General features: G+C 42.3%; 1 protein-coding gene and 2 pseudogenes across 2 annotated transcripts; 2 read left to right on the top strand and 1 right to left on the bottom strand.

Annotated features, from left to right (window-relative positions):
* Positions 1 to 20,098: 20,098 nt before the first annotated feature.
* Positions 20,099 to 31,002, bottom strand: GINS3 (GINS complex subunit 3). Of its 2 annotated transcripts, XM_032157504.2 has the most exons (3): positions 30,805 to 31,002; positions 22,919 to 23,152; positions 20,099 to 21,703 (listed from the first exon to the last, which is right to left on the bottom strand). In XM_032157504.2, the coding sequence occupies exons 1-3, from the start codon at positions 30,988 to 30,990 to the stop codon at positions 21,473 to 21,475; spliced, it is 651 nt and encodes a 216-aa protein (XP_032013395.1). In that variant the 5' UTR covers positions 30,991 to 31,002; the 3' UTR covers positions 20,099 to 21,472. The 2 variants fall into 2 exon arrangements, with proteins under 2 accessions (XP_032013395.1, XP_032013397.1); XM_032157506.2 differs by lacking the exon at positions 22,919 to 23,152.
* Positions 31,003 to 39,054: 8,052 nt separating this feature from the next.
* Positions 39,055 to 39,155, top strand: LOC116472046 (U6 spliceosomal RNA; annotated as a pseudogene).
* Positions 39,156 to 45,751: 6,596 nt separating this feature from the next.
* LOC116472034 (U6 spliceosomal RNA) lies at positions 45,752 to 45,852 on the top strand (annotated as a pseudogene).
* The last annotated feature ends 26,237 nt before the right edge of the window (positions 45,853 to 72,089 follow it).

Here is a 72,089-nt window from a genome sequence, read left to right as displayed (position 1 = left end):
CATTTATAACCATTTCAGGTCAAACTCTGGTCCTTCCCAAGCCCCTGGAACTTCCTAGTTTCTTCAAGGCACAGATTCTGCTGTTTGGGGAAGTGGGTGGAAATTCTAGCTCACTTATTTCAGCCGCAGTGGTCCCCAAGATGAATCTGTGGTTCGCTGCTTCCTCACCCTGAACTGTAATCTCTGAGCTGGACTTTCTGCCCTCTGCATGTGTCTCCGAGACTGAGGCTTTGTGGTGGGACGTGTGGGGGGAAGAGGAGGGATGAGGCCTTGGGCACGGGGACCCTCTATCCTGGGCACTGTGATCTCAGCCCTACATTCCCCCGATAGACACTGCCTCAGGTTGCACGCGTGGCAGATGGTTTTTCTGAGAACACCACCCAGTAACAAACAAAACCGGCTGTGTCTTTTCATTTTACTCTTCGTTCTTAGTGTTTTAGGAAAAAAAGTATCTGGACTTGAGAACTATCAGCATGTTTTACTGAGAAAACAAGGAACCTCTGATTTTCTTGGGAAACAATGAGAGTTGTCACTTCCTTTTGGTGTTCTTAAGCACAAGTTGAAACAAGGAAAACACAATTTCGATTAGTTCTCATCGTCTCTTTGAATGCCTACTTCACCCTTCCTAGAGCTACAGTGGTATGAAATTAACACTGCTCCCTCCCAGCACTTTGGGAGGCTGAAGCTGGTGGATCATTTGAGGTCAGGAGTTCGAGACCAGCCTGGCCAACATGGTGAAATCCCGTCTTTACCCAAAGTACAAAAATTAGCCATGTGTAGTGGTGCATGCCTTTAAGTCCCAGCTACTTGGGAGGCTGAGGCACCAGAAATTCTTGAACCTGGAAGTTGGAGGTTACAGTGAGCCGAGATCATGCCAGTGCACTCCAGCCTGGGCAACACAGCAACACTCTGTCTCAAACAAACAAAAAAAACTGTAGCTCGATTCAACCTGCCAGGTCCTCCATGACATGTCCCCACTCCCTCACTGCTCTATCCTCTTCTCCTCCCATCCTCCCCCCTCAACTCAGGCAAGTTCCTGCCTCAGGACCTTTGCACATGCTATTCCCTCTGCCTGGAACACTCTCCCCTCAGGCGTCTGCATGTTTCCCTCCCTCCTGCAAGTCTTTGTGCTCCAATGTCACCTTCTCAGGGAAGCCCCCCTGACCACCCTCTGTAGAACTGCAGCCCCCACCCTGTCTCAGCCCTCCTAAGCCCAGCCCTGCTTTATTTTCCTCCGTAGCACTTGTCACCTCCTAATAGATCACTTAGTCATTTGACTGTCTACTCCCTTTCTAATGGCAACTCCAGGAGGGCAAGGATTTTTGTGCATTTTCTTTACCATTGTTAACCAGTCTTAGAACCATCATAGAATCTGAGTCTTTAGAGAAGAGTTTTGCATCATGTGTCCAAAATCTTATAAACATGGCCAGGCACAGTGGCTCACTCCTATAATCCCAGAACTTTGGGAGGCCGAGGCAGGTGGATCTTCTGAGGTCAGGGTTCGAGACCAGCCTGGCCAATATGGCAAAACCCTGTTTCTACTAAATACGAAAAAAAAGAAAAACAAAACAAAAAAAAAAACAGTGGGGCATGGTGGCGCATGCCTGTAATCCCAGCTACTCAGGAGGCTGAGGCAGGAGAATCACTTGAACCTGGCTGGCAGAGGTTGCAGTGAGCCGAGATTGTGCCATTGCACTCCAGCCTGGGCAACAGAGTGAGACTCTGTCTCAAACAAACAAAAAAAAAACCAAAAACCAAATCTTATAACCATGCTCATGATTCCACCCAGCTATTCTACATCTAGGAATTTATCCCTTGGAAGTAATCACAGATGTGCACAAAGATATGGTTAGAAATGTCACAAGGGCAAAACACTGGAAATGATGAGAGCTGGCATTTAATTACCACTTACTGTGTATAGACGTTGTTGCAAACATTTTATGTGCATGAACTTATTTAAACTTCACAGCAACCCTAGAACCTGCTGATTAGTGTCGTATTTTACAAGTGAAGGAACAGGCAGAGGGTTTGAAGAGTATGTAGTAAAGCCAGGATTCAAAGTTGTGTGTCTTGTGTCTGAATCAAGAGCCCATACTCTTTTTTTTTTTTGGAGAGAGAGAGTCTTGCTCTGTTGCCCAGGCTGGAGTGCAGGGGCGCAATCCCAGCTCACTGCAACTTCTGCCTCCAGGTTCAAGCAATTTTCCTGCCTCAGCCTCCTGAGTAGCTGGGATTACAGGTGCCTGCCACCATGCCCGGCTTATTTTTGTATTTTTAGTACAGACGAGGTTTCACCATGTTGGCCAGGCTGGTCTCGAACTCCTGGCCTCATGTGATGCCCCCGCCTCAGCTTTATCAGATTCTCAAAGACCTCCAGGAATCAGGGTTGTAGAATAATTTTCCTACATAAACAAAGTTAGGAATTGTCAATACTGCTTTTAGCATAGTCTTTAAAAAAAAATTGTTTTTTTACCTTCCTTCCTTCCACATAAGCTTCCTTTTTCTTGTCCCTAAACCATGTTAAGAATCTGGTATGTCACCACAGATGTATCTTTAGGCCAGGTGCAGTGGCTCTTACCTGTAATCTCAGCTTTTTGGGAGGCTGAGGTGGGAGGATTGCTTGAGGCCAGGAGTTCAAGACCAACCTGGTCAACCTAGTGAGAGCCCATCTTTACAAAACAAAACAAAAATAAAAACAAAATCCAAGAATCTTTAATGACTTGGAAAGAGCTTTGTTATATATAGTTAACTGCAAAAGGCAGCTTACTAAAGACAGTCTACGTTCTGACCACATTTTCATTAAAAATGTATCTCTACCTATATGCATGGTAAAATGACTCAAATTGACTATGTATGTTAATAACGCCACTTCCAGGCAATGAAATTCTGGGTGTTTTAAAACTTATTTTCTGGTCTTGTTTGTATTCATTACATGTTTACGGGAATCTTACTTTTGTCATTAAACCTACTTTTTGTTTTTAGAAAAAGGCAGACTTTGGGCAGACAATTTGGTAGTCCCTATCAGAATTTTAAGAGATGGGGGTCTTGCTGTGTTGCCCAGACTGGTCTCGAACTCTAGCAGTCCTCCATCTCGGCCTCCCAAAGTGCTGGCATTATAGGCATGAGCCACCACGCCCGGCCCCCTATCAGAATTTTAAATGTACTTACTCTGTTCTCCATCAATTCCACCTTTCCAGAAGTCTGTACTACAGAAATCCTTGCACATATGGCTGCATATAAGTCCTGTGACATTCACTGTAACGTTGTGAAAATTTATAAACAGCCCAAATCCTTCAGAGAAGTTGAGTGGTTAAATAGAATACGATATTTCCCTATTCTGAAAACCTCTGTGGTTGTTAAACAAGAATAAGGTAGATAGATCTCTGAGATATTGTTAGGTAAAAAAGGGAGGGCACAGAACAGAATGTATAATAGGATCCAACCTACATAAAGGACTATATGTGAGCATGAAGGCGTTGAAAGGGGCTGGAGGGAAGCCATCTGTTTGTTGATGTTGTTACCTCCCAGAGCTGGGTGTGGGTGTGGGAGGTGATGGTGGAGGGGACTTGATGTTTTGTTCTGCTTACTTGAATCTTTCAGAAGTCTGTACATGCATGACCATGTATTATATATGTCATCAATTTAACACGGTAAAAATATGAAAGTTTTAAAATAAAAGCCCCTAAACTCTAAAATGTTTTCCCCTTACTGAGCTGCTCAAGGACTCCATTTGCAAACTGATAGGAAGTCTTAGGAAACGGCCATGGGTTTTGGTTACTGTCTAGATAGAAACAGGCTCCATCACTGGGCTGGGCACAGTGGCTCACATCTGTAATCTCAACACTTTGGCAGGCCGAGGTAGGAGGATCATTTGAGGCCGGGAGTTTGAGACCAGCCTGGGCAACATAGCAAGACACTGTCTCTATTTAAAAAACAAACAGGCCAGGATTGTGGCTGACACCTGTAATCCCAGCACTTTGGGAGGCTGAGGCGGGCAGATCACTCGAGGTCAGGAGTTTGAGAGCAGCCTGGCCAACATGGTGAAACCCCATCTCTACTAAAAATACAAAAATTAGCCAGGCATGGTGGTGCATGCCTGTAACCCCAGCTACTCAGGGGGCTGAGGCAGGAGACTCGCTTGAACCTGGGAGGCAGAGGTTGCAGTGAGCTGAGATTGCGCCACTGCACTCCAGCCTGGGTGACAAAGAGTCCGTTTCAAAACAACAACAACAACAACAACAACAACAACAAAACTGTAAAAAACAAACAGGCTGTGTCTCCAGCAAAGGACAAATGATTATGTAAACAGTGATGCAGCCATAAGGGGCACTTTTTTTTTTTGAGATAGGGTCTTGCTCTGTTGCCCAGGTTGGAGTGCAGTGGCGCCATCACGGCTCACTGCAGCCTCAACTACCCAGGCTCAAGCAATTCTCCTACCTCAGCCTTTCTGAATAGTTGGGACCACAGGTGCTGCCACCACACCTGGCTAATTTTTAAATTATTTGTAGAGATGTGGTCTCACTATGTTGCCCAGGCTTGTCTCAAACTCCTGGCCTCAAGTGATCCTCCCGCCCCAGCCTCTCAAAGTGCTGGGATTACTGGCATGAGCTGCTGTGCCTGGCCTGGGGCACAATCTCATGTCCTAAGCAAGAACACTAGTTGTGAATATCTTGGAGTGATGTGGAAAGTAAGGGACAAAAGTCAAGTGGGAAATTGTGCAAGTGCTGCTGGGCTTACAGCCAGGCAGGATGACGCGTGCCCCGGATAGAGGTAGGAGGGCTACAGCGCACAGCCAGGTGGGACTACGGCATCTTAGTCCAAAGCTGTTTCTCCCAGGGCTTTCTCATCCCAGCAGTGAAGCTAAAAGCCTGCAAGTCATCTGGAATCCTGTCGTCACCACATCCTCTTGGCTCCCTTCACTTCTTGACATCCCCACAGTTCTCCCTCTGGCCCCAGGCACCTTCATCTCTCACCTCCTTTATCACAGCAGCCTCCCAAGGGGTGTCCTGGTTTCCCAAGGCCATCTGTATTAGTCTGTTCTCACACCGCTATAAGGACATACCTGAGACTAGGTAATTTATAAAGGAAAGTGGTTTAATTGACTCACAGTTCAACATGGCTGGGGAGGCCTCAGGAAACTTATGATCATGGCAGAAGGAGAAGCAAACACATCTTCTTCTCATGGCAGCAGGAAAGAGAAGTGCCAAGCAAAAGGGGGAAAGCCCCTTATAAAACTATCAGATCTGTGAGAACTCACTATCACGAGAACAGCACGGGGAAAACCGCCCCCATGATTAAATTACCTCCCACGGGGCCCCTCCCATGACACGTGGGGATTATGGGAACTACAATTCAAGATGAGACTTGGGTGGAGACACAGTCAAACCGTATCACCATCCTTCTCCATCCTGGAACGCCTACACTGTTCCCCACTTAAAGATTTGACTTCCTGGCTCCCTTGCCTGGATGCTCCAGGCCTCTGTATGTCCGGTGGCTCCATAGACTACCCAGAGGGCCCTTCTTACAGTGCGGCCACCCCTCTTGCCCCAATTATTTACCATCTCAGCCTGCTTGTCTTCTTCATGGTTCTATCCCTGTCTGAAATCCTCATTGTTACTTGTTTATTCCCGATCTCCCCCACTAGCCAGCATTACTCAAGGGCTTACCACGTGCAGGACACTGCTGTAAGCATTTTACATAGAACCCATTTAGTGCGCCTCAAAATCCTCCCAGGTGAGTATAATCATGGTTCCCGCTTTACAGATGAGGAAAGTGGGGCACCGAGCTAAGCACCGTACTCCCACGTCACGTGGCTCCAAAATGGCAAAGCTGGGGTTTGAACTCGGGGGCTCCCAGCCCAGAGCCTGGACCCCTAATTACTAAATGATCCTACCTGAAACTACTGATGCACTAAAAACTGACTTTTTTTGAGATAGCGTCTTGCTCTGTTGCCCAGGCTGGAGTGCAGTGGCGCAATCTTGGCTCACTGCAACCTCCGCCTCCCGGGTTCAAGCCATTCTCGTGCCTCAGCCTCCTGAGTAGTTGGGATTATAGGTGTGAGCCACCATGCCCACCTGATTTTTGTATTTTTAGTAGAGAGAGGATTATGCCATGTTGGCCAGGCTGGTCTTGAACTCCTGACCTCAGGTGATCCACCCTCCTCCATCTCCCAAAGGGCTGGGATTATAGGCGTGAGCCACCACACCTGGCCAAAAAACGGACATCTTACTTACTTTTTGAAGATTCAAATTGTCTTGAGGAGCAGCCAGTGTCCTGCTCACTCCAGTGCTGGGGAGCAGGACCCCGGGCACCCCCACCCCTACCAAGCTTTTATTGCCTTTAGTGATTTGGGGCATGTGTCTTGACCTGTTTTTCCCTGGACCTAGGATAAACCAGGCTGTTGTTGACAGAGTTCTGGTTTTTGTTGAAGCTCTCAAAATATCGAATCCATAAGCTTGTTTTCCTTATTTAATTCTCACCAGGGTCTCATGGCATGGAGACCCTCCTGGCTAGCACTGATGGCATTGAAACTGTGGCAGTGCCTCTGGTTGCAAAAAATAGGGGATCAACGCCTATTTGGGTTCTATTTTTATTAAAACCCCATTAGCTTGTTTCTATCGGAGCAATTAAAGTGTCGAGGCCTGATGCTCTGCAGAGGCTGTGGAGGAGGCGCTTTCTTGAGAGCAACTGTTCTCAGGTGGAGAACTTTCTTTTCAAAAGGACCCCTGGGGGCTGAAGTCTCAGGCTTATCCTCAGCCCCAGGTGAGTTTTCTTAGCGGATAATTTGGTAACATCCTCTGCAGCTGGGCTTGAGTTAATGAGGTTGAAGATCACCTAATTTTCCCCCTTCCTTTTTTTTCTTTGCCTGATTTTGTAACTCACAGTCTAAAGGCTTCTAACCTGCTCCAGCAAATGTTAATTCTGTTCACACCTTGCCAAGTGTGAAATTTCACCCAGCACAGCTGTGCAGATGCATTTCTGTTTCTACCCTGACACCTTAAAATCAGCTAAACCCACTCGAGCTGGGCCCTGTCCTCGTTCCACGCCGGGGTGGACACAACCTGCCGGCTAGGGTGTGTCCCCACAACACGACTCTGTGCATCTTAACATGGCAGCACACTCTGGAACTTGACAGCTTGCAATTCGGAGGCCATGAATTGAGCGCGTGTTAGGCTCGGTGCTCTGTGCTCTGGAGGACTCAGTAGGTCTGGGGTGGGCGCTGGAATCTGTAGTTCTAGCAAATTCACAGGTGATGCTGATGCAGCTGGCCTGGGGACCACACCTTTGAGAACCACTGTGGTGGGGTTTATTTTTTTTTTTTTTGAGACGGAGTCTTGGTCTGTCACCCAGGCTGGAGTGCAGTGGCATGATCTGGGCTCACTGCAACCTCAACCTCCCGGGTTTAAGCGAGTCTCTTGCCTCAGCCTCCCGAGTAGCTGGGACTACAGGCCATGCCACCATGCCTGGCTATTTTTTGTATTTTTAGTGGAAATGGGGTCTTGCCATGTTGGCAAGGCTGGTCTTGAACTCCTGACCTCAAGTGATCCATCTTGGCCTCCCAAAGTGCTGGGATTACAAGCATGAGTCACTGCAGCCAGTTCCTGTTATGGACTTTTGCTTAAATGTTACCTTCCCCAGAGGCCCTCCAGTCACACACAGCCTGACTTGGAAGGTGGCCCTGCCAAAGGCTCTCAAGGCAATATGTATGGCCCGTCCTGGGCTCACACTTGTGATGATCTAATAATGTCCTCCCACTCCCTGACCGTCAGCTCTACCCCTATGGCCAGCTCTATCATATTTACCCCTCAAAGGATCTGCTCTCTGCCTCCTCCCCACTCCCTCATCTCCTGTCACTCTCATCCACACCTCTGCCACCCAGGCCTGCTTTGTTCCTTGAAGCAGGCCAACTAAGCCACACAGTTCTCACCTTTTCCTGCCCCAGGACCTCCTCTCACTGCTTGGAATGATGACCTCCTCTGGGCTCTTCACCCAGCCAGCTCTGCATCTTTCCTCAGAGAGCCCCTCTTTGGACTCACTAAAGAAGGTCCCCGAAAGCCGAGCAAAGTGGCTCACACCTGTAATCCCAATGCTTTGGGAGGCTGAGGTGGGATGGTTGCTTGAAGCCAGGAGTTCTAGACCAGCCTGGGCAACATAGTGAGACCCCCGTCTCTATAAAAATTAAGAATAAGAAAAATTAGCCAGATGTGGTGGTGCACACCTGTGGTACTAGCTACTTGGGAGGCTGAGGCATGGAGATCGCTTGAGCCCAGGAGTTCAAAGCTACAGTGAGCTAGGGTTGTGCCACTACACTCAAGCCTGAGTGACAGAGTGAGATTCTGTCTTTACACACGCCCTTTAATTCACCTCACAGATCTTATTGCAATCCTGTTTATAGTCCGTCTTGCCCTTTACAGTGTAAACTCCACAGGGCAGTGAGGGATGACCATTCCACTCCCGACTTCAGACCCTCACTGGAGGGGCGAATGAATGAGTGAATGAGTGGGATTAATTGCTGCTGTCAATGAAATTCACAGCAGAAGAAGCCAGAAAATAGCCAAGCCTGCCCTGCAGGGGACTGGTTGAACTGTGTAGCCTCTGCTTTCTCGGATTCTCCCTTCCTCTGGACCAACCATGAGCCACCCATCACTTGTTTTGAGCAAGGCAGTTGGGGGTGAGGCAGAGAGAAGGAGGCAAGGGAGTTTTTGCAACAGCCAGAGCTGCAGATTAGACACATGTAATCAATCCGGAGAGCCACGCGGTGTTCTGCCAACTGAGATACACAGATTAAACAGACCAAGGGCCCCTGAGGCAAAATGCCATGCAAAATAACTTTTCAAAAATAGCAGCTTGCAATCTTGGGAATGAGCACGGGTTGTCAATGACATGAGCAGTCTTTTGAAACAGAAGGAGGAGTCCTGTTTTTACTGCAGATAACGGTGGTATGACATAGGCATAGGTTGGGCCAAAATTTTTCCAAAGGAGACACTTAGAAGGGATAGCGAGTCCTATAGAAACGGTGTTGGGAGGACCAGGACTGAAGTGAGAGATGCCTGGTAGCGCAGTGGGAAGAGGCTGCCCTGGCCTGCTCTGTTGCTTATTGCACAGTGGAGCAGAGCAGGGAAGAGGCGGATCTCAGGATCAGCCCGACCTGGGTTCCAGCCCTGGGCCCAGCACTAGTTGCTGTGTGACCTTTGGCACACACTTAACCTCACTGAGTCTATTTCTTTCTCTGTAAACTGGGGATAACAATAATTTATCTCTTAGGGTTTTTGTGGAAATTAAATAATACATATAAAATTAGCTGGGCATTGTGGCAGGCACCTGTAATCCCAGCTACTCAGGAGGCTGAGGCAGGAGAATGGCTAGAACCTGGAAGGTGTAAATTGCAGTGAGCTGAGATGGCGCCACTGCACTCCAGCCTGGGTGACAGAGTGAGACTCTGTCTCCAAAAAAAAAAAAAAAAAAAGAACACCTGTAAATCAGTAAAAAGATAAACAATCCAGTAGAACAATGAGCAAAACATGTAAACAGGCATTTCACAAAAGAGGAAGCATAAATGGCCAATGAATATATTTTAAAACCAGGGCCTGTTGTGGGGTGGGGGGAGGGGGGAGGGAAAGCATTAGGAGATACACCTAATGTAAATGATGAGTTAATGGGTGCAGCACACCAACATGGCACATGTATACATATGTAACAAACCTGCACGTTGTGCACATGTACCCTAGAACTTAGAGTATAATAAAAAATAATAAAAATACAAAAAAAAATTTAGCCAGGTGTGGTGTTGCATGCCTGTAATCCCAGTAATTCAGGAGGCTGAGGCAGGAGGATCACTTGAGGCAAGGAATTCAAGAGCAGCCTGGGAAATACAGCAAGATCCTGTCTCTAAATAAGTAGAAGAAGTCAGGTGTGGTGGCATGCACCTATAGTCCCAGCTAGTCGGGAGGCTGAGGTGGGAGGACTGCTTGAGCCTAGGAGTTCAAGGCTGCAATGAGCTATGATCCCACAACTGCACTCCAGCCTGGGTGACACAGGGAGACCTTGTCTCTAAGGAAAAATAAAAAAAGATACTACAAAGAAAATTAAAAGACAAGCTACAGAATGGGAGAATTTTGCAATACAGATAACTGACAAAGGATTAGTATAAAGAACACCTATACTGGCCAGACGCAGTGGTTCATGCCTGTAACCCCAGCACTTTGGGAGGCCAAGGTGGGTGGATCACCTGAGGTCAGGAGTTTGTGACCAGCCTGGCCAACATGGTGAAACGCTGTCTCTACTAAAAATACAAAAATTAGCTGGGCGTTGTGGCAGTCACCTGTAATTCCAGCTACTCAGGAGGCTGAGGCAGGAGAATTGCTAGAACCCAGAAGGCATAGGTTGCAGTGAGCTGAGATGGTGCCACTGCACTCCAGCCTGGGTGACAGAGCGAGACTCTGTCTCCAAAAAAAAAAAAAAAAAACCACCTATAAATCAGTAAAAAGATAAACAATCCAGTAGAACAATGGGCAAAACATGTAAACAGGCATTTCACAAAAGAGGAAGCATAAATGGCCAATGAATATATTTTCAAATGTGCAACTCATTAGTACTCAGAAAAATGCAAATCAGAATCACATTTATATATACAAATTTATATATATAAATTCTTTTGTGATAGAGTCTCATTCTGTCACCCAGGCTGCAGTGCACTGTAGCCCTAAGCCTCTATACTCAAGCAGTTCCCCTGCCTCAGCTTCCCATGTAGCTGGGACCACAGGTGCATCCCACCATGCTTGGCTTTTTTTTTTTTTTAAGTAAAGATGGGGGTCTTGCTATATGTCCTAGGCTGGTCTCAAGCAATCCTCCCACTTTGGCTTCTCAAAGTAGTGAGATTATAGGTGTGAGCCACTGTGCTCTGCCACAGTGAGATATTTTTTAATACCCATTAAATTGGCAAAAAAAAAAAGAATTCTAATAATGGAAACTCTTATACACTGTTGATGGGTGAATAAAGTCATGTGATTTGGCGGTAGCTTGTGAAGTAGAGCACTGGCAGACCCTATAAGCCAGCACTTTCACTTGGGTGTTCATCCCAGAGAAATGTGTGCTGTGTAAGAATCTGCACAGTGACAATGTTTGTAATAGAAAAAAAGCTTGGAAATGGACCAAATGTCTGCTGATAACAGAACACTTATAGAAGTTGTGGCATGTTCCCACAATAGAATAATATACAGCAGTAAAAATGAGCTGCGATGACATGATTGAGTGAATTAAAATTGAGTGAAAGCAGCAAGATGCAGCTGACTGCATGCAACAGGAACTTAGTTTCCAAAGTTTGAAAACAAACCAGGCCTGGCGCGGTGGCTCACGCCTGTAATCCCAGCACTTTGGGAGGTCAAGGCGGGTGGATCACCTGAGGTCAGGAGTTTGAGACCAGCCAACACGGTGAAACCCTGTCTCTCCTAAAAATACAAAAATTAGCCAGGCATGGTGACACATGCCTGTGATCCCAGCTACTTGGGAGGCTGAGGCAGGAGAATTGCTTGAATTCAGGAGGCAGAGGTTGCAGTGAGCAAAGATCGCACCACTGCACTCCAGCCTGGGCAACAAGAGTGAAAATCTGTCTCAAAAACAAACAAACCAACCAAAAAACAAAAAATCAGGCCAGGTGCGGTGGCACATGCCTGTAATCCCAGCACTTTGGGAGGCCGAGGCAGGTGGATCATCTGAGGTCAGGAGTTTGAGACCAGCCTGGCCAACATGGCGAAACCCCATCTCTACTAAAAATACAAAAATTAGCTGGGCGTGGTGGTGTGCACCTGTAATCCCAGCTACTTGGGAGGCTGAGGCAGGAAAATCACTTGAGCCCAGGAGGCAGAGCTTGCAGTGAACCAAGATCATGCCACTGTACTCCAGTCTGTGTGACAGAGCAAGACTCCGTTTCAAAACAAAACAAAACAAAACAAAACACCACCAAAATAATATATTCACTAGATATAAAAACTAAGGAAGTAATAAATATAAAATCCAGGATAGTGATTACTCTGGAGGTAGAGGGTGGCAGAGAAACTATGCAGGAGGCAATGATCATGTTCTCAACTTAAATTAGTGGAAGTTGGTGGGTGTTCGTTGTATGACACCACTTCATAACATACAGATATGTTACATATATTTTTTGGCATGTATCAAATATAAAATAATAAAAAGTATATATATGTGTGTGTGTATATATATGTGTGTATATATGTGTGTGTGTGTGTGTATATGTGTGTGTGTGTGTGTGTCTGTGTGCGTGTATATATATATATATTTTAAGACCTAGTCTCACTCTGTCACTCGGGCTGGAGTACAATGGCGCAGTCTCGGCTCACTGCAACCTCTGCCAGCCGGATTCAAGTAATTCTCACGCCTCAGCCTCCCAAGTAGCTGGGACTACAGATGCACCCCACCACACTCAGCTAATTTTTGTATTTTTTAGTAGAGTTGGGGTTTCACCATGTTGGCCAGGCTAGTCTCGAACTCCTGACCTCGGGTAATCCATCTGCCTTGGCCTCCCAAAGTTCTAGGATTACAGGCATGAGCCACTGTGCCTGGCCAAAAAGTATACATATTTTTAACAGCCCTGGAATAGTTCATCCTTCTGGGCCCCTTCGAATTTAGGCTATGATTTCTGAGCCGCTGTGTAGCAGCTCCCAGTTTAGGGAGGTTTGATAACATCTCCACAGCCTCCACCAAGTGGCTACCCTTGTATCAGTTTATTTGATTTTGCAGCAAATGACTGTCAGGGGCTTGAAGATGTAACCTCTTTCCTGTGAGGTTTACTCTGAGACTTGAGTCCCTGAGGGACCTTGCCACATCATGTGGATGACATGAGGAGGTGGGTATGCATGAGCTGTAATTAAGCAAAGCAATAGTTTCATCTCCATTTAACTCAGCTGAACACTTTGTTCCTTCCACAGATACGTATACGATAACCTGTGACACACTGTTCTTCTATTTTTTTTTTTCTATTTGAAGTGGCAGAAGAACCCTTTAAAATCACAAAGGCTCTTTAATTTTTTTTTTTTCAATTAGCCAGGCATGGTGGCACATGCCTGTAATCCCAGTGACTCCTGGAGGTTGAGGCAGGAGGATCCTTTGAGGTCAGGAGTTCAAGACCAGCCTGGGTAATATAGCAAGACCCTGTCTCTAAATAAATAAAATAAGCCAGGCGTGGTGGCATGCACCTGTAGTCCCAGCTAGTCGGGAGGTTGAGGTGGGAGGATTGCTCTGTCTATGAAAATTAGAGTCTTTGAAAATGGGGTGAGGTTTTAGCTTTTATTGATTTCTTTTGAAAAAATGCCTTAAACATTTGGGAACTGGATTTTCAATCCTGGCCATACACACACATGATGTGTTATATGGCTTCCCCCTCCCTAAAAATCTTTAAAATGATCTAGGAATTCAGGTGGTAGGATCCTCTGAAATGTTGGTCAAGGTCTGAGCTGGCTCAAAACCTGGGAAAAGACTTCTTGGACTGCTGAACTATTTAAAAAGAAGCATGCCAGCATGGTGGTTCATGCCTGTGGTCCCAGCTACTCAGGAGGCTGAGGCGGGAGAATCGCTTGAACCTGGGAGGCAGAGGTTGCAGTGCGCCGAGATGGCGCCACTGCACTCCAGCCTGGCAACAGAGCGAGACTTTGTCTCAAAAAAAAAAAAAAAAAAAAGTAAATAAATCAAAATAAATAAATAAATAAAAAGAAGCACATTACTTCATGTTTACCTAGCATCTCAGATAAAGAAATCAGAGTGAACATGAAATGCTAAACTAGAAAACGTGTCCTTTGAAACAGGCTTTAAAATGTTCTGCTCCTGAACCAAAGAGATAGCTGAGTGCCAAGTCCTCTCGGTCCTATTAAGATAAGGCCACTCTCTGGGAACAACCATTGTCATCTCTCTCCTCCATGACTGGCAATGCTGGCTTTTCATACTGGTGTCTGCCTCCAGTCTAACAAGCCTCAAACCAAATCCCAAGCACACTTTCCCTTCTTCTTCTTCTTCTTCTTCTTCTTTTTTCTTTTCTTTTTTTTTGAGACGAACTCTTCCTCACTCTGTGGCCCAGGCTGGAGTGCAGTGGTGTGATCTCTGTTCACTGCAACCTCTGCCTTTTGGGATCAAACAATTCTCGTGACCCAGACTCCCAAGTAGCTGGAACTACAGGCACACGCCACCACGCCTGGCTAATTTTTGTATTTTTAGTGGACACAGGGTTTCACCATGTTGGCTAGGTTGGTCTCAAACTCCTGACATCAAGTGATCTGCCCACTTCAGCCTCCCAAAGTGCTGGGATTACAGGTGTGAGTCACTGCGCCTGGCTACTTTCCCTTCAATGAATGACACTTTCTTGTATGTACCTCATTTGCTGCACTTGAATCTATACTCCTTAGCTACCTGTTTGCTTTTCTGTGTCCAAAGAAAAGAAAATGCCCTCAAGGAAGAATTTTTGTTGTACAAAAGGAGACATACAAGTCATGTGAGAATCAAATAAACTTTTTTTTTTTTAAACCTGGAAATAAACTTCTCTCTCAAGGGTGATACAGGAGCAGAAAGCGTTGTAAAGGCTTGAAACTCTGGGTTCTTTCTTCTTTTTTTCTTTCTCTCTTCCTTCCTTCCTCCCTTCCTCCCCCTTCCTTCCTTCCTTCCTTTCTTTCCTTCCTTCCTCCCTTCCTCCCCTTCCTTCCTTCCTTCCTTTTTCCTCTTTCCTTCCTTCCTTCCTTCCTTCCTTCCTTCTTCCTTACTCCCTTCACTCAGGCTGGAGTTCAATGGCGCTATCACTGCTCACTGTAGCCTCAACTTCCCCAGGCTCAAGCAGTCCTCCCATCTTAGCCTCCTGAGTAACTGGGACCACAGGCATGAGCCACCACGCTCAGCTAATTTTTTATTTTTTGTAGAGGAGAGGTCTTACCATGTTGGCCAGGCTGGTCTCAAACACCCAGGCTCAAGCTATCCTCCTGCTGCAGCCTCCCAAAGTGCTGGGATCATAGGCAGGAGCCACCTCGCTCAGCCTGATTTTTTCTTTGTCCTGAGCCACAGGTGGGAGATGTTTGCAGGATAAGCTGATTCCATGTGCTCCATTATGAATTCTGAAACACTGGCAGTTCCCAGGAACTATTTTCAGAGCTATGCTGACATTTAATCATGTTGGTGTAGAAAGCCATGCTTGTTTTAAACTCATTTAGACACAGAGAAAATTAGCTAGAGAGTGCCAGAAGAGAAAGGGGAAGAAAATCAAGTTATCGCTATCAAAGAGAAAGAATGCTGAAAGTTCTAAGTAAAATCAGAAGCCTTTTCCTGTCAGTCGCAAGTACTAGGGGAAAAGTAAAAATTTCAATGAAAGGCAAATATTCGACCAGGCACAGTGCCTCACGCCTGTAATCCCAGCATTTTGGGAGGCCGAGGCGGGTGGATCACCTTTAGGTCAGGAGTTCAAGACCAGCCTGGCCAAGATGGCGAAACCCTGTCTCTACTAACAATGTTAAAATTAGCCAGGCGTGGTGGCAGACACCTGTAATCCCAGCTACTAAGGAGTCTGAGGCAGGAGAATCGCTTGAACCCGGGAGGCAGAGGTTGCAGTGAGCTGAGATTGTGCCATTGCACTCCAGCCTAGGCAACAGAGCAAGACTCCATCTCAAAAAAATAAATAAAAATGAAAAATTAAATTAAATTAAATTAAAAAGAAAGAAAAGCAAATATTCTTTTTCTTCTTGATGAGCTTACCAGTAGTTTCATCCTATGCAAGCTCCAGCTGGCCCCAGTGCCCCTGCCTCAATGCAGTGAATTAATGTAGCAAAGAAAGGCATTAATTCACTACTGAATTAATGTAGCAAAGAGTCTGATGCAGTTTTGTTTTAAAAAGTGATTGCCCTCTAAGTGCAATGTGGGACTTTGGATTGGATTCTGAAACAGGAAAAGGACATTTATGGAAAATCTGGTGAAATCTGCATAAAGCCCGTGGTTTAGTTAAAAGTGTTGTAGCAATGTTAACTTCTTAGTGGTGATAAATGTACCATGATTATGTAAGACGTTAGGGCAAGTTGGGTGAAGGATATATGGGAACTCTCTGTCTTACCTTTATGACTGCTCTATAAATCTAAAATTATTTTTAAAATAAAAAGTTTGGTTGGGTACAGTGGCTCATACCTGTAATTCCAGCACTTTGGGAGGCCAAGATGGACGGATCACTTGAGTTCAGGAGTTTGAGACCCACCTGGGCAACATAGCAAGACCCTGTTTCTACAAAAATTAAAAAAAATTAGCTGGTGTGGTGCTGCATGCCTGTAATTCCAGTTACTCCAGAGGCTGAGGTGGGAGAATCGCTTGAGCCTGGGAGTTTGAGGTCAAAGTGAGCTGAGATCGCACCACTGCACTCCAGCCTGGGTGACAGAGAGAGACACTGCCTCGAGAAAAAAAAAAAAGTTTAATGAAATGATGCTTACTTTGTTGATTTGACTTGATCTTGAAAAAGCAGATACAGAAAGGAGACCTCTGTTTCTGGGTGTGTCCTCGTTTGCAGCTTTCCCTAGACCTCAAGGCTGGCAACGGGACGGCGTAGCCCGGGAGGAGAATGCTGCTATGCTAAAGTAAGGTTGCTTGGCAAGCAAGTTGTGTCTGGCTGCACTGTCTCCTTTGATTAACTAGGCAGAAAAGCAGAAGCCTAGAAAAACAAAATGAGCTCAAACAAAAGCAGGCTGGGCCTGTTACCTATATTAGTCATTTGCTCTCAGAAAAAGAGTGACTCTACATTTTTCCAGACTTGTCCTTGATTCACTGTACATTTTATTTGTTACCATTAAGGATGAGAAATTTTCTCCTCCTCATTCAAAAGGATAATATCAAGAGTTAGCAAAACACACACACACACACACACACACACACACACACACACACACACACAACACACACACACACACACACACACACACACACACACACACACACACACACAGAGACACAGATTTAGCAACAGAATTCCAGCTTTCAGAGACCTTTCCTTAGGTTTAGAACATTTACTTAATTGTCTTTCAAACAAACGTTTCTATGTGTACTCAATATTAAAAATTCATCGGCCGGGCATGGCGGCTCATGTCTGTAATCCGAGCACTCTGGGACGACAAGGCAGGTGGACTGATTGAGCTCAGGAGTTTGAGACCAGACTGGACAATATATTGAGACCTCGTCTCTACAAAAAATACAAAAATTAGCCAGGCATGGTGGCACATGCCTGTAATCCCAGCTACTTGCGGGGCTGAGGTGGGAGGATTGTTTAAGCCTGGGGGGTCAAGGCTGCAGTGAGCTGTGATTGGGCCACTGCACTCCAGCTTGGGTGACAAAGTGAGACCTTGTCTCAAAAATAAAATAAAATGACCTAAAAATCTGCCTTCACTAGATAAGGAATGTTGAAATTATATTTCTTAGACTAGTTCTTACAGTTGGCCTGGTGCGGTGGCTCATGCCTGTAATCCCAGCACTTTGGGAGGCCAAGGCGGGTGGATTACGAGGTCAGGAGATCGAGACCATCCTGGCGAATGTGGTGAAATCTTGTCTCTATTAAAAATACAAAAATTAGCTGGACGTGGTGGCACGCACCTGTAATCCCAGCTACTCGGGAGGCTGAAGCAGAAGAACTGCTTGAACCCAGGAGGCAGAGGTTGCAGTGAGCTGAGATCACACCACTGCACTCTAGCCTTGGTGACAGAGTAAGATTTGTCTAAAAAAAAAAAAATTCTTACAGTTAAGCATCTACCTTACATTTTATAGATTTTTCTCCTGAACACAAAAATATCTGTTTGAGAAATATATATACGGCCTCTGCAGTTATTTTCTTTTGCCAAGGTCAGTTTAAAACATTACATTTTCACGTAGACACAATTGTTTCAAGCATAAAGATCAAAAGCTCTCTTGGGGCCAGGCGCGGTGGCTCACGCCTGTAATCCCAACACTTTGGGAGGCCGAGGCAAGCGGATCACGAGGTCAGGAGATCGAGACCATCCTGGCTAACACGGTGAAACCCCGTCTCTACTAAAAATACAAAAAATTAGCTAGGGCGCGGTGGCGGGCGACCGTAGTCCCAGCTACTCGGGAGGCTGAGGCGGGAGAATGGCGTGAACCCGGGAGGCGGAGCTTGCAGTGAGCCGAGATCGCGCCACTGCACTCCAGTCTGGGCGACAGAGTGGGACTCTGTCTCAAAAAAAAAAAAAGCTCTCTTGGGGTTTCTTGAAGGATCGGGGCGGGGGGAGGGACAGAACAGACAGACACAGAGTGGGACTGACTGCTGTTTGAACTTGAGTCACTCAGTGCTTCTGCGTGCCAGTTTCACTAGTTCAGACACAGTATTCCAGAAACCTCGGGTTCAGAGGTGCTGAGAGATTAGTGAGAAGCTCCGTTAAGATGCTCAGAATTCTTAGGGAGAAGGTGGACTTTTTATTTAAAATAAGAAACAAATTATTTCTGCCATGCAAGCAATAAAGAAATTCAACATCAGATTAGCAGGGTAAAGATGACTTTTTTATTTGTTTTTGAGACAGAGTCTTGCTCTGTCACCAAGGATGGAGTGCAGTGGTGTGATCTCAGCTCACTGCAACCTCTGTCCCCTGGGTTCAAGTGATTCTCCTACCTCAGCCTCTCAAGTAGCTGGGATTACAGGCGCCCACCACCATGCCTGGTTAATTTTTGTGTTTTCAGTAGAGACAGGTTTCACTGTGTTGGCCAGGCTGGTCTCAAACTTCTGACCTCAAGTTATCCACCTGCCTCGACCTCCCAAAGTGCTGGGATTACAGGCATGAGCCACCGCACCTGGCCCGAAGATGAGTTTTGAACAAAGTGTGCTGGGATAACTGGGTAGCCTTTTTCTCTGAGATGGGAGGGTCTTGAGCAGAGATTCAACAAGATTGGATATACTTTTTAACAAGAGCACTCTGGCTGCTATGGTGAGAAGAGTCTGAAGATGGAGTGGAGGGTGAATGCAGGGAGGCAGTTAGGGGGGTGACCCCAAAACTCCAGGAAAGAAACGGTAGGGGCCTGGCCCAAGTGACAGCACCACAGGTGATGGGGAGGTGGCCGGATGCTGCAAATGATTTGACGGTAGACCCAAAAGATATGGAGAGTAAGAGGAGGAAGGTCAGGGGGCACTTAGCGTTTTTGTTCGGAGCAATAGGGAAGGATGGAGTTGTAAAAAATGGAGATGGGAAACATCAGAGGAGGAGCAGGCCGCGGGGAAGTAGAAACATCAAGCAGGGGATTGGATACAAGTCTGGAGTTGGAGGGAGCGATCTGAGCTGGAGATAGGAATTTGGGAGCCATCAGCGTGGAGATGGAGAGGCATGGACAGCCCAGAGCCACCCAAATCCAGAGGTCACGAACAGCAGGAGGAATCAACAGAAACAGAGCCTTGCCCCACTGCTCCTGGCAGCCCACATTGTCCCTGGGAAAAACCTATATATACTGAGGTCTTCCGTCTATAAGTCCACAGTCACGTGGGAACAGAGTGCTTCAGGGGAAAGGGCACATCTTTACTCCTTGGAGTTTGACAGCAATTTGGTATTTGAGTCCATTTGTTGTTTTTTGAAAAAATAACCTCTTGAAGGGACCAAATCAAAATCTAAATGACTAACTGGAGGGCTGCTGGGGAGAGGGCTAGTCCGACAGGCTTGAAGGCAGATCTATAATTGAAAATGGGTTCAAAAGCTACATGTAATATAATCTGTTCAAAATGTAAAATAGGTGCTAAATTTTGGACATGAATACCTACATATTCCTGACACATGGCCCCTGAGGAATTTCTTTTTTTGGGGGAAGTAGGAAAAAAACGGCAGCAGACTTAGAGTTGACTTTAAATATAAAGCTATGTGTGAAAAGAATGATGCCAAAAGTTAAATAATATGCTTTTCTCGCTCTATGAATGGTTTCTGGGGCCCTGGCTATATATAAATGCTGCGGTAGTAATGGAAATCTCATCTTCCTAGGACACAGCACCCTCCTACAGAGAATGTACCTCCTATTTATGTGTACCACACAAGCAAAAGAGCAGCTGCTAAAATGTGGATTTATTTGTGCATTACTGTCAAATATGATCAAAGACACAATTCTGATAGCTTTAATGATTATCTGTAGTACTAGTGACAGAAAGAGCACTTGCACAGAACATACTCATGTATAAAGCCAATCATTTATTTAGCACTAAAATCAAATTATAAAAACATCAATTCCATCTTAAAACAGGCATTTTAAAAGCATTTCTGTGGTTCTAAGTTTGCATCAAGACAGTCTAAGTTTGCATCTGCACAATCTGGATACCCAAATCCCTCTATAATTTCCAAAGACAAAGACAATTTTTGCTAGTTGTGGGGTGTCAGGGGGAAGCAGTGATGCCCTGCAAACAGTCTAATGGGCCCAGGGAACACCGTTTCTTTCTCAACCTGAGGTTGTGTCCTTGATCTCCAGGAAAAGAGATTAGTGCTTGCTTAACCACGTTCCTAGTAAATGGTCAGGGATTTTCTATGCAATAATGTTGCAAAATTTACTGAAGAGGAAAAAAAAGCACAACGGAGGCTTCTTGCCCATTTATACTCACAATGTTAGATTTCGAAAACAGGGCCCTTTGTAGTCAGCAACCAAGTCCTGACTTCCGGATGTAATGCAGGCTGGTTAACACCCCTTAATAACTACTTTGCAATTCCAAATGACTCCCTGGCAGCTTTTCTAGACAGAGAGTGCAATAAGTGTGCGGGTGCTCTTAGGCTCTCGGAGGCAAAAACAAGCTCAGTTTAACCATTTCCCTTCCGGGTTGACTGCTGAGTTATGCAGATTCCAGTTCATCAAACCCTGAGTATAGAGGATGAGGCCAGTATCTTTTCTTTGGTAAAAGCCATGCCATTCATCTGCCTTTCCCTTTTCCTCCTTTATCTGGGCGACTGTTTTTGGAAACTGGGGTAACTCCCTGCAGGCAGGCAGCAGGAGATATCTCCAAGTCAGGCCGGCATGGTGGGGTGCTATCCTCTGTACAACCACGAGGAAGATGAGGCAAATAAGATCAAGAGAGCATTTTGTGAACAGGCGATGACCCAGTTTGTACCTATGCTTTGTGGCTAGTGAAACTGTACATCTGAAGCCGTCCAAACTCCCAGACACAAAGAATCCCAGTTGCAACTCTACTGTGATATATTATATGGCAGTGATTCTTATTTAGGAAGGACTTTGATTTCTCCTTGGCCGTGGGTTTTTGGGTTAAAGGGCCTGGGCTGTGGGTCAGCAAGGTGGGACGGTCCTGGAAGACTCACAGAGCCAGGGACACCCACATCCTCCAGCGTGTCCAGTTCCCTATAATTCTCTATGGCCACAGGAAATAAGCCGCGAAATGGGACAGGATTCCGGTTCTGTACAAGGTCAACCAGCTCCTATTAAGGACACACGGAGGGATATGTCTACAAGGAGCCATTCTGTGTTCTTCCAGCCTTCAGTCTTCCATATCAGTGAATTTTCTCTTCTTGTAATTCTGAACGAGGTTGGAAGCTGTGATCTGAGAAGCCTGCCCCTTCTCCCAACACTGAAAGTCATTCAGTCCTTTCTGCCCTGTTTGAAATAAGCCCCTCTCCATCTCGTCTAGCCTGGCTACCAGGGCTGAAGTGTCTTCGTTGTAAGCGTTCTGTGAGGAGTCCATGATGCGGCGAAAACGTCCAATAAAAGTCTGGAAAACAAGGGAGTAAGAGAAGTCAGTATGACCCCACAAAGTCATATCCATTTTTATCTCAGAACATTTAAATGGCATGAAAAGAAAGAATGATGTGTAGGACTCAGAAGGAGGTCTGAATTCTCTCTAGCACCCAAGTAAGTTATTGCACATTGCCAAGCCTCAATTTCCTCGTCTGTGAAGTGGATTGTTATGAAAATCCAGTAAGTTGTTAAGAAAACCAATAAATACATGTAATGCGCCTAGCAAATGGCTAGCACACAGCAAACTCCTTGAGAAGCATCACCTATTATTGTCATTAGTAACAAATGCTTCTGTCCCAAGAGGCAGAAATGATGGTTTCTTCTAACAGTAACAGAATAAAAAATAATTATGAAAAATTAAAATAAGGTTATACCATAAAGGTTGGGAACAGATGTATAACGTTGTTTTGTCCTGGAAAAGTAATAACGATATGAGTTATTGTTTATTACACAGCATTACATAGTTTTACCACAACTCTACAATTTTGGCACAATTATCACCTCCATCAATTCTTACAGGTGAATTGATATCTAGAGAGGTCAAGTAGCTTGACCAAGTCATATTGCTAGTTCATGGCAGGGCCAAGCCCTAACCCCAGAACAAAGGAAGGAAACAAATAACCCAGTAACTCTCGTATTTCCAACAGGAACCCTCAGGCCAGGCCTGGGACTGTGTATCTAAGTGCCTGTCACCTGTAATGCACCATCGCCTTTTTTTTCTCTTTTTTCTTTTTAATAGAGATGGGATCTCACTATATTGCCCAGGTTGAGTCTTGAACTCCTGGGCTCAGCGATCCTCCCGCCTTGGCCTCCCAAAGTGCTGGGATTACAGGTGTGAGCCACCATCCCTGGCCATCATCACCCTTTTCTCATTTCCTAGAGTTCCTGCTGGCCTCAACTTGTAGCAAGCAAATATGAGGAGTGGCAGACAAGTCATATTTAAAAAAAAGTGTGTGTGTGTGTGTGTGTGTGTGTGTGTGTGTGTGTGTGTGTGTGTTGTGTGTGTGTGTGTGTGTGTGTGTGTGTGTGTGTGTGTGTGTGTGTATAAAATATAATGGGCAGACAGTATAGGCTGACCTGGAATAATAAACTAAATTTACAAGTCATACACTGTCCTGGATAAAAGCAGTATCTCTGGCTGGCTCTTGAGACAAGTGCAGCACCACAGGTTTTCACACCCATTACTTGCCTGCAGCAGAGACTGGGAAATGTCTGCATTCTCGGGACTGTCAAAATGCAGGAGTTGGGAGCCAAACCCGTAGAAATGGGGCCCCATTTTGTGGAGGTCCACCACATTGGCATCTGCACTGAACACGGTCCTCCAACCCTCTTGGTAGATCTTGGGGAGTTCCACAGAAAGGATTCGTCGCTTGTTGTCAAAAAGTCCTTTTGCCAGCCACAAGGGTAGTTCAAGCTTGGAACCCTGCAGCATGCACGAATGTAGATTTTAAAAACAGGCAAATAACATAGTAAATGTGTGCGATGAAAAGGAAATACACATCGCCTGCGCAATACTGCCTTTTCTCTTTGGGGGAGTGGCTGTCAAACACAGAAGACCTGGTCGTGACTTGAAGCCATTAATGAAGTGCGTGGGCTGAAGTTTTATGTGATGATGGAATGGAGACAGAAAATGGATTTATACAACAAAAACAAGGTGGAGAACAAAAATGTAGGATAAGGGAGAGTTTTCTAATTAACACATATAAAAATTGTCCAATTGTAGACACTTCAGAACTATAGTAAACATTTCCTTTTTCTTTGAATATTCAATATTTATTCTAAATATCCACTTGCCGAGTGCCTGCTATGTACTAAGCACCCTATTGGATGCTAAGGGTCAGAAAGAAAAATAAGATCAACCTGAGCTTGGGTGGCAGCCCCTTTCCATCCCACTTCACAGCTTCAGAGATGACAGCACACATGTCTCTAGTTTTTAAAGCCTCAATAGAATTAGAAAACAAGATGAGGTGGTCATGACAGACCAGAAATTAAGAGTCATAAATCTCCAAAAAATCAAAGGCAAACAACTGGATTGAATGAAGCAGTAACAGCCGAAACTCTCACAAGGGAGAACTGTTGCAAAAAGATGGGAGCAGCTTTGTGGGTGTGGAAGCAGAGCTTTTGGCAAACTGCACAGGACTAGACAGACCAGTATTGAGTTCAAGGCTGCCAACACCACCAGGACATGAGGGCCTAAGATCTGAGAAAGAAGGGACGGAAGTAAGCCCACTATTTGACACCAAATAGCAGAGAAATTAGGCGCCAACTTTAAGATAAATTTAAAAATCAAATGGAAATTCCAGAACTGAAAAATATAATAATTGAACCTAAGAAGTCGATAGATTAAATCAAATTTAACATGTTTACTGGATTGGATTTGGATGAAGAGAGGACTGTGAATGAGAAAAGGTCAATAGAAAATATTCAGACTAAAGTATCTAGAGAAAAAACAGAGAAGAGCCTAAGAGATGTGTGAAATAAGGTGTAAAAGAAAGAAAAAGTTCAACATGCATGTAATTGGATGGGGAGGAGGGATAGATTGAGGCAAAATAAATGTCTGAAGAGATAATAGCTATACATTATCCAAAATGTAAAAAAGGTATCAAACCACAGATTCAAGGAACATTATGAATAACAAGTATTAATAGGATAAATACTAATAAAATCACAACTAGGCATTTATTACCTGAATTGCAAGACCAAAGACAGAGAAAATCTTAAAAACAGCTGTAGATGGGAGTGAGGAACACACTGCCTTTAAAGAAGGAACATTAAGAGTTAAACCCAACTTTTTGGCCAGGGCCGGTGGCTCACGCCTGTAATCCCAATGAAAGGTGAAGCCGGCTGGGCTTCTGGGTCGGGTAGGGACTTGGAGAACTTTTCTGTCTAGCTAAAGGATTGTAAATGCACCAATCAGCGCTCTGTATCTAGCTAAAGGTTTGTAAACACACCAATCAGCACTCTGTAAAAACAGACCAAGCAGCACTCTGTAAAACGGACCAATCAGCACTCTGTAAAATGGACCATCAGCTCTCTGTAAAATGGACCAATCAGCAAGATGTGGGTGGGGCCAAATAAGAGAATAAAGCAGGCCACCGAGCCACCAGCAGCAACCTGCTTGGGTCCCCTTCCATGCTGTGGAAGCTTTGTTCTTTAGCTCTTCACAATAAATCTTGCTACTGCTCACTCTTTGGGTCCGCACTACCTTCATGAGCTGTAACACTCACTGCAAAGGTCTGCAGCTTCACTCCTGAAGCCAGCGAGACCATGAACCCACCAAAAGGAAGAAACTCCGGACACATCTGAACATCTAAAGGAACAAACTGCAGACACACCACCTTTAAGAATTGTAACACGCACCACAAGGGTCTGCGGCTTCATTGTTGAAGTCAGCGAGACCAGTGAGACCAAGAACCCACCTGAAGGAACCAATTCCAGACACATCAATACTTTGGGAGGCCAAGGCAGGCAAATCACCTGGGCTCAGGGGTTCGAGACGGGCCTGACCAACATGAGGAAACCCCGTTTCTACTAAAAATACAAAAATTAGCCAGGCATACTGGTGGGCGCCTGTAATCCTAGCTACTCAGGAGCTGAGGCAGGAGACTCGCTTGAACCCAGGAGGCAGAGGTTACAGTGAGCTGAGATCACACCATTGTACCCCAGCCTGGGCGACAGAGCAAGACTCCGTCTCAAAAAAAAAAAAAAGCCAACTTCTTAACAGAAATTGTGGAAGCCGCAAAACAATGGAAATGGAATTTCTTTTTTGATATGCTAAAAGAACATAACTACGAGTGTAAAATCTTATACCCAGTGAAAATATCCTTTAAAAGTAAAAGTGAAATAAAGGCATTTCCATAGAGACAGTATGCAGGAAAGAGTTAACACAGTAGGCCTGAGACTGCTATCTTAGCAAGGCATGCTTGCAAGGTTGGCCCTTGGTTGGCATTTGGGAACTTGGATTTCAGGAGGATTCTCACCCGTCCTAGAACTGATGAGAGTGTGCCTGAACTGTTTGTGAAAACAATGTGATTCATGTTGAACATCTGCTTTGCCTCTGGAAGTCTGAATTTTGGTCTGTGCTAGATAGAAAGTGCCACATGAACAGCCTCCAATAAAACCCTGGAGACTGAGTCTTTAACAAGCTTCCCTGGTAGACAGTATTTCAAACATTTTATCAGAATTCAAATTACTGGAGAATTTAAGTGCATCCTGTGTGACTCCACTAGGAGAGGACTCTTGGAAGCTTGTGCTTGGTCTCCTCCAGACTTTACTCCATGCAACCTTTCCCTCTGCTGATTTTGCTTTATATCCCTTTGATGTAACAAATCTTAACCATGAGTGTGACTATATGCTGAGCCCTTTGAGTCCTCTTAGTGAATCATCAAATCTGGGTTGGTCTTGGGCATCTGTGACACAGACAGAAACTGAGACTTATCACCAGAAGATTCAGAATAAGGGAATTCTGAAGACAGAATGCAAACGATTCCAGAAAGAACTATGGAAATGCAAGAAGGAAAAACGAGTCATGAAAATAATATATAAGTGGGTATATAATAATAATGTTTTACAGGGGTTTTCAATGAGTCAAACTAGAATACATCACAGTAACACAAGAGAAAAAATGGGTTTAAGTGTTCTAAGATTCTAGTCATTTCTGTGAAGTGGTGAAAGTAGTAACTTATATAACATTCTTTTTAGTCAGAAATGATTGTGTAATATATTTAAGGTAGCCACTAAAATAACAGAAGAATATATAACTAAACTAATAAAAAGGTAAATTAATAATAAAATAAATTTGATTAATGCAAAACAAGTCAAGAAAGGATAGAAAAAGAAAGCTAAAACAGATGGGACATAAGAAAACAGTAAGAAGGTAAAAACGAACACAAATATGTTAATAATTAAATGTAAATGGATTAAATATAACAATTAAAAATCAGCACACTGAACACAAAAAAAACCCAACTATATGCTGCATAAAAGAGACATACCTTAAATATGAAGACACACAAAAATTAAAAATAGGATAAAAAAGTCATGTAAACACGAATCAAAAGACAGAAGCATTATTAGAGATAAAGAGAGACGTGGCAATAATAAAAGGGTCATTATATCTACCAGAAAATTATTAATATTTGTCTAAATTAACAGAAGTAAAAGGATAAATAGACTAATCCATAATCATAATGAGAGACTTTAACATTTTTTTAATCAATTTTTTTTTTTCAGAGAGGGGGTCTTGTTCTGTCACCCAGGCTGGAGTGCAGTGGTCTTCTAGGCTCAAGTAATCCTCTTGCCTCAGTCTCCTGAGTAGGTGGAATATAGGCATGTGCCACCACACTCAGCTAATTTTTCAATTTTTCCTAGAGACAGGGTCTTGCTATGTTGCTTAGGCTGATCTCAAACTCCTGGCCTCAAGTGATCCTCTCACCTCCACCTCCCGAAGTGCTAGGGTTACAGGCAGGAGCCACCATGCCTGGTCCACATGTTTTTCAGGATAAAAAAAAAAGTAGAAAAAAAATCGCAAGGATAGAGAATATCTCAACAAAACAATTAACAAATGAGCTAATTTACACATACAGATTATTTATTGCACACTATGACTTCCCATAGACATCTTTTCACGTCCACCCAGAATGGTTAAATTGGTCTTATGCTTTGCCATAGAGCAAGTCTCAGCAACTTTGAAGACTGAAATCATGCAGACTATGTTTTCTGGCCATGGTGGAATTAAGCTAGAAATAAAAAATGGTAAATGACCAAATCTCAAAATGTTTGAAATTAAGCACTAGTCTTCTAAATACCTACAGCTCAAAAAAGAAATCACAATAAAAATTAAACAGTATTTTAAAATTTTTATTTATTTTTTGAGACAATATCTTGCTCTGTCACCTAGGCTGGAGTGCAGTGGTGTGATCACGGCTCACTGCAGTACTGACGCTCCAAGGCTTAAGTGATCCTCTTGCCTCAGCCTCCTGAGTAGCTGCGACCACAGGTGTGTGCTACCATGCTCGGCTTTTTAAAAAAATTTTTTTGTAGAGATGAGGACTCACTATGTTGCCCAGGCTGGTCTCGAACTCCTGGGCTCAAGTGATCCTCCTGTCTCCACCTCCCAGTGTTGGGTCTACAGGTGTGAGCCACCATGCCTGGCCTAAAAAGTATTTTTAGTTCATTGATAATGAAAATATAACACATCAAAACTTATGAAATGCAATTAAAGTTGTACTTAAAAGAAATGAATAGCTATGAATGTATAAAAGAAGATTGAAAAATTAATGACCTAGGTTTCCATCTCAAAATGTGTGTCTGTGTGTGTGTGTGTGTGGTGGGGGAATTAAGCCCAAATAAAGTAGAAGGAAAGAACTAATTAAGAAATTAATGACCTAAAAAACAAAGGTACAAAAGAGAAAACTAACAGAGTCCTAAGTTAGTTCTTTTAAAAGAATAAAAAAATTGATAGACTTCTGGCAAGGGTAATCAAGAAAGGGAGAACACAATTTATTGATATTAAAAATAAAAATAAGGATACCACTGTAATCCTACTGACATTAAAAAGATAGTAAAGGAAATTCTGAACATTGTACTGATACCATTGAAAATTTAGACACACACAAAAAAATACAAAAATTAGCTGGGCATGGTGGCATGTGCCTGCAATCCCAGCCACATAGGTGGCTGAGGTGGGAGGATCACTGGAGCCTGGGAGGTCAAGGCTGCAGTGAGCCATATCGCACCACTGCACTCCAGCCTGGGCAACAGAGCAAGACCCTGTCTCAAAAAAAAAAAATAGATAAAATGGTCAAAGTTTTAGTTAAAAATCAAATATACCAAAACTAACACAAGAAGAAATAAAGCCCTGAATAATCCTATAAATGAAATTAAATGTCATACAAACCTTCCTACACAAATCTCCCATGCAGAAGGATTCTAAAGATTTAATGTAGACACTCTGCACTCAAAGAAGTGGAACGTGACTCCCTACTCCTTCAGTGTGACATTGATAATGACTTCCATCCAAAGAGTACAGTACGAAAAGGTGGAGAAACCTAATGAACATTACCTCTGCCAAGGTTCAAATGAACAGTAAAAAGTCCTGTTGATAGTAGGCACCCTTAATATGTGATGAAAGTGGCAATTTACCTCTGTGGGCTTCCTCCCTAAAGCTGATAACCAAGTCTAATGTTGAGAAAAAAAGAATAAAAAACAAAAACAAAGAAGGCTGAGCGAGGTGGCTCACGCCTGTAATCCCAGCACTTTGGGAGGCTGAGGTGGGTGGATCACTTGAAGTCAGGAGTTCCAGACCTGCCTGGCCAACCAACGAGGTGAAACCTTGTCTCTACTAAAAATACAAAAATTAGCTGGGTGTGGTGGTGGGTGCCTGTAATCTCAGCTACTTGGAAGGCTGAGGCAGGAGAATCGCTTGAACCCAGGAGGTGGAGGAGGCTGCAGTGAGCTGAGATTATGCCACTGCACTCTGGCCTGGATGACAGGGCAACTCTGTGTCAAAAAAACAAAAAAACTAAAACCAAAAACAAAACTACCCCCAAACCAAAGATTTCCAATTGAGGAACATTTTACGAAATACCTGACCACCACTCCACAAAATCGTCGAGGTCATTAGAACAAGGAGGTCTGATTAATTGTCACAACCAAGAGAAGGCTAAGGAAACATGTCTACTAAATGCAATATGGTATCCTAGGTGGAATCCTGGAATAGAAAAAGGACATTAACTAAAAACTAAGGAAATATGAATTAAGTATGGGCAGCATAGCGCCATGTTTACCAGCGTGTATGGGAACGAAATCCTCATCTGCTAGGATGAAAATCAACAGATTATGTCTATATTAAAAACAACCCAACAAGGTAAGTTTAAGAATATTATTTAGAAATATGAAGATGAATCTTGAAGACACCACTAAAAAAGGTACATGAGCCCTGTGGACCTGGAGGGGGAAGTGGGAAAAGGAAGGCAGGGCCTGCTATTTTTTCTTATAAATCTTTTGGTACTACTTGACTTTTTTTTTTGAGATGGCGTCTCGCTCTGCCGCCAGGCTGGAGTGCAGTGGCACAGTCTCGGCTCACAGCAACCTCTGCCTCCTGGGTTAAAGAAATTCTCCTGCCTCAGCCTCCGGAGCAGCTGAGATTACAGGCGCCTGCCACCACACCCAGCTTTCTAGTAGAGATGGGGTTTCACCGTGTTGGCCAAGATGGTCTGGATCTCTTGACCTCGTGATCCGCCCGCCTCAGCCTCCCAAAGTGCTGGGATTACAGGCGTGAGCCACCGCACCCGGCCTATTTGACTTTTAAAACGTTGGTTATGTATTACTTTGATAAAAATTAACTTGAAACAAACAGACCAAACAAAAAACATCGTTCTAAACAAAACTTAGGTGAAACAGGATATCCAAATTAATCATTACAAGCCATGTTCCTGGGACAATTTTATATTTGAAGCCATATGGCCTTGGGTTCCGAATCGCAGCTCACCACTAACTGAAGCCCTGGCCAAGTGACCCAACCTTTCTGGTTGTTGAAGGATTAAAGGGAAAAGCTTACTCCCCACACCGGACCATGCTGGCACTAAGTAAGCCCTCAGTAGGGCTTACTGATCCTGTCATCATTACGCAGGAATGAATTTAGCAACCTGGGGTTCCTACTTATCATATGCTCTTACAGAACCCAAAGCTGTTTTAAGGCAAACATGATCAGAACTCTAATTCTTAAGTATTCAGCTGGAGCCAATCTTTAAGCATTCAACACACGTTGCAGGGTGTAGGGGGAAGACACTAACTAATTTGGACAGTCTCAAAAAAGAAATCAATGTTGGAGGCTGCCTGGCGACCTGGGATAAATGTAGTTTCACCACAGATGGCGAACAAGTCTGGAGACCACTCCGAGCGCGAGGGGACCCCCGCGGAGTTTCCTAGAAGAAGTCGTTAGCGCCTTCGGCCCTGGCTCCTCGAAAACTACAAATCCCAAAGGGCAGCGCGCCCCGACGCGGCGTCCCAGGGCCGCGGGGCCCGCCGGGAGCTGCAGTCTTTCCAGGCGGGACCCCGCACCCAAAGGCTCACCTGTGGGACCGCGTTGTCAGTCTCGGCGCCTGCGCTCCGCTCCAGGAAGAAAGCGCCAAGGCGAGGCATGGCGGTCTCTGTGCGCACCGGCAGCTTCTCGTGGGACATCAGGATGTCGTCCAGAGAAAGAAAGTTCTCCTCAGGCCCCAGCGCACCCGACTCCACTCGGAAATAAGCCTCCGACATGGCGCCCACTTGAGTTTCTCCGCTTCCACTCGCGTGATTCGGAAGAGCCTCAAGGAGTTAGGGGTGTACAAGACGGGGAGGCGGAGACTGAGCAGGATGGTTGGGGTCAGGAAAGTGGATTGAAACTTGTTTCCCGCGCCCGGTGACGCATCAGACAGGAGCAGTAGATTCGGGCGGTACCGCCTAGGCAGAAGCAATCGATCAAGTCTGCAGATTTCGAGCAGCTGGACACGGCTGGGGAGCGGTAGGTGGGGGTGCCGGAAGTTCTCTTCCTTCCGCTTGTTGCACAGTGTGGGAACGTTACGAAGAAGCTGGAACGCTCGTTGAAGCTCCTGGACCCATTTGTACTGGACTGTGTTCATGTGATCCTTAAATATTTACATGAAATTAAAAACACTTCGCAACACTTTAGGGGTTTAAAATAAAGGCATCTTGTGCCCTTCACTCCAGGCCTAAGTCCAACCCTTTCCTGCAGTTTTTTTTTTTCACTATGCAACTCCGTTAATTTTGGTATTTGAAAGAAATGTTAAACAAACAAAAACTTCCGGCACTATCCCCAGCGAGTTATTATGGTCTAGATGATGAACTAGCGTGTTGTATTTTGTTAGTATTTTGGTGGGTGTTGGACGGGGTGGGTAGAGGGGTGGAGCACTAGACTGCACATGGCTTGCGAAGGTTGTGAGTATATTTCAGGGTGTCCTAGCTCATCATCAACTGACAATCTCCTTTTGTGGCTCTGAATTTAAATCCCTAAAAATGGAAATCCAATTGGTCCAGTTTATCGATTGGTCCAGGCAGGCCACAATGGTCATAGGTCGCCAGCCACCCTATAGATGGGGGTACCTGTGTTGGGTGCGATCACTATCCAGTGACCAGGGGAAGGACCATGGTCGCATAGTACCAGGTTTAGTGGCTCTCCTCAGCCAGGGCTATGGGTGGCGGCAGATTGTTGAGAGATGCACTACAGAACTTACTTCGTCTAGAGCATTTCTGGGGCTACTGGAGCCGGGAGTAAAGGGTGTGTGGGAAGGGAGGTGTGTATTAACCATGGATTTAAGTTTCTGTTTTCTGTATTTTATGATGCTTTGACATCTTGGGGCCTTGGGGACCTGGGGAGGAATTGCCCCTCCAGAGTTAGCTAATTCCTAGAGATAGCAAACAACTTGCTTGTGAACACCACTTTCATATACAAACCAGCCAACCCAAGCCTATATCCCCACACCATCTTTATCCATCGCACACACCAATATTTTCCCTGCCCCAAGTCACTGTAATAAATCACCCCATGGCCAAGTACCAGACAACTAAAATTCACCCCTATATCCCAGAGCTTGCCAACGTTATTCAAACTATTCAATCCTAAGCTTGCTCAGACTTCCCTTCCCTGCCTCGCCCATTCCTTCCCACGGCAATAAAGGCTCTGGGCTTTCTCCTCGCTCCCTCTACCTCCTCATTGACCCTAATACTTTCTCGTGTGGCCGTAGGCACAGCCCCTTCTCTTGAGAACTATAATAAAACTTTCAAAGGCACTGGCCACTAATTCATTGATTGTCATCACCCAGTCACCTTTATAAATGAAATTCTGAGGACAATGAAAACAAGGTGCAGTGGTGTGGAAAGGCATGGCAAACTGTGTAAAGTCTTGGTACCATTCTAAGGAGTTAGGCTATTCCATAGAAAATGGGAGGAAAATATAAGGTTTGGGGGAAAATAATAACATAAATCTGAGCTTCAGGAAGAGAATTCCAGCAGTAGATAAAGAAGAGAGAGATTAGATGCTTGGAAGCTGTTCAGTGGGCAGTATTTGGCAACCAATTCAATATAGGAAGTGAAGTATAGAGAGTAGTCAAAAGATTCAAATTTTGAACATGGTTGAACAGGTGGATGGACATGTCATGAATAGATACACAGAACACAGGAATAGGAGCAGTTGGAGGGAAGGGATGAGTTCAGTTTGGGACACATGGTGTCCAGGAGCTACTAGACAGGAAGGTCTGCAGCCCAGTGGAGAAAGCAGCCTAGAAGCTTTAGAGAGGAGGCACACTGAGAGGCAGTTATATGAAGGTTTTTTCCTTTTTCATATTTTAAATGTTCAGTTTGTGATACAGTCCAATGTAAAAATAAACACAATCTGCAGTGATAATTTAGAATTTCTCTGATGACATGGATATATGGTACTGGATGTAGTCTGAGATAGAAATATAATTTGGCTAATTGAAGGCAATGTTATTTACTGCCAAGGAGAGTAAGCTATTTTTTATGCTGATATAATTAAGATAGATGCATACTGATTTATTGATGCCAAAGAAAGGCATTATTTTTGTACAAAGACCAGAATACTGGCTCCAAACTCAAATACCACTATTATTTTAATAATAAAGTAACAGGCCAATGTTTAACATAAAATCAGATTGCCTTGTTTGTCTTATTTAATGTCTTGGCTCATCATGAAACTATCATTGTGTATATATTGTTACTCTATTTAAACTGTCCTCTTCTTGAACTAATAAGTGAATAAATCAGAAAAAAGTTTAAATTAGCGAATGTTTGAGTTTATGATGCTGAACTGCATCAATTCATTTAACAAAAGTGGCATGTGGTTTTCAAGCATAGATATGTGTTAATAGCTTAAATCCTAAAAGCCAGGAGTATTTCTGTTCTCTGAGAAAGCTGTGTTCCTTGGCACCCAGCCAACCAATCAATATACCAGTATTATGATGAACAGAATTGCATTATACTGATAATATTCAGAGTATATTTGGTATATTTACAATATACAAAATTTAGTATTCTGAAAAGTGTCTGCTGGATCCTTCAAAACAGAGTATTTTTTTCATTGTAATCCTTTCAAGATTTCAGAATCATAGAACTGCAGTGTTTTAGAACTTAGAACAAGTGTTTTGGTGAACAGGGCAGGGGCTTCTTTAGCTTTTATGACTTGCCCTCAAAAGTCATAGCCTCCAAAGAACACACAGGCTTTAGATGAGCAAAACCTCAAGCAGCTTTACATCTGTTCTTTTGAATACCAGTGCTTTCTAAATTTCTTTCATTGAGTGGGGAGGTTGTGGTGCAAGTGACAGAAATGCAAATCTGGGAGTGGGGACAAAAAGAAGAAATATGAAAAACTGAACACATGGTTCATTTAAAGAAAAAGAAAGAAAAAAGAAATGTATTGGGCGCCATCCTTCCAGTTGCCCACTCAGGCCAAAGTTTGGGGGTTTTCCTTGATCTGCTTCCCTAACCCTTACACTTTGTAATGGTCCATCAGCTAAATGGCCCATCAGCAAATGTTGACTTAACATTCATATTTCTAGAATCTGACCATTTCTCATCATTCTGGTTTAAGCCACCATCATCTCTTGCTTGGATTTTTGCATTAGCTCTCTAGTCTCCTTGCTTCTGCCCATGACCTCCCTATTGTTCCTTAAGCACCCCAGACACACTTGGTCCTCAGTGCTTTGCATTGTCTGTTCCACTACCTGAATTGTGTTTCTCTTGGATTTCCACATGGCTTGTCCCTTTCAGGTCTTTACTTAAAAGTCACTGTCTCGATGAGGTCTTCCCTGGCCACCCTATCTAAAATTTTAACTATTTAACAACAATTTTAACAACTCACATACTTGATATCCCCTGCTATGGTTTGACTGTATCCCCCAAAATTCATGCGTTGGAAACTTAATCCCCAATACAACAATGTTGGGATGCGAGTCCTAATGGGAGGTGTTTAGATCATGAGGGCTCTACCCTCAAGAATGGATTAATGCCATTTTAAAAAGGGATTGGGGGAGTGGGTTCTCTCTCTACACATGCCATGTGAGGACACAGAATTTGTCCCTCTATTGGCCCTTCTGATTTCCACCATGTGAGGACAGCAAGAAGGCCCTTATCAGACGCTGGTGCCTTGATCTTGGACTTCCCAGCCTCCAGAATTATAAGAGAATAAATTTCTGTTCTTTAGAAATTACCCAGTCTCAGCTATTCTGTTACAGCAGCACAGAATGGACTAAGACACCCCCTTTTCCCTTCAGCACTGATCAGTCTCTAACTATATATTTTACTTATCTTGTTTATTTTACTTTATTATTTTTCTTTTGAGAAGGAGTTTCGCTCTTGTTGCCCAGGCTGGAGTGCAATGGCACAATCTCTGCTCACTGCTACCTCCACCTCCCGGGTTCAAGCGATTCTCCTGCCTCAGCCTCCCGAGTAGCTGGGATTACAGGCATCAGCCACCATGCCCCGCTAACTTTTGTATTTTTAGTAGAGACGGTGTTTCACCATGTTGGCCAGGCTGGTCTCGAACTCCTGACCTCAAGTGATCTGCCCGCCTCGGCCTCCCAAAGTGTGGCATTACAGGCATGAGCCACCTTGCCCGGCCTTTTGTCTTGTTTATTGTCTGTCATCCCTACTAGAATATTAGCTCCATGAGGGTGGGGATATTTTTAGTCTCTTTTTCACTGCTATATCCCCACTGCCTAGTATGTATTAGGCACTTTGTAAATATTTATTGAGTGATCTAGTGTCTCTTTATTTAGAGCAGTGATATTAAATTTCCTTTAAAACATTAAGTAAAAGTTTTAAGTAAATAATAGTACAGATGATATGTAAATACTATAGTGGTTACAAAATGTAGCAGTAAAACACTGAAAATACTAAGTTAAAGTGGTTAAAAAATAATTTGCCAGGCGCGGTGGCTCACGCCTGTAATTCCAGCACTTTGGGAGGCTGAGGCGGGTGGATCACAAGGTCAGGAGTTCAAGATCAGCCTGGCCAGCCTGGTGAAACCCCGTCTCTACTAAAAATAAAAAAAATTAGCCAAGCATGGTGGTGCACACCTGTAGTCCCAGCTACTTGGGAGGCTGAGGCAGGAGAATTGCTTGAACCCGGCAGGCAGAGGTTGCAGTGAGCTGAGGTCACATCACTGCACTCCAGCCTGGGCCACAGAGGGAGACTGTCACAAAAAATAGTTTGCCAAGGTACATGTTAGTCACAATATAATTCTGTAGATCCATGAGCTTAAGTCATTAATATCATGATGGAAGTTCATTGATTGGGCTCCAGTAATGTAGATTTTGTTGAGTTTTGGTAGAACTGTACTGAATTTTACCTTTATATCAACTATAAAAAAGGAATGCTTAAGCAAATGAAATTTTAAATGGCTTAGTTCCCTACCTATGAAGCATTTCCAGCAGCCGTTTCTACTCAATTGCTGTGTTACTTCAGGAAGCCAACAGGCCTGAGTAGGGTCCAATTTTTACCATTTTAATTGGCTTTGTAACCTTGGGTGAGTTACCTCTCAGAAGCTTCTGTATCTGTAAAATGGAGATAATGATAGTAGCTTACAGAGTTGTGGTGTGGATGGGACAAATAAGCTAATACACGGTTGGCCCTTGAACAATGAGAAGGTCAGGGCACTGACCCCTACACAGTCAAAAATCTACATATAACATTTTAAATTAAAAAAAAAAAATTTAAAATTTTTATAGAGGTAGGATCTTGCTATGTTGCCCAGGCTGGTCTCAAATGCCTGGCCTCAAGCAGTCCTCCTACCTCAGCCTCCCAAAGTGCTGGGATTATAGATGTGAGCCACTGCACCTGGCTTACATATAACTTTTGACTTCCCAAAAACTTAGCTACTACTAGCTTGCTGTTGACCAGAAGCCTTATTGATAACAGTTGATTAACAGATATTTTGCAGTTCTATGTATTATATACAGAAGCCTTATTGAACAGTTGATTAACAGATATTTTTGCATGTTATATGTATTATATACTGTATTCTACAATAAAGTAAGCCAAATAAAAGAAAATGTTAAGAAAACCATAAGGAAGAGAAAATACATTTACTATTCGTTGAGTGGAAGTGAGTCATGATAAAGGCCTTCATCCTTGTTGTCTTCATGTTGTGTAGACTGAGAAAGAGGAGGAAGAGGAAAGATTGGTCTTGCTATCTCAGGGGTAGTCAAGGTGGAAGAAGTGGAGGACCTGCAAGGGGAGGCAGGAGAGTCAGACAAACATGATATAATTTTTTTTTTTTGAGATGGAGTCTCGCTCTGTTGCCCAGGCTGGAGTGCAGTGGCATGATCTTGGCTCACTGCAAGCTCCGCCTCCCGGGTTCACGCCATTCTCCTGCCTCAGCCTCCCGAGTAGCTGGCACTACAGGCGCCCGCCACCACGCCCAGCTAATTTTTTGTATTTTTAGTAGAGATGGGGTTTCACCATGATCTCAATCTCCTGACCTCATGATCCGCCACCTCGGCCTCCCAAAGTGCTAGGATTACAGGCGTGAGCCACCGCGTCCGGCCTAACCTTTGTATTTTTAGTAGAGATGGGGTTTCACCATGTTGGTAAGGCTGGTCTCAAACTCCTGACCTCGTGATCTGCCTGCCTTGGCCTTCCAAAGTGCTGGGATTACAGGCATGAGCCATCGTGCCCGGCCCATGGTATAACTTTTATTGAAAAAAGCTTCACGTATAAGTAGGGACTCATGCAGTTCAAATCAACCAGTGTTATTCAAGGGTCAACTGTATACAAAGCACTGAGCTCAGGGCCCAGCCCACAATAAGCGCTCAATAAATGTCCTTCGTATCATCATTATTCATATGTTTGTTTAGTGCTGCATCCTCAGCACCTCAGAGAATACCTGGCACATAGCAAGCACTCAATGAACATTTGTTAAATAGCTGTCATTATTGATGATCATCCTTGGTCTAGGCTTGGCTACTTCTTGTCTCCCCTTCAGTTCCAGTTACCAAATATACTTGAAGGTGATAAAGTATTGTTCTCCAACTTTTTCCTGCAAAAAATTAGGTAGAATTTATCTCCTGTGAGATCAAATTATTACAGTTTTTTGTATTTTGAAATTACAGTACCATGTTCAAAATCTTACTATGTAAGATTAATAGATCTAAATCATTGGAGTTCATTTTTACATAATTTAAATGTTCTTTTAGTTGAGCTATTTCTTGAGCACTGCTCCAAAACGCCTTCCATGAGATCAAAATAAATTGATGGGCATGATGCGACCTTGTGTGTGGGTAGCACCAATTTTAGATTCTTCCCACAGTCTTCAGCAGCACTAACAGGAATTGTTAACCCATCTTATATATTGAGAGATATTGTATGTGTGTGTATGTGCATGTGTGTGTGTGTGTGTCCCTCTTAACTTGCAAAGAAGTAGCGATTGCATCATTATAAGAGAGGTACCTGTTAATTCAACTTCATCAGGCAGGGCTGGTTTCTCTGAGGCCTCTCTCCTTGCATGCAGATGGCTGTCGTCTTGCTGTGTGCTCACATGGCTGTTGCTCTGTGTGCATGCATCCTTGGAGTCTTTCTCTTCTTCTAAAACACTAGTCATATTGGATTGGAGCTCCACCCTTATGATCCCATTTAACCTTAATTACCATTTTAAAGGACTCTGTCTCCAAATTTAGTCACATCAGTGGTTAGGGCTTCAAACTATAAGTGTTGAGGGGACACAAAACACAGTCCATAACAATGTGGTCTCTATCTTCATGTTCTGAAACTTTTTTAAAGTTTATTTTTGAATTTTTAATTGGCAAATAATAATGATATACATACATACATATATATACATATACATATATATGTATGGTGCAATGTGATGACTTGATACATGTGATATTTCTTCATCATTGCCCTGAGACATAGTTTTTCAAGAGCAAAGGTTGGCTAGAGATGTCTGACTGAACACAAGCACACACACTACCTCCCTACTTCCTGCCTCAAATCTCCTTACACAACACATTCTGTCTCTCAGTGGGCATTTGATATGTATATATGAAACCCACAAAAACAGGAACACAATAAACAGGGCCACAGAAGACCAGAAGGATACAGGAATTCCTGCAGGATAGAAAGCAGACGGATCCGATTGACAGCAAACCTGGGGCAAAGACAAACACAGCTTAACCAAAGTAGGCAAATGGCTACCAAGGAAGTGAGAGCAGTTTAGGGATATTCCCAGCTTAGTCAGCAGATACCTGGAGCAGGAGCAGGTGCTGGCACAAGAGATGGAAGAGCTGTATTCACAAGAGCCGGATCAGGACTTGCTTCCACAGTACAAACTAAAATGGGAAGGATAACACGACGATTAGCACGGTCACTGTACTAGAATGACATGAATTTGTGAGGCATTTTGCATTTTTCATAGTACCACCCCACAAATCCCATGCAAATCACAAAGATCACAAAGGTGAAAATGTACATTTTTACAGTGGAGAGATCTGGGGTCACCACTCTATGCAAATGATGAAACCTAACCTGTTAATAACAGGACGATCTGACATGATGTACCTATAGATATCACGCAGTGTGTATACTGAATCACCTATGAAGTATTTGTGCCTAAATATTTAACCTGAATCCAATTAAGCATCAAAACCTGATTTTACATGGAATATGAAGGTAAGGGAGGGGGATCTGAGAAGAAGTTCAATATCACCAAGAGGAAACAAGCAGACAAAGTCAGAATGTAGAGTATTTTACAAGGGCAATGCTAGTAAAATATTATCTCAGGGAATCCATAACTGTAAGACCCTTGTTATTGACCTCAGAAAGATGTAGGATGGTGCTTTGCACTCTCTTAGTTACACAAAGAGCTAAGAATCTAAAGGGCATGCCTCCTAGCACCTCTCAGCTAGACAGCAATACTTCGAGGACTCCTGAGGGTGTAATTGTACAGCAGCTTCACAGGGAGCCCAAGAAGGGCAGATCTCAAAGAGCCCGGTCTGATGTCACAATGGGATAAGACTTCGGAGGAGTCTTGGAAAGGGGTGCATGTTTTGCATGTGACAGAAAGGCAAATTATCTGTGGCCAGAGGGCAGACCATGGCAGTTTTAAAAACAGGCCGGATATGGTGGCTCATGCCTAATAATCCTAGCACTTTGTGAGGCAGAGGTGGGAGGATTGCTTGAGCCCTGGAGTTCGAGACCAGCCTGGGCAACATGGTGAGATCCTGCCTCTACAAAAAATCCAAAAATTAGCCAGGCATGGTGGTGTGTGTGCCTGTAGTCCCAGCTACTTGGGAGGCTGAGGTGGGAGGATCGCCTGACCCCAGAAGTTTGAGGCTGCAGTGAGCTGTGATTGTGCCACTGTGTTCCAGCCTGCGTGACAGAAAAACAACAACAAAAAACCCCAAAATCGAAAACATAGCTGCAAATTCTCCAAATCTGGGTGGGCTTTGTCACAGAGCATAATGGGAGCGACAACAGAGCCTGATGGAAGTGACACTGTGTGACTCCTGATGCTGGGTCATAAAAGGTAATGCAGCTCCTGTCCTCTTCCCCAAAACACTCGTCCTCAGAGCCAGGAGTCAGGATATAAGGAAACTGACCACTCTGAGGCCATGCTAGCCAGGGAGGCTACATGGACATGCTCTGGTGGGCAGTCCCAGCTGATCACAGCCTTCCTGCCCTCCCAACCAAGGTCTCAGACATCAGTGTGCAGAAGCCATCTTGGAGCCTCCAGATCAGTCCATATGACAAGTGGATACCACCAAGTGACCCTGTCAATATCATGTGAAAAAGAAGAATTGCTTGACTGGGCTCTGCCTGAATTCAGGATCGACAAAATTGTAAAATATAATAAAATAATCGTTTTAGGCCAATAAGGTTTTGGAGTGTTTTTTTTCTTAAATCTTTATATAGACTTCTAGAACAGAATTTGGCTCTCTAAAAAGTCAATGTCATGGGTGGGGGATGGGGAAAATGGGGGGGGTGTCTCTTTAAAGTGCTATAACAATCAAATGCAAGGATTTGGCCTTGATTGGCTTCTGGTTCAAAAAAGTAGATTACAGGTACTTTGGGGAAAACTGAGGAGACTTGCACACAGACCATTACATAGTATTTTTAGGAAATTACTGTGAATTATGTATTAGCCTGTTTTTGCACTGCTATAAATAACTTCCCTGAGACTGGATAATTTATAAAGGAAAGAGGTTTAATTGACTCGTAGTTCTGCATGGCTGGGGAGGCCTCAGGAAACTTATACAATCATGACAGAGGGAGAAGCAGTCACCTTCTTCACAAGGCAGCAGGAGGGAGAAGACAGAAGGAAAAAACTGTCACTTTTCACACTATCAGATCTTGTGAGAACTCACTCACTATCTTGAGAGCAGCATGGGGAAAAACTGCCCCCATGATCTAATCACCTCCATTCCTTGACACATGGGGATTACAATTCAAGATGAGATTTGGGTGGGGACATAGAGCCAAACCATATCAATTGTGTTAGATATGATCATGGTTTTGTGGTCATGTAGAAAAATGTCTATTTGTAGGAGATACTGGTGTATAGGTCAAGTATCATTATGATTGCAACTTACTTTACAATGGATTAGCAAAACAATTATACACACACACACATACATGAAGCAAATACAGCAAAAAGCTAACAACTGTTTGAATCTAGGTACTAAGTATACACATGTTCATTATGCCAGCCTTTCAACTTTTCTGTGGGTGAAGATTTTCATAATAAAAAGCTGAGAAAAAAAGATCAGAGAAAATTAACTCATAAAAATGTTTCCAACTTCAGTAGTCATGAAGACAATGTAAATTAAGACCCAAATTCAATACCACCCACCAGAATGGCTAAAATGAAAAGGACAGAAAAGCGTTGGCAAGGCTGTGAATCAAGTGGAACCTCCTCACAGAAGTGTAAAATGGTCCAACCACTGTGGAAAACTGTTGGCTGTGGCTACTAAAGCCAACATATGTAAACATATTGCATCATTATTATAGAGGTACTTGTTCATCCAAGTTTTGTTTTTCTGTGTTTTCAATCCCACAGAATTACCCTTTCCTACCATTCCTATATTTTCAGATTTGTCTGATAACTTGGTAAGTAATTTATTCCCTGGTCTGATAGCGGGTTTCTCTCAGTCTAAATGAATGGGGTGGTGAGCAGATTCATTAGTTTGAGGAGAAAATGGGGGAAACAGCTTTTATTTACTCATCAAGATGTTTAGGTGCCTATTAGATGCATTGGGGCTGCAAACCTGTACATAAAGATGAGTATGATGTGTTCTGGACTGTTAGGGAGGTCAGTCAGAACCCAGGGGAGAACATGGTAACATGAGGTGATAAAAGCAACAATAGGCGGGTGTAGTGGCTCATGCCTGTAATCCCAGAACTTTGGGAGGCTGAGGCAGAAGGATCACTTGAGCCCAGGAGTTTGGGACCAACCTGGGCAACATAGCAAGATACCATCTATAAAAATAATTTTTTAAAAAATTATATGAGTGTGGTAATGCATGCCTGTAGTAGCAGCTGCTCAGGAGGTTGAGGTGGGAGGACTACTTGAACCCAGGAGGTTGAGGCTGCCATGAGCTGTGAACTTGCCACACCACTCCACTTCAGCTTGGGCAACAGAGCAAGACTTAAAAAAAAAGCAATGATAGAGCCATGTCCAAAATGTATGGAGCTTCAGAAGGCATGGTGAATTCTCAACTGCATATAAGAGGGGTTTATAATGTTTTAGAGGAAGGGTCATCAGAATAGGGCCTTAGAGTATGAGTAGGACTTTCCAGGCCCAAGGATCAACATCCAGCAAAGATGTGGGATTGTGCAAGTTCAGGACAAAGCATCTCTCCTTTCAAACCAGCCCCTGTTTTTGCTTTGCATTTCCTGGTTAATGGCTCCACCATCTACCCAATGACCTGTGTCTTTATGAGACTGATATGCTGCCTACTGTGCTAAAGCAGCAACTAACCTGTATCTTTATATGGCAAGTAACATAAAAATCCAATTTGAACTGGCTTAAAGAATAAGGGAGTTTCTAGGCTTTATAACAGGAGAGTCAAGGACTTCATGGTTGGTTGATCCAATAGCCCAAGGATACCCCTGGGGATCTATCCTTGCTTTGGTCTGCTTAAGGTCAGCTCCAGTCTATGGCTCATTTTCCTGGGGCCTTGGGTCACAAGACGGTTGCCAATTAAGTCAGGTCTATCCACCTCTCTGTTCTTGTCAAGTGGGAAAGGGCACTTCAGTCCCAGTATTCCAATCAAGAGTTCTGGCATTCACTGATTGGCAGATTTAGATCACATTGTCACTCCTGAACCAAAAACTACAGTGACAGCCATGGAATGTGCTAATTAGTGTAAGTCAGTCCAGGCCCACCTCTAAAGCTAAGGCAGAGTCCAGTTTCTCCAAAGCACATGGGCTGTACAACAAGAGAGGTTGGGAGATTGTGTTGAGTGACAATCTGGAAGCTCTTAGGAAGAAGGAAGCTGGGTGGAAAACAAATAAATGTTCATTGCAGTTACTACCTGCAATGAACAAATAAATGTTCATTTCAATTACTAGCTGCAATTCAGGAGCCTGGGAAGAATTTGGTATTTCTTACTCTCTTACCTCCCCACATCCAACCAGTCAACAAATTCTGCTGATTCTACCTTCTTGTTATTATATTATCTGCCCAACTGTCTTTGTTCAAGCCATCATCATTTCTCACCCATATGCTTAAAATGCCTCCTAATTGGTGTCCCTGCCTCTACTGTCTCCTCGTTCCAGAGTTCCTTTGGACAACTCTGATAGTGATCTTCCTAGTCCCAAGTTCTGATCCTGTTACTCCCCTGCTTATGACCCAAATGGCTTCCCACTAGTTACAGAATAAATCCTGAATTCCTGGCTAAGTCACTTCCTGGGGGTCACATCTTTCATGTTATGTGTATTAGTCTGCTAGAGTCATAACAACGTATCACAGACTGAGTGGCTTAATAACAGAAATTAGTTTTCCCACAGTTCTGGAGGCTGGAAGTCCAATATCAAGGTGTCCACAGGGTTTGTTTCTGGTGAGTCCTCTCACCTTGGCTTGCAGATGGCCACCTTCTCGCTCTGTCCTCACATAGCCTTTCCTCTGTGCATGCTCATCCATGGAGTCTCTTTCTCATGTTGGATTAGGGCTCCACTCTTATGATGTCATTTACCCTTAATTACCTTTTTAAGGATGCTACCTCCAAATATAGTCATTGGGAATTAGGGCTTCAAACTATGAATTTAGGGAGAGCATAATACAATCCATAACAACCTGGTTTCTGTCTTCATCTTCTGATATTTATTTATTTATTTATTTTTTTTTTTATTTTTATTTTTATTTTTTGAGACGGAGTCTCGCTGTCGCCCAGGCTGGAGTGCAGTGGCACAATCTCGGCTCACTGCAAGCTCCGCCTCCCGGGTTCACACCATTCTTCTGCCTCAGCCTCTCCGAGTGGCTGGGACTACAGGTGCCTGCCACCACGCCCGGCTAATTTTTTTTGTATTTTTAGTAGAGACGGGGTTTCACCGTGGTCTCGATCTCCTGACCTCGTGATCCACCTGCCTCAGCCTCCCAAAGTGCTGGGATTACAAGCGTGAGCCACCACGCCCGGCCATGATATTTATTTTTTATTTAATTTAAATTAAAATTTTTTTTTTGAGATGGAGTCTCACTCCATCACCAAGGCTGGAGTGCAGTGGTGCAATCTCTGCTCACTGCAACTTCCAGCTCCCAGGTTCAAGCGATTCTCCTGCCTCAGCCTCCCAAGTAGCTGGGACTACAGGTGCATGTCACCATGCCCAGCTAATGTTTTTTTGTATTTTTAGTAGAGACAGGGTTTCACCATGTTGGCCGGGCTGGTCTTGAACTCCTGACCTCAAATGATCCGCCCGCTTCGGCCTCCCAAAGTGCTGGGATTACAGGCATGAGCCACCATACCTGGCCCTTTTTAAAATTTTTAATTGACAAATAATAATGGTATATATTTATGGGATACAATGTAATGATTTGATACATGTGACACTTCCTCGTTTCTGCCCTGGGATATAGTTTCTCAAAAGCAAAGGTTGGCCAGAGACGTCTGACTGAACACAAGCACATACACTACCTCCCTACTTCCTGCCTCAAATCTCCTTACACAACACATTCTGTCTCTCTGTGAGTATTTCCTACGTATGCATGAAACCCACAAAAACAGATGAACAAAATAAAGAGGGCCACCAGAAGACCAGAAGGATACAGGAATTTCTGGAGGATAGAGAGCAGGTGAGATCTGATTGACAGCAAATCTGGAGCAAAGATGAACACGGCTTAACCAAAGGTAGGCAAAATGACCACTAAGGAAGTGAGAGCAGTGCAGGGATATTTTAAGCCTAAGTCAGCAGACATCTGGAGCAGGAGCAGGTGCTGGCACAAGAGATAGAAGAGCTGTATTTGAAGCTGTCCTCACAGGGTTAACAAGAGTTCTGGACAGAAATATAGTTATAATTAAGCATTAGTCAGGCTGCAATTTGACTCACTTCCTTGTAGCCAAAATTCATGTAGCACTAGATATTGACCATTTGTATCCCCATTGTTTCTATAGATGAAGTTTCTGATGTTAGAATCATAAGGGTTTTGTTTAAGAATGGCTTAAACAGATCCTTAATTCTAGTGGAGTAGCTGATGCCAGCCAGTTCAAAGATTCCGCAGAGGAACCAAATCAATGTACAGATACAGTTTCTTTATCTCCCTGCCCCATGACGTCACCCTGGACTCGCTGACCAATCAACCATGTCCACACTTGGCCCATTCCAAAACCCTTAACATCCCTAGCCCCAGACTCCTTAGGGAGACAGATTTGGGATTTTCTCCTGTCTTATTATTTGGTGGCCCTATGATTAAACCTCTTTCTCTGCTGCAACCCGATGTCTTAGCATATTGACTTGCCATGTGCCTGAGGCAAAGAACCGATTACAGTTACAAATTCATGAGAGCCAGGGCAGGACATGCTTCCATAGTACAGACTAAAATAGGAAGGATGCCAAGATGATTAGCATGGTCTATGCACAAGGATGACATGAATTTTTGAAGCATTTCATATTTTTCCTGGTATTACCCCACAAATTCCATGAAAATCACAAGGAAGAAAACGTACATTTTTACAATGGAGAGGCCTGAGGGTCACCACCATATGCAAGTGATGGACTGTAACATATTAATAGTAGGACAACCTGACATGATATACCTATAGATATCATGCAGTATAATGTATTCAAAATCACCTACAAAGTATTCTTGCCAAAATATTCAACCTTAATCAAATCAAGTCTCTAGACCCAATTTTGTAGGAAATATGGAGGTGAGGGAAGGGGATTTGAAAAAAGTTAAATGACTCCAAGAGGAAAGAAGCAGACAAAATCAGAATGGGGAACATTCTCCAAGAGTAATACTAAGAAAATAGTCTCAGGAAATCCAGTGCGTAACCGTAAGACCCTTGTTAATGGCCTCAGAAAGACTTAAAATGTTGCTTTTTGTGTGTCCTCTTAGTTATATCCAAAATTCCTGAAGAATCCAAAGGGCATGCCTCTTAGCCCATGTCAGCTAGACAATAATACTTCTAAGACTTCTATAGCAGCCTCACGGGGAGCCCACGATAAAGAAAGGCGGTTCTCAAACAGTCTGAGCCTGGTGTCCTAATGGAATGAGAGTCTGGAGGAATCTTGGAAAAAGGTGTGTGTTTTGCATGTGAGAAAAAGGCAAATTATTTGTGACTGAAGAACAGATCATTGCAGCTTTAAAAATGTAGCTGCAAATGCTTTGCATCTGGGTGGGCTTTGTGACTGCTTCAAACAACAGAGCCTGATGGAAGTGACGCTGTGTGACTCCTGATACTGGGTCATAAAAGGTAGCGTGGCTCCTGTTCTGGTCTCCAAAACACTCGTCCTCAGAGCCAGGAGACAGGATGTAAGGAAACTGACCACTCTGAGGCCATGCTAGCCAGAGAGGCTACATGGACATGCTCTGGTGGACAGTCCCAGCTGATCACAGCCTTCCTGCCCTCCCAACCAAGGTCTTGGACATGAGTGTGCAGAAGTCATCTTGGAGCCTCCAGACCAGTCCATATGACAAGTGGATACCACCAAGTGACCCTGTCAGTGTCATGTGAAAAAGAAGAATCACTTGACTGGGCCCTGCCTGATTATGATCAACAAAATTGTAAAATATAATAAAATAATTGTTTTAAGCCACTAAGGTTTTGGGGTTTTAAAAAATTTTATATAGATAACTGGAACAGAATTTGGCTCTCCAAAAAATCAATGTCGTGGGTGGGAGGTGGGGAAAATGAGGGATCTGTTTAAAGTGCTATAACAATCAAATGCAAGGATTTGGCCTTGATTAGCTTCTGGTTCAAAAAAGTAGATTACGGGTACTTTGGAGACAACTGGGGAGACTTGCACACAGACCGTTACATAGTATTTTTAGGAAATTATTGTTAATTGTGTTATATATAATCATGGTTTTATGGTTATGTAGAAAAATATCTATTTCTAGGAGATACTGGTGTAATTATGAGTCAAGTGTAATTATGATTGCAACTTCCTTTACAATGGATCAGCAAAACAATTATATATATGTATGTATATATATACACACACACACACACACACACAAGAAGCAAATATAGCAAAAGGCTAACAATTGTTTAAATCTAGGTACTAAGTATATGCATTTTCATTATGCCAGACTTTCAACTTTTCTGTTTTAAGATTTTCATAATAAAAAGCTGAGAAAAAAAGAGCACAGAAAATTTAACTCATAAAAATGCCTCCAACTTCATTAGTCATGAAGAAAATTTAAATTAAAACCCAAATGCAATACCACCCACAAGAATGGCTAAAATGAAAAGGACAGAAAAGCGTTGGCAAGGCTGTGAATCAAGTGGAACCTCCTCACAGAAGTGTAAAATGGTCCAATCACTGTAGAAAACTGTTGGCCCTATCTTCTAAAGCCAACATGTAGCTACCCTATGACCCAACAACTCCCGTTCCAAAAGAAGTCCATACATATGTTCATCAAAATATATGAGTAAGTACTACTAACAATAGCCTCAAGCTGAAAACTACCCAAATGTACATCAACAAGAAAAGGAATAGATAAATGTTTGTTCATGAAATGGAATGCTATGCATCAACAAGCATGAAGAAACCACAACCACACAGAACAAGGCGGATTAATCTCACAAACATGCTACATGAAAGAAGTCAGATATGAAATGGTGTGATTCCATTGATAATATTTTAATAAAGTAGAGATAATATTTTAATCAAATAATATTTAATAAATCTACAGTAATAGATGTTAAGGCAATGATTACCCTTGGAGGTGCAGTGACTGGAAGGGGATGCAAGGCCCCTAGTTGTTCTGTTTCTTGATCTTGGTGCTGGTTATAAGGATGTGTTAACTTGAGCAACTTTCCAGTATATGCTGCATTTTAATACAAAGTTAAGAAAAATAAAAGAAAAAGATCTTCTCCCACATATGCTGACTCAGAAGCTGTCCTTACCTTCCCCACCCCCACCACCAGGATAAAGCCTTGAGTAGAGCTCTCTGAAATGGGACTTCTGAAACTGGCACCAAAGAAGGAGGGAGGTATTTCAGGTAAGTTACAATGACCCTGAGAGCTCTTCTTACTCAGAAGGCAAACATATTATCCTTTCCTAATTTAGTAGTCTGTCATTAGGAGACCCAATATTTACTTTTGAACTAAGAAATAGATAAATGATAGATGGACTGATATAGACAGATATTCAATTACAACTTCCAATTATAACTATTAATAGATACCTAAGAATTATCAACAGTTTGGGAAACACAACACACACACAAAAGCATCAAACTCAACAAATAGAAAAATGAGTATCCAAAAAACAGAATTCATAAAGCAATCAAAAGACTTTAAAATAATTATAATTAATATTATCAGAGAGAAGAAACCGCTAATAAATAAACCACTCTGTTTTTGGAAAATAAAAATATTAAAAATATTATCACCACCATAAAATAAACCCTCCACAATTTAATAGGTAGGGTACATAGCAGAATAGACTCAGCTGAAAATGAGCTAAAAGATCAAGTTGAGAGATTTTCCAACCTCCTGAATAGCTGGCATTACAAGTGTGTATCACCATGTCTGGCTAATTTTTGTATTTTTGGTAGAGACGGGTTTTCATCATGTTGGCCAGGTTGGTCTTGAACTCCTGGCCTCAAGTGATCTGCCTGGCTTTGCCTTCCAAAGCGCTGGGATTACAGGCATGAGCCACCGCACCTGGCCATTCCCCTCTAAGTCTTGATGAAATCTTTTGAGACTGGGGACCGTGTCTTTTTTCATCTTTGATTCTCCAGTTTGTGGCAGGGTGCTTAGCCCATAGTAGTTGTTCGATAGGTGTTGAATGAGTCATCTAGAGCAGTCAAATTCAGAGATAGAATGTGTAATGATGGTGGCTAGGGGATGGGAGGTGGAGGGAAGAATGGGGAATTATTTTTTAAGGAGTACAGAGTTTCAGCTTGGGAAGATTAAAAAGTCCTGGAGGTGGATGTTCGTGATAGTTGTACAACAATGTGAATGTACTTAATGCCACTGAACTCTACTCTTAAAATGGTTAAAATGGTAAATTTTATGTTATGCATCTTTTTTACCACCATTACATTTTTTAAAAATGTTGAATAAATGATGGCGTGACAGGCAGAATAATAGTTCTCCCCAAAGATGTCCAAGTCATAGTTCCTGGAACCTGGGGATCTATTATGTTACCCATCAAAGGATAATTAAGGTTACAGATGGAATTAAAGTTGCTAATCAGTTGAGTTTGAGATGAAGAGATTATGCTGGGTCATTTGTGTCAGCCCAATGGACTCACATTGATTCTTCTAAGTGAAAGAGGGAGGCAAGAGCAGAAGTCAGGGGTTTGGAGATGCAACATTGCTGGCTTTGAAGATAGAGGAAGGGCCATGACCCAAGGAATGTAGGTGGCCTTTAGAAGGTGGAAACAGCAATGAAATGGGTTATCCAGAATAATGCAGCTCTGCTGACACTGTGATTTTAGCCCAGTGACACCCATCTCAGACTTCTGCCCCCTAGAACTGTAAGATAATAAATTTATATAGTTGCAAACCACTAAGTGTGTGATAATTTGTTATTGCAATAATAGGAAATGAACACAAATGGCAATGACATGATTAGAAAAAGTTTTTATGTATAAGAACATTCAGTTTTTATTATTATGAACTACTTCAGGCACACCAAAAAGGCATATTTATCTGAATGCCTATATATCCAGGTCTGCACAACACACGAAGAGTAAGCAACTAAAATGCAAATCTGACTATTTTCTCCTTAAAACCATCAATGGTCCCTGCAGCCTGCAGGAGAGAGCCTAAATCTTTGCTTCTAACTGGGCTCCTGCCTGCAGCTTTGGCCTAATCCTCTGCCTGCCCCTCTGGAAATGCTGAATTTCTGGCATTCTCACTCAAGTTCATTCATGCAGTTCCCTCTGCCTGGAGTGCCTTCACTCCTCAACTCAGATGTTCTCTCCTCCTCAAAGCATTCTCTAACCTCCAGCTTCAACTAAATTCCTCTTCTCTCTATACTGTAGATACAGCATCTGCTCTAGATAGTTATCCTAGTACTTACTGCAATACGATGAAGTTATTTCAACTCTGTTGCTACACTGTAAGCTCCTTGAAGACAGGAGCAGTACTAGCATTTGGGGACTGTTTGCTAAAATGTCTCAACTGAAGCATCCCCTAGATACTTAAAAAAAATGTGAAATGAAGCAACATGTTTGACCATGAAGGAAATCATTCCTTAGTCTGATTTGGATAACTGTCTGTGGCCCAAATTTGGAATTGTATGTTCCTAGGTCCATTCATTTGGCTCCTATGTATATCCAGGGATCTCCTAGGCTGGTGAGAGATCATCAGACTCTGCTAGGAGGCAACCTCTAGTGCCCTAATAGAGAAGGGTGAAGCCGGGAATGGTGGCTCACACCTGTAATCCAAGTACTTTGGGAGGCCGAGTTGGGTGGGTTACTTGAGGTCAGGAGGTCGAGTCCAGCCTAGCCAACATGTCGAAACCTCATCTCTACTAAAAATATCAAAATTAGCCAGGCATGGGGGCACATGTTGCTCCATGGGCTCTAGGTCTGGATACTACATGACTCATTTCATAGCAGCAAGAATTTCCACATATACCACTGGGACTTGTGCAGGTATTGTCGAACATTTAAAACAAGTAACTTTTTCTGCAAGTTATTCACTCGTAACAAAGGTCCATCTTCCCAAGCCAACTTTCTTCCATTTTCAGCACAATAACGAGGCAAGTCTGAGCCCCAAGTGCAGACTCGAATAAACAGTAAAACAGGACAAATACACACACTCATTCTGCCGTTTCTTAGGAAAAATAAAGAGGCAACCCAGGATGTACTCTTTGGTACAAATTTTCAACAGAGAAGTTAGAAAGGTTTAGTGAATCCTGCTATTTCTCTCCTAACCTTAAGGAACATAATTAATATGTTTTCATTTCCAATGACTCTATTGTGTGTGTAGCAACTGGAACTGCCCCTGCTGTGTATTTGGTTCCACCGACGATGGGGTGGGTTGGATTTTAAATGATGTGTGAGCACTTCTGTTCTTTCTGTGCTCTGGTTTATGTGTTATTCATGACTCGCATTACAGACATGGCTGATACACAGATGTAAATGTTATTAAATCTTTTGTATTTTAGAGGCTTGTGAAAGGCTTCTTTGTTTTCAAATAATTCTCTTCACCACCAAAAATAACCAGTAATACATGACAATGTCTTGGGAATTTTTTCACTGTATTTTCTGATGAAGAGATTTCCCCCTCTACTGCTATCTTTTCATTAAAATAAAAATGTAGAATGAAAAAGAAAAAGAAACGTGAAATGAGTCCAATTTTGTTTTAAAAACACAGCCTGAAGAATTTGGTTGAATAAAAAATAGTAATATTATCTAACTTTGATACATAAAAAGATAATATAGTACTTTTCTATTTTTACAAAGCCACTTTTTAGTTCTATAAATTTGGTTTCATTTTAAGCAAAGTTTAAACTTATCTCAAAATTTAGCAACTATAACCAGAATATATTCTTTTTTCACCTTTCAGGCTAGCAATGATATTTAAAGTTTGAGAAGACAATATATTGGATAGGATTATAAATTGAGTCAAACTCTTTGGATGGCAATTCAGCACTGCCAAAATGTTAAGTGAATATACTCTTTGATGCAACAATTCTATTTCTAGAATTTTTTTCTGTAACACCCTGCACATGTGTGAAAAGATATGTATAAGGATATTCATTGAAGCATTGTTCCTAATAGCAAAAGATTGAAATCAACTAAAGGCCTATCAATAGGACACTAGCAAAATAAATTTTGGTGATTTTACTATGGAACACTACAAAGTCATTAAAAACATAAGGTTGATCTAAGTTGCTGATCTGATATGATCCCCAAGTAATATATTAAGTGAGAAAAACCACTGTGATAAGTAAGAAAAAGAAATATAAAGCATACAGTTTGAGAAGAAATAAAACTGTTCCTATTTGTAGAAGAAATAGTGACAACATCAAATGCTGGTGAGGATGCAAAGAAACTGGATTGCTGATGGGAACATAAAATGGTATAATCACTCTGGAAAACAGATTGGTAATCTCTTATAAAATTAAATATGCAATTACCATATGACCTAGAAATTGTACTCTTGGGCATTAATCCCAGAGAAATGAGAACTTATGTTCATGCAAAAACTTGTATATGAATGCTCCTGGAAACTTTATTCATAATAATCCAAATCTGGACACAACCTAGATGTTCTTCAACAGGATGATGTCTAAACAAACTGTAGTACATTCATATCATGGAATACTATTCATCAATAAAAAGGAATAAGCTATTGCATGACTAATAGTTGTGCATTTATTATGCAACAACTTGGATGAATCTCCAGGAAATTGTGTTGGGAGAAAAAAAAGCCAATACCAAAAGATAATACACTGCATATTTTAATTTATATAACATTTCTGAAAAGACAAAATTTCGGAAATGGAGAATAGATTGGTGACTTCCAGGGGGTTCAGGATGGGGGAAGGGACAGGGAAAAGCTGGGTATGGTTATAAAAGGGAAACATGAGAGATCCCTATTGGGATGGAACTGTTCTGAACTTTGACTGTGGTGGTGGATCCCAAACCTACACGTGTGATAAAATTGTATAAAGATAAGTACATATATAAAGGAGTACCAGTAAAAGTGGGGAAATCTGAATAAGGTCAATGGATTATATCAATGTCAATATCCTGGTTGTGATATTGTACAACAGTTTTGCAAGATGCTACCATTGGGGGAAACTGGATAAAGAGTACCCAAGTCTCCCTATATTACAGTGAGTCCCTGAGTTACAATGGTTTGATACTATTTTTCCAACTTTACCATGCTGTGAGAGTGATACCTATTTAGTAGAAACCCTACTTCAAATTTTGAATCTTGATCCTTTCTCAGGCTAGTGATATGCAGTATGATACTCCCTTTTGATGCTGGGCAAGGGGGAGTGAGCCACAGCTCCCCAGTCAGCTGTGCCACCATGAGGGTAACCAACTAATATTCTACAGGGTCTTGTCTTGCCAGATGATTTTGCCCAAATGTAGGCTAATGTAACTGCTCTAAGCATGTTTAAGGTAGGCTAGGCTAAGCCATGATGTTTACTAGGTTAGGTGTATTAAATGCATTTCTGACTTATTATATTTTCAACTTATGATGGGTCTACTGCAATGTAACCCCGTCATAAGTCTAGCAGTGTCTGTATTTCTTTTTTGAGATGGAGTCTCGTGCTGTCGCCCAGGCTGGAGTGCAGTGGCACAATCTCGGCTCACTGCAAGCTCTGCTTCCCAGGTTCACGCCATTCTCCTGCTTCAGCCTCCCAAGAGGCTGGGACTACAGGCACCAACCGCCATGCCTGGCTAATTTTTTTGTATTTTTAGTAAAGACGGGGTTTCACCGTGTTATCCAGGAAGGTCTTGATCTCCTAACCTCATGATCCGCCCGCCTCGGCCTCCCAAAGTGCTGGGATTACAGGCGTGAGCCACCGCACCCGGCCAAGTGTCTGTATTTCTTATATTTGCAGTATGAACCAACAAATAACTTTAAAAGTTTAATTTAAAAAATCAAGGTACAGAACAATGTGTGTAGCATACTACCACTTCCGTAGAAACGGGGGCTATATATTTATTACTGTGCTTGTATTAGCATAGAATATTTCTAGAAATCTATTAATAAAAATGGTAACAGTGGTTTCCTCTAGGAAGGAGAACTAAGAACCTGAGGGTAAAGGAAGGAGGGAGACTTACTTTCCACTGTATATTATTTTTGCATGGTTTAACATCTAAAATCTGTGCCTGTATTGTTTTTACATTTAAAACTCAAAGAAACTGTAAGGCAAATGTGAAATTTAAATATTTTTTTTGTAGTGAATGCAAAGATGAGAGCTTACAAATCATCAGTTTATGTACCACAATGATCCTATGCCCCTTTCAGTGGGGAACATCAGGGTTTTTACTGGTGGGAGAGGGAACAGAACTCAGGCTAGTGCCAGCAATATGCACCCACCTCAGAAGGCCACCTGAATCTCCTGATTAATAAGTTTAGGGTGGGAAGGGGTGTCACTGTACCCCATGAGGTGACAAAGCACGGCTCCCCAACATTCTGCTGCTGGATGTATAGATGGCTGTGTGACTCCACTATAAATCACCATGATTGAGCCCCAGGGGAGCATTTATCTTCTGAAATATCATTACACATTATTTAAATTTTTAAATTATTAATTTCTGAAATATCATTACACATAATTTAAAATTTTAAATCATTAATCAGTACCAGCCACGTAGGTGTTCTTATGCATTAACGTGTTGAGCTGGAGGGTGTGCTGTAGGTAAAGCAGACTCACGCTTCAGCAGGAACCAGGAATGCCCCCTGACAATTCTGATCCCTTAAAGTGAAGCTACTTATAGTGTCTGATCCTGAGAAACAGGCCCAGTTGCCTGTTTACTTTATTTATGACCATCAATATCACATCACTATCACTGAGTTCTTTCAATTTCCTTACAGCTTATCCTGTTCACCTAATATTTGTTGGTGAAAACTCTTTTTAGGAGATAAAGGTTTTTATTTAATGAAAATAGAAAAATTAACTAAAGAGTCCATAAAAATACACTTTAAAAAATCCTGCATCCCACACTATCTCCATAAACACAAGACAATATAATGCAGTTAAATTTAAAATATGAGATTTAAAGTACAGAAAGTATGGTTTGATTCCATGCTAAACAGATTAAGCATGTATTTTAGAAAAAAGACACTTTTTCCCTCCACCCATCTCCAGTGCCATGAAAGATCTAAAATATTTCAGACCTGAAAGATGCTTAAATCTGTCAGCACTAGCAGTTGGGAAAGCAATGCAAATAGAACATTACACCTCCCCAAAACCTACTGTTCTCATTCTTACCACACAACAAACCTCGTTACAGACCATGAAAAACAGACGCCTTGTCAATTGTACTGATGCTAATACAAAAAAAAAAAAATGTGTTTAATGCCAGAAACTGAGCATTCTGTTTTCTTGTAAGCAATGCAGTGTGAAAAAAATATATAGAGAAGTGGTACATTTGGCAGCTAGCGCATTTAAGAAATAGTGCACAAAAAACAGGAGGACTGGGCACGGTGGCTCATGCCTATAATCCCAGCACTTTGGGAGGGGGAGACGGGTGAATAACTTGAGCCCAGGAGTTCGAGACCAGCCTGGGCAACATGGTGAAACCCCATCTCTATTTAAAAAAAAATTAGCTGGGTGTGCGGCACACACCTGTAGTACAAAGAACTCCGGAGGCTAAGATGGAAAGATTGCTTGAGCCTGGGAAGTTGAGGCTGCAGTGAGCTGTGATCACGCCACTGCACTCCAGCCTCGGTGACAGAGTGAGACCTTGTCTCAAAAAAACAAAAAACAAAAAAACAGGAGGGAAGAAACAGATCTATGATTTACTGAAAAACGCATGATTTTTATAAGGTCTCTTGTGAATGGAAAACCCTCTCAGTTTTGTAGGAGTTAGATCATTGATGCACTTTGGTATGTAAGAATAAGGCCAGGCTTAGGCAAAACCGAATCCTGTGGACTGTGAGGATGTGTGTGTGTGTGAGAGGGTATTATGTTCACTGTCCCATTTGGATAACGAATTCTGTTACTGAGAATTGGCTGCTCCATTAAGGATCTCTGATAACTGCCTCTCTTTAGCCTACTTAGTTCTCAGAGGTTGTGTGGGAAGAGTCACCTTTCCTGGGACACCGAAATCATGCCCTGTGCAGGTGGAGTTTCTCTGGTGATGATGCCCTTGGCTGCTTGTGCTGGTGTCCTATTTTGGGGATGCTAGCTGGGTCTATGTCTGGGATGATCCCAGTTTGCCCAGGACTGAGAAGTTTCTTGGGACGCAAGACTTTTAGTGTTAAAATTGAGCCAGTCCCACCCACAACAGCCTAAAAGGCAGAACTAACTCAAGAGTCCATTGATGAATAAATGAGCAAACAAAATGTGGAATATTATTCAGCTTGCAAAAGGAAAGAAATTCTGACACGTGCTACAACGTAGAGGAACCCCGAGGACATTATGCTACATGAAATAAGCCAGGCACAAAAGGACAAATGCTATATGATTCCACCTATAGGAGGTACTTAGAGTAGTCAGATTCATAGAGACAGAGAGGAGATGGTTGCCAGGGGCTGGGGAGAGGGGAAATGGGGAATTAGTGTATAATGTGTGCAGGTTTAGTTTGGAAAGATGAAAAGTTCTAGAGATTAATGGTGGTGATGTTTGCACAATGACACCACAGACTAGCATGCTTGAAAGCCATTAGAATGGTAAATGTTATGACATATACATTTCACTACTATCAAAAATTTAAACCTAGCCCCAGGCAAACTGGGACAGTTGGCCACTCATGTCTTACACCTACCTGCCTTTTCTCCTCCATCCCTCCAACAGATAGATATAACTCGGGACGCTGCTTACTCATTGTGGTCTCATCCGTGGCAGATTTCATGGTCTCAGCTCCTGTTATACGAAAGGACAGGTTCTGAAGCATGGGATTCCACTTTCCCTCTAGCCCTGGATACAGCTGATTGGATGGGCAAACCCCTGTTCCAAGCAGAGCACAACTCATGGGTTTCACTTGAAAGGATGAACTGAACCAATCAGAGTCCTCCCTTGAATACTGGTTGACACAAAGTACAGTTGCAGCTGGCATGGACACTGGAGTGGAGAAACAGAAACAGACTAGTGTGGTGGCTCATACCTGTAATCCCAGCACTTTGGGAGGCCGAGGGGGGCAGATCATCTGAGGTCAGGAGTTTTAGACCAGCCCTGGCCAACATGGCAAAACCCTGTCTCTACTAAAAATGCAAAAATTAGCCAGGCATGGTGGTGGGTGCCTGTAATCCAGCTACTCAGGAGGCTGAGGCAGGAGAATCACTTGAGCCCAGGAGGAGGAGGTTGCAGTGAGCTGAGATTGCAGGACTGCACTCCAGCCTGGGTGACATGGTGAGACCCCATCTCCAAAAAAAAAGATACAGTGGCTCAGGAAATATCCCTGTCATATGTTTAGCAAAGCATAGAAAAGACTCTGGTGGTAACATGTAGTGTATATGTATGTGTAGATATAGAATATATATATATATATATGCATATATAAAATAACAATACTATTTGAAGCTTTGCTATATGATTTTTTTTCCCCAACAGAAGATCCATATACCTTGTTACCACTCTTCCTATCTCATTTTCTGTCAGTTTTCACCCATATCCTCTCCTCTCCAAGCTCAGCCACAGTTATTATTGCCTTTAGCCCTTTGTGCCTAGGGTTCCCTTCCTAGCAGGGTCTCCCTGTTGGCCCCAGTGAATTGAATTTCATCTCATGCTCACTGAACCTCCACGTCATATACTGTGCCAAGCGCTGCATATGCATGACCTCATTTTCACCTGCATAACAACTCTCTGTGGTGGATACTGTTATTTTCCTCATTTTACAAATTAGGAATTTACCTGCTATGATTTGAAAGTGTCCTACAAAGTTCATGTCTTGGAAGCAATGCAACAGTGTTAAGAGGTAGAAACTTTAAGAAGAGATTAGGTCATGAAGGCTCTGCCCTCATCTATGGATTAACCCAGGAGAGTGGGTTTGTTATAAAAGCAAGTTCAGTCCTCTTCCTGTGTGCCTGGGTGCTCTTTTGCCCTTCCACCTTCTGCCATGGGATGACACAGCAAGAAGGCCCTCACCGGATACCAGTACCTTGATCTTGGACTTCCCAGCCTCCAGAACTGTGAGAAAATAAATTTCTGTTCTTTATAAATTACCCAGTCTGTGGTTACTCTGTTACAGCAGCACAAAATAGACTAAGATATTACCCAAGATCTCACAGCTCATAAGTGGTTGACCCTGAATTCAAAACACGAGTCTATTGAAGTTCATTACTTGTGCTCTTCATCACTACATCACACTGGCATCTGCTTAGAAGAATTAATCACTTGAACCAGTAAAAAAAGTTCTATGGAATTAAATTAATACATTTTTCTTACAGAGGCTGTGATATGAAGAAAGATATGCTGTAAGTTTTCTGTATCTACTGACTGGATTTATAATCTCAAGGCATTTTGTAATCAAATACAAGTTCCCAAAATGTCCACAAAGAGAAATGTAACTTATATAGTTCTGAGCTGTTCTGCCAGCCATATACCACAATGCAATCTTTCTAATCACTGTGTGAAAATGCTTAAGCACTGCTTAGTAATATATTGTACCACATGGCTTTGTGTGAGCATTTCTGAGTCATGGCTGCATACCTATAACAGTCAAGTGACATATGCTCTAATGGGGTCTGACTCACTTAAATAAATCCATTAACTTGACAAGTTTGATTTTATAAAGCTGAAGAGGACTCTCTGAGCTCTGGGTTTTTTTCGTCTCTATATAAAACTATGGTATGAGTTCAAAAATATCCCTATGATGCTGTGTGGCCTTAACCGTTGCTTAACTCCTCTCCGTTTTCATCTTGAATTAAATTTCTCAAACATGTAGTGTGCCCTTGCTGTGTCCACCTCTTGCTCCACACTCACTTCTCCATCCCCTGAGCCTGTACTCTGGCTTCTGCTCCCTCCATGTCACTGAACTTAGCCACAACCTCCTACACCTTTTTCAGATATTACTTGACTTGGTTTCTCTGCAGAATTTGATGCTATTTGGCTCTCTATTCTTCCTGATATTTTGTCTTCTCTTGCATTCCACTATGGCATTCGACCTTGGTACTTCTCTTACCTTTTGCTAGTTTTTGGTCTCTTGCTGGTCACATTGTTTCTCCTCTTTTGATGAGGATATAGTATCCTTACTCCCCTTTCTCTTTCTAGTCTACACACATCCCTAGATGATCTCATCAGCTGTCATGGCTTCCAATATGATCTACGTGGTGGCGACTCCCAGGTTGATGCCTCCTGAATTCACACCAACCTTCCAATCACCCCTATATGGATGGCCAGGGCCACTTAAACTCTACCAAGTCCCAGAAGTGAATTTATTACCTTCCTTTATTCTTGTGTCCATGAATGGTGCCATCTCCCTATTACCCACAATAAAACCTAAAAGTCCCTTTAGATGTTTTCTACTTTGTCCTTCACATCCAACCAGTCACCATGTCTTGTTGCTTTTAATTCCTAAACATCTGGGGACTCCATAATCTCCTTCCTGAGTATTGACCATGTTTCACCTGAAATATTGAGCTATCTCCATAAAGAGTCTCTTAATTGAACTCACCATCTGTCTCATTTCCATGAACCTATCCTCCACCCTTCTGCCTTGGGGATCTTTCTAATGTAACCTGAATAAATCTTAGGGTGCCCAATGCCCATCTGAGCCTGATGTGGCATTCAAAGAACTATACCCCAATAACCAAAGGTAATTTAAAATACTTTCAATTTTCACTTATATATCTGGAAAAACATCAAAAGAGGTCCTATTCTTAGTCCTAGACACTGCCTCCCTAAATCCTTTTTCCCAGTTATGCATTAATTTAAAGAACAAGGTAAATTTATATACACTGGCCTGAAAAGCTAAAGTGATTGGTATACTCTTAAGTAAAAAACACAAGTTGGCCGGGCATGGTGGCTCATGCCTGTAATCCCAGCACTTTGGGAGGCTGACGTGGGTGGATCACGAGGTCAGGAGTTTGGGACCAGCCTGGCCAATATGGTGAAACCCCATCTCTCTAAAAATACAAAAAAACTAGCCAGCTGTGGTGGCGTGCACCTACAGTCCCAGCTACTCAGGAGGCTGAGGCAGGAGAATTGCTTGAACTCAGGTGGCAGAGGTTGCAGTGAGCTGAGATTGCACCACTGCACTCCAGCACGGGCAATAGAGGGAGACGCCATCTCAAAAAAAAAAAAAAAAAACAAAAAAACAAACAAACAAAAAAAACAAACCAACAACAACAACACAAGTTGAAGACAAAGATGTATATCAAAATTCCATTTTTGTTTACCAAAAAGTGCATGTGGGCTGAGCGTGGTGGCTCATGCCTGTAATCCCAACACTTTGGGAGGCTGAGGCAGGCAGATCACTTGAGGTCAGGAGTTGCAAGACCAGCCTGGCCAATATGGTGAAACTCTGTCTCTACCAAAAACATCAAAATTAGCCAGGTGTGGTGGTGTGCGCCTGTATACCAGCTACTCGGGAGGCTGAGGCAGAAGAATCACTTGAACCTGGGAGGCGGAGTTTGCAGTGAGCCAAGATTGTGCCACTGCACTCCAGCCTGGGCAACACAAGAACACTCCGTCTCAAGAAAAAAAAAAAAAAAAGTGTATGTGGAATCCACCCCACCTGCTTACCACTGGGTGCCTGTGCACAGTGTCCGTTGGATGCCACCAGTGCCCCTGTGCATCACTGGGGAGACCTAAAGACAGCATGCCCCTCCTGCCACCAGCACCCATGCAGGGATTGACCCCTGCCACCTGCCACCGCTGATGTGCAGCATCCAGGGTCCTGAGGAGAAGCCCACTCCACCTGTTGCTGCTGGTACTAGTGTGCATTGTCTGAGGCCTGGGGATAGATCTGCTCCACTCACCACTACTGGCATATGCACACACCATCAGGGGACCTGAAGACAGGTATGTTCCACCTGCCACTGGCATCCACGCATGTTGTCTGGGAGCTTGTGCATCGACCCACCCTGCCCACTCCACTGGTATCTGTGAATGCCACGTAGGGGCCTGAGGACAGGCCCACCCTTAGCCACCACCACAACAACTGGCACCTGAGAACTGGCCTGCTGGCTGTTTGTATTCCCAGCAATGTCTCACCACAGCCTCTATTAACAACCATGGTCTAAGCCACTGAAGAACTCACAGATACCACTGATGCTGATTGTAGTTTACAAAATCACATGGCAACTATACCACTGTGTCCACCCAGAATCACAGCCAAAGCACTCTACCCAACCAACACTATAGTTAAATCTATAGGAAAAAGTCTTCCTATGACAGCCAATTCATAAAATTGGATTACACCAGATGCATAGACATCAACATAAGGACATAAGAAATATGAAAAGGCAAGAAAACATGACCACTGCAAAGGAAAGCAATAACTCTTCAGTACTGGATCCCTCAACAAAGGAAGTTTATGAAGTACCTGAAAAAGAATTCAAGATAATGATATTAAAGAAACTCAGTGAGATATGAGAGAACATAGATAAACAATGCAAAGAAATCAGAAAACCAATTTATGATCTGAATTAGAAATTCAAAAAAGAGATAGATGTAATTAAAAAAAGAGACAACAAATGCTGGGCTGAGGAATTTATTGGATAATATAAAAAATACAATTGAAAAACTTCAACAATAGACAAGATCAAACATAAGAATTTCTGATTTCAAAGACAGGCCTTTTTAAATAACCCAACCAGACAAAAAGAAATAAATAAACAAGATAGAATAAAAAACAACGAAAAAAGCCTACGTGATATATGGCACACCATAATGTGACCAAATATTTAATTTTTAGGAATTCCACAAGAAGAAAAGATAGGCAAAGTCATAGAAAGCCTATTTTACTAAATAAAAGCTGAAAACTTCCCAAGTCTTGCAAGACAGATAGACATCTAGATATAGGAAGCTTGAAGATCACCAAATAGATTCAACCCAAAAAGGGTTTCTCCAAGACATATTATTGTCAAACTGTCAAAAGTCAAAGACAAAACGAGATTTCAAAAAACAGCAATATAATAGCATCACATCACATATAAAGGAAATTCCTATCACACTAACAGTTGATTTCTCAGCAGAAACCTTACAGGCCAGGAGAGACTGGGATGATATATTCAAAGTGCTAAGAGAGGCAGAGATGGAGCAAGATGGTGAAACAGAAGGCTCCACTGATTGTCTTTGCTGCAAGGACATCAATTTAACAACTACCTATATACAAGAAACAAAAAAAAACCTTCATAAGAACCAAAATCAGATGAGTGCTCATGGTACCTGATTTTAACTTTGTATCACTGAACGAGGCACTGAAGAGGTAGAAAAAAACAGTCTTAAATCTCTGACACCACCTCTCCTTAACCCCTGGTAGTAGCAGCGATGTGGCGTGGTCAGTGTTACTATGTGCTGGGGGAGGGACAGCACAGCAATTGTAAGGCACTAAACTCAGTGCTGTCCTGTTATGGCAGAAAGGAAAGCCAGACCAAACTCAGCTGATGCCCACCCAGGGAGGGAGCATTTAAGCCAGCCGTAGCCAGAAGGGAATAGCTGAACCCAGTGGTCAGAACTTGAGTTCCTACAAACCTCACCACTGTGGGCTAAAGTACTCAAGAGCTCTAAATAAAGTTGAAAGGCAGTCTAGGCACAAGAACTGCAACTTTTAGGTGAGTCCTAGTGCTAAACTTGGCCCACTGCCAGTAGACTGGGTGCAGGAGGGGGGCACATAACCTATTGACGCACCAGCTGGGGCGGCTAAGGGGGTGCTGGCACCACCTTTCCCCTAGCCCCAGGCTACACAGCTCTCCAAAAGAAATCCTCCCTTCTGCCTGAGGAGAGGAGAGGGAAGAGTGGGGGGGCGGGGATTTTGTCTTGCATCTATCTTGGATACCAGCTCAGCCATGAGAGGATAGGGCACCAGAGTTGTGAGGCCCCAATTCCAGGGCCTAGCTTCCAGGTGATATTTCTAGATATACCCAGGGCCAAAAGGGAACCCACTGTCTTGAAGGGAAGGACCCAGTCATGGCAGCATTCATTACCTGCTAACTGAAGAGCCCTTGGGCCTTGAGTAACCACTGTGATACCCACATACTATGTCAAGGGCCTTGGGTAAGACTTTTAGACTTGCTGGCTTCAAGTGAGACTCAGCACATTCTTATGGTGGCTATGGGGCAATACTTCTGCTTGAGAAAAGCAGAGGAAAAAGTAAAGGGGACTTTGTCTTGCACTTTAGGTACCAGCTCAGCCACACTGGGGTGGAGCACTAAGCAGGTTCTTGGAGTCCCTGATTCCAGGACTTGGCTCTTGGATGACATTTCTGGACCTTTACTGGGCCAGAGAGAAGCCCACTGCCCTGAAGGGTGAGTCCCAGCCCAGGCAGCATTCACTGCAAGCTGACTGAAGAGTGCTTGGGCCTTAAGGGAACATCAGCGGTAGTCTGGCAGTACGCCCCCATGGGCCTGTAGTAGTTGTGGCCATGGGATGAGGCTTCTCTGCTTTTGGAAAGGGGAGGGAAGAGTGGGAAGGACTATGTCTTGTAGTTTGAGTGCCAGCTCAGCTGCAGTGCAGTAGAACACCAGGTAGACTTCTAAGGTTTTTGACTCTAGTCCCTGGTTCCTGGACAGCACCTCTCGATCCACCTGGGGCCTGAAGGAACTCATTGCCCTGAAGGGAGGATCATAGGACTGGCTTTGCCACCTGCTGATTTTAGAGCCACAGAGCCTTGAGCGAACATAAACAGTAGCCAGGGAGTATTTCCTTGGGCAAGACCCAGTGCTATGCTGGCTTTAGGGCTGACCCAGCACAGTCACAGTGATGTTGATCATGGAGGTGCTTGTGTCACTCCACCTCCAGCTCCAGGTGGCTAAGAAGAGAGAGAGAGCGACTCTGTTTGGGAGAAAGTAAGGGAAGAGAATAAGAATCTCTGTTTGGTAATCCAGAGAATTCTCCTAGATCTCGTCCAAGACCATCAAGGCAGTACCTCTATAAATCTGCAAGAACCACAGTGTTACTGGGCTTTGGGTGCCCCCTAAAGCAGATCCAGCTTAGATCACAACGTCCAAGTCCTTTTGAACATATGGAAAGCCCTATCAAGAAGGATGGGTATGAACAAGCCCAAACTGTGAAGACTATAATAAATACCTAACTCTTCAATGCTCAGACACAGACACACATCTACAACTATCAAGATGATCCAGGAAAACATGACCTCACCAAATGAACTAAATAAGCCACCAGAGACCAATTCTAGAGAAAGAGAGAAATGTGACCTTTGCAACAGAGAAATGAAAATAGCTATTTTGAGGAAACTCAATGAAATTAAAGATAACACAGAGAAGAAACTCAGAATTCTATCAGATAAATTTACCAAAGAGATTGAAATAATTAAAAAGAATTAAGCAGAAATTATTCAGCTGAACAATGCAATTGGCATACTGAAGAATTCATCAGACTCTTTCAATAGCAGAATTGACCAAGCAGAAGGAAGAATTATTGAGCTTGAAGATAGGTTATTTGAAAATACAGTCAGAGGAGACAAAGAAAAAAGAAAAAAAACAGTGAAGCACACCTACAGAATCTAGAATATAGCCTCAAAAGGGTAAATCTAAGAGTGATTGGCCTTAAAAAGGAGGTTGAGAATGAGATGGCATAGAAAGTTTATTCAAAGGAATAATAACAGAGAACTTCCCAAACCTACAGAAAGCTATCAAAGTGCTAAAAGAAAACAACAACACATCTGTCAACCAAGATTACTGTGGCAAGCAAAGCTGTTTTTCCAAGCTAAGCAAACGTTGAGGGAATTTATTATCACTAGACCAGTCCTACAAGAAATGTTTAACGCAGTCCTACATCTGGAAGTGAAGGACAATATCTACCACCATAAAAACACATGAACATGTAAAACTCACAGGTAGAGAAGATATACAAATGAGAAAGAGGAAAGAGTCAAATGTTACCACTACAGAAAATTACAAAATCACAATGATAAACAATAACAGAGGAAGAAAGAAACAAAGGATATACAAAACAACCAGAAAACAATTAACAAAATGACAGGCATAAGTTCTCATCTATCAGTAATAACCTTGAATATAAATGGGTTAAATACCCCACTTAAAAGATATAGACTGCTGAATGGATTAAAAAAAAGAATACGTAAGTCTATGCTGCTTACAAGAAACTCACTTCACCCATATAGACACATATAGATTGAAAGTGACTTCACCCATATAGACACATATAGATTGAAAGTGACTTCACCCATATAGACACATATAGACTGAAAGTGAAATGATGGAAAAAGATGTTCCTCAAAGACAGAAACCAAAAGCAAGTAAGAGTATCTATACTTACCTCAGATAAAACAGACTTTAAGTCAATAACTGCAAAAAGAGCCAAACCAATTAGACAGGAGAAAGAAATAAAGGGCATCCAAATTGGTAAAGAGGAAGTCAAACTGTCACTGTTCACTGATAAAATGATCATATACCTAGAAAATCCTAAAGGCTCATCCAAAAAGCTTCTAGATCTGATAAATGAATTCAGTAAAGTTTCAGGGTACAAAATCAATGTACACAAATCAGTAGCACTGGTATCCACCAACAATGACCAAGCTGAGAATCAAATCAAGAACTCAACCCCTTTTACAATAGCTGCAAAAAATTAAAATACTTAGGAATATACCTAACCAAGGGGGTGAAAAATCTATACAAGGAAAACAATAAAACACTGCTGAAAGAAATCATAACACAAACAAATGGAAACACATCCCATGCTCATGGATGAGTAGAATCAATATTGTGAAAATGACCCTACTGCCAAAAGCAATCTACAAATTCAATGCAATTCCCATCAAAATACCATCATCATTCTTTACAGAACTAGAAAAAAAAATCCTAAAATTCATATGGAACCAAAAAAGAGCCTGCATAGATAAAGCAAGACTAAGCAAAAAGAACAAATCTGGAGGCATCCCATTACCCAGCTTCAAACTATACTACAAGGCTATAGTCACCAAAACAGCATGTATAAAAATAGGCATGTAGACCAATGGAATATAATAGAGAACCCAGAAATAAAGCCAAATACTTACAGCCAACTGATCTTTGACAAAGCAAACAAAAACATAAAGTGGGGAAAGGACACCCTATTCAACAAATGGTGCTGGGCTAATTGGCAAGCCACATGTAGAAGAATGAAGCTGAATCCTCATCTCTTACCTCATACCAAAATCCACTCAAGATGGATCAAAGACTTAAATCTTAGACCTGAAATCATAAAAATTCTAGAAGATAACATTGGAGAAATTCTTCTAGACATTGGCTTAGGCAAAGAGTTCATGACCAAGAAATGAAAAGCAAATGCAACAAAACAAAGATAAATAGATGGAACTTAATTAAACTAAAAAGCTCCTGCACAGCAAAAGAAATAATCAGCAGAGTAAACAGACAACTTACAGAGTGGGAGAAAATATCCACAAACTATGCATCCAATAATATCCAGGAAATAGCCTCAAAAGGGCAAATCAAGATCCTGGATATTGTCCAGGATCTACAAGGAACTCAAACAAATCAGCAAGAAAAGAACAAATAATCCCATCAAAAAGTGAGCAAAGGACATGAATAGACAATTCTCAAAAGAAGATATACAAATGGACAACAAACATATAAAAAAATACTCAACATCACTAATTATCAGTGAAATGCAATCAAAACCACAATGAGATACCACCTGACTCCTGCAAGAATGGCCATAATTAAAATATACATAAAAAATAGATGTTTGTGGATGTGGTGAAAAGGGAACACTTTTACACTGCTGGTAGAAATGTAAACTAGTACAACCACTATGGAAAGCAGTATGGAGATTCTTTAAAGAACTGAAAGTAGAACTATCATTTGATCCAGCAGTCCCACTACCAGGTATCTACCGAGAGGAAAATAAGCCATTTTATGAAAAAGACACTTGCACACACATGTTTATGGCAGCACAATTGCAAATATATGGAACCAGCCTAAATGCCCATCAACCAACAAGTGGATAAAGAAAATGTGGTTTATATATACCATGGAATACTACTCAGTCATAAAAAGGAACAATTAGTGGGAACTAAGCTATGAGGATGCAAAGGCCTAAGAATGATATAATGGACTTTGGGGACCCAGAGGGGAGAGTGGGAGGAGGGTGAGAGATAAAAGACTACATATTGGATACAGTGTACACTGCTCAGGTGACGGGTGCAACAAAATCTCAGAAATCACTGCTGAAGAACTTTTTCATGTAACCAAACACCACCTGTTCCACAAAAAACTATTCAAATTTAAAAAATAAAATTTAAAAATTAAAAGAACTGTAAAAAGAGACAAAGAACATTATTATATAATGACAAAGAGATCAATTTAACAAGAGGATATAACAATTCTAAATATATATGCACCTAACCCTGGAGCAGCCAGACATATAAAGCAAATGTTATTTGATCTAAAGGGAGAGAAAAGCCGGGCACGGTGGCTCTCGCCTGTGATCCCAGCACTTTGGGAGGCTGAGGTGAGGTGGGCGAATCACTTGAGGAGGCTGAGGAGTTCGAGACCAGCCTGGCCTACTTGGTGAAACCCCATCTCTACTAAAAAATAAACTAAATAAAATAAAATAAAGGGAGAGATAGACTCTAATACAATAGTAGCTGGGAACCTCAACCCCACTCTAGTGTTGGACATATCATCTAGAAAAAAAATCAACAAAGAAATATTGTGTTTATTGTTTTGTTTTGTTTTTCTGAGATGGAATCTTGCTCTGTCGCCCAGGCTGGAGTACAGTGGCATGATCTTGGCTCACTGCAACCTCCGCCTCCAGGGTTCAAGTGATTTCTGGCTAATTTTTGTGTTTTTTAGTAGAGATGGGGTTTCACCATGTTGGCCAGGCTGGTTTTGAACTCCTGACCTCAAGTGATCCACCCGCCTCAGCTTCCCAAAGTGCTGGGATTACAGGGGTGAGCCACAGCGCCTGGCCTCAACAAACTTTTACATATAAAAATCTTGTCATGTATCTACTCAGACCACACTTGGAATAAGACTAGAAATCAATACCAAGAGGAACTCTGGAAACTGCACAAATACATGGAAATTAAACAACTGCTCCTGAATGACCACTGGGTCAATGAAGAAATTAAGAAGAAAAAAATTGAAATAAATGAAAATGGAAACACAACATACCTATGGGATATAGAAAAACAGTGCTAAGAGGGAAGTTTATAGTAATAAATGCCTACATCAACAAAAGTAGAAACATTTCAAATAAGCAATCTAAGGATGCACCTCAAGGAAGTGGAAAAACAAAAACAAACAAAATCCAAAATTAGAAGAAGGAAAGAAATAATGAAGAACAGAGCAGAACTGAACAATATCAAGACAATATCAGGCAATACAATATCAAGCAATACAATCAACCAATGAAATGTAAAGCTGGTTTTTTGAAAGGATAAACAAAACGGATAAACTGCTAGCTAGACTAACTAAGAAAAATAAGAGAGAAGACCCAAAGAAACAAAATCAGGAATGAAAAAGGAGACATTGCAACGGATTACCACAGAAATAAGAAAGATCATTAGAGACTATTATGAACAACTATGTGCTAACAAATTGGAAAAGCAAATTGTTTTCGGAGGAAGTGGATAAATTCCTGGACACATACAACTTACCAAGATTGAATAAGGAAGAAGTAGAAAACCTGAACAGACCAATAATGAGAAATGAGATCGAATCAATAATGAAAAGTCTCCTAAACAAAGCAAAGCACAGGACAAGATTGCTGAATACTACCAAACTTACAGAGAATTAATACTAATACTTTTCAAACAATTTTTAAAAATTGAATGAGAGGAAATTATTCTTGACTCATTCTATGAGGCCAGCATTACCCTGATACCAAAACCAGATAGGGACACAACAAAATAAGAAAACTACAAGCCACTATCTCTGATGAATATAGATAAAAAAATCCTCAACAAAATACTAGCAAACTGAGTCCAACAGCACATCAAAAAGATAGTATAGTGATCAAGTCATATTTATTCCAGGGATGCAAGAATGGTTTAACATGTGCCAATCAATAAATATGATATATCATGTCAACAGAACGAAGGACAAAAACCATATGATCATCTCACTAGATGCAGAGAACACATTTGATAAAATTCAACATCCCCTCATGATGAAAACTCTTAACAAATTAGGCATAAAAGAAACATACTTCAACATAATAAAGGCCACATATGATAAACCCATACCTAACATCCTACTGAAAGGAGAAAAGCTGACAGCCTTTTTCTACGAACTGGAACAAGACAAGGATGCCCAGTTCCACCATATTATTCAACATGGCACTGGAAGTCCTTGCCAGAGCAATCAGGCAAGAGAAAGGAATGAAGTGCATCCATTTGGAAAAAAGGAAGTCAAAATGTCCTTCTTTGCAGAAAGTACTCTTATATATAGAAAAACCCATAAAAAAACTCAGAATTGATAAACAAATTTAGTAAAGTTGCAGGATACAAAATCAACTTATAACAATCAGTAGCATTTCTGGCTGGGCATGGTGGCTCACGCCTGTAATCCCAGCACTTTGGGATGCCAAGACGGGTGGGTCACCTGAGGTCAGGAGTTCAAGACCAGCCTGGCCAACATGATGAAACTCTGTCTCTACAAAAATACAAAAATTAGTCAGGCATGATGGTGGGTGCCTATAATCCCAGCTACTCAGGAGGCTGAGGCAGAAGAATTGCTTGAACCCAGGAGGTGGAGGTTGCAGTGAGCCAAGATTGTGCCATTGCACTCCAGACTGGGCAATAGAGCGAGATTCCGTCTCAAAAAAAAAAATCAGCAGCATTTCTAAACACCAATAATGAACTAGCTGAAAAAGAAATTGAGAAGCAATCCCCCATCTACAATAGCTACAAAAAAGTAAATAAAATACCTAGGAATAAATTTAACCAAGGAGGTGAAAGACCCCTACAATGACAACTACAAAACACTGATGAAAGAAATTGAAGAGAACACAAACAAATGGAAAGACATCATGTGCCCATGAATAAGAAGAATTTATATTATTAAAATAACTATATTACACAAAGCAATCTATAGATTCAATGCAATCCCTATAAAATACCAATAACATTCTTCACAGATATAGAAAGAAAATTGGAAATTTTTCTGGAACCACAAAAGAACTTGACCTTGAATATTCAAAGCAATCCTGAGTAAAAAGAACAAAGCTGGAGGCATCACATTACCTGACTTCAAAATATAGCACAAAGCTATAGTAAACAAAACAGCCTAATATTGGAATAAAAGCAGACACATACACCAAAGGAACAGAATACCCAGAAATAAACCCACCTATTTACAGACAACTGATTTTCAACAAAGGTGTCAAGAACATACACTGGGGAAAGCACAATCTCTTTAATAAATGGGAAATGCTGGGAAAACTGATATTATATCTATATGCACAAGAAAGAAACTAGATCCCTGTCTCTCACTAGATATAAAAATCAACTAAGAAGGGATTAAAAACTTAAACATAAGACTCAAAACTATAAAACTACAAGAAGAAAACATAGAGAAAATGCATTAGAACATTGGTCTAGAGCCTAGACAAAGGTTTTATGGCAAAGACTTCAAAAGCACAGGCAACAAAACCAAAAATAGACAAATAGGACTATATTAAACTAAAAAGCTTCTGCACAGCAAAGAAAACAATCAACAGAGTGAAGAGACAACCTGTAGAATGGGAGAAAATGTTTGCAAAATATTCATCCAACAAGGAACTACTATCCAGAATATAGAAGGAACTAAAACAATCAACAAAAACAAAAACAAAACAAAATAATCCCATTAAAAATTGGACAAAGACATTTCGAATAGACATTTCTCAAAAGAAGACATATGAATGGCCAACATATCTATGCAAAAATGCTCAACATCACTGATAATCAGAGAAATGCAAATCAAAACCACGATGAGATAACAGCTCACCCCAGTTAGAATGGCTATTATCAAGAAGACGAAAAATAGCAAATGCTGGTGAGAATGCAGAGAAAAGGGAACTCTTATACACTGTTCATAGGAATGTAAATTGTACAGCCATTACAGAAGACACTATGAAAACTTCTTAAGAAACAAAAAATTGAACTACCATAAAATCCAGCAATCCTACTACTGGGCATTTACCCAAAGGAAAGGAAATCAGTATATCAAAGGGATACCTGCACCCTCATGTTTATTGCAGCACTATTCACAATAGCCAAGATATGGAATCAACCTCAGAGTTCATCAGTGGATGAATGGATAGACAAAATGTGATACACACAGGCACACAGACACACACACACACACACACACACACACACACACACACTGGAATACTGTTCAGCCATTTGCAGCAGCATGGATGAAACTGGAGGTTGTTACGCTAAGTGAAATAAGCCAGGCACAGAAAGACAGATATTGCATGTTCTCACTCATATGTGGGTGCTAAAAAAGTTCATCTCATGGAGGTAGAGAGTAGAATGATGGTTATTGTTGCGGGAAGTCAGGGACCACAAATGGAGGGACTGGCTGAAGCCATGGCAGAAGAACGTAAATTGTGAAGATTTCATGAACATTTATTAGTTCCCCAAATTAATACTTTTATAATTTCTTATGCCTGTCTTTACTGCAATCTCTGAACATAAACTGTGAAGATTTCATGGACATTTATCACTTCCCTAATCAATACTCTTGTCATTTCCTATGCCTGTCTTTACTTTAATCTCTTATCCCGTCATCTTCATAAGCTGAGGATGTATGTCGCCTCAGGACCCTGTGATGATTGCGTTAACTGCACAAATTGTTCAAACAATATGAAATCTGGGCACCTTGAGAAAAGAACAGGATAACAGCGGTGTTCAGGGAACAAGGGATTTAACCATTAGGTCTGGCTGCCTGAGAGCCG

This window comes from Hylobates moloch, unplaced genomic scaffold, assembly GCF_009828535.3.
Source record: "Hylobates moloch isolate HMO894 unplaced genomic scaffold, HMol_V3 SCAFFOLD_6, whole genome shotgun sequence".
In the NCBI taxonomy this organism is placed as follows: Eukaryota; Metazoa; Chordata; class Mammalia; order Primates; family Hylobatidae; genus Hylobates; species Hylobates moloch.
This window is presented reverse-complemented; position numbering and strand designations above follow the sequence as displayed.

Excerpts from the sequence above, each read along its gene's own strand:
- GINS3 (XM_032157504.2), bottom strand. The coding sequence starts at position 30,990 with ATGTCGGAGGCTTATTTCCGAGTGGAGTCGGGTGCGCTGGGGCCTGAG. Across the intron at positions 23,153-30,804 it reads CTGACAACGCGGTCCCACAG|GGTTCCAAGCTTGAACTACC; the intron begins GTGAGCCTTTGG and ends TGCATGCTGCAG. Across the intron at positions 21,704-22,918 it reads TTTCCCAGTCTCTGCTGCAG|ACTTTTATTGGACGTTTTCG; the intron begins GCAAGTAATGGG and ends CTTGTTTTCCAG.